Consider the following 72089-nt stretch of genomic DNA (forward strand, 5'->3'; position numbering starts at 1 on the left):
TCACATAATCAGTAAGTACCATTTTTGACAGTGGCATTTTCCTTAGATTGAGTAGGATCCATCGATTTTTTTGAATTTTATACATATAAAAAGATACATGTTCATCCTCATCAAATAGACTAAAAAACCAATGATATTAGGGAAAAATTTGGGCTAAAAAGAGCCTACTAAGGATTTGGATTAGTTTCTTAATTACACATTGAGTATATTAAAATATGAGAGGTTGATACCTCATTACTTCCTTGATTTTCTCTAATTTTAGGGTTGAATTAGTTTTAAACAAAGGTTACAACTCTCTCTCTTTTCTCTCCTTCCTTTACTTTTGTGTTTGATGAGCCCATTCTTGAAGATTTTGTTTCAAACCTAAAAAATAAAATTCCATCTTCCAAGAAATTTTATTATGATATTTAGATTGTAACTTCAATTCTAGTCACTTTTGTTTTTTAGCTTAACTTTTCCAAATATGTTTTTGAAGCTTCTATATATATTCTTATGTTGTTTTTTAAAACCTTTTTTGTATTCTTCCTTCTCTTTTTCTCTCAAAATTTCTCTTTTGCTATGTTCCATGCATGCATTAGCATTAGAAGAAACCTTCTCAATATTTCTCTTTCTTACAATTGCACCATTGGAAGAAACTCGAGGTACCATTTTTATGGCCAGAGGCAAGAAAATTGGTATTTAAAATTTCAATACCAAGAGCAGACATTTTCTTTGTGATTACATTTGAAAAGGCTTAAGGAGTTTTGAATGCATTGTTGTAGGCCTTTCTATTTTTCTTTCTTTTTTCTTATCCATTAGTCTTATTTTTTTAATGTATTCATAGGCTCTATTGGAAGAAGCTTGCATTTTAAATGGATTGAAAAAAGCAAAAATCTTGTCAGGTTAAATTCATCATTATGTTTCTATACTTACATTTGTTTGAGAAGTCATAATCATACTTTTCAATGCTTTGTCTTGTTTTTTCCTAACTATCATGTTTTATCCATTTGTGTATTAGTGTGTGGAATTGAAAGAAGCTTGGCACATTGGTTGGATTCTTAGAGGAAAGAAACTTGTCAAGGTAATTGATATGCTAAGTCCTAAATTATTCATTTGTGTCTACAATTGCATTCATAAATATATCCTTGAGTGTTGCAAGTCTCTCTTTGCCTTTCTCTTTTCATTTCAAGAAACATGGATAAATCTCCAACAAATAAAAAGATTCCTATCCATATAGGGGTGAAAGAGCTACATTCCACATGGAGAGAAAAGAACCACAAGATTCTTAGCAATCTAGTTGAAGCCAAAAGGTTGAGAGACAAATATAAGAAGCACATTGATTTTTGGTTAAATGGAGGGTTATATCCAACAATCCCATTAAGAGGTCAACCACCCAAGATCTGGACAAACCATAAGACAATCAAATATGTTGGAGATGGAAAAATAGGGCTATTAAAAGATAAATACAAGAAGCAATTGGTTTGTGGATAAATGGAGAGTTATATCCAATCGACCCATTAGTAGGTCAACCACCTAGCTTTCAAACACTTTGTCATAAAATTAGATTTATTTGGAGATGGAAAAAATGGGTTGTTGGGATATTGCAATTTTTTGCCTTCTTATAATGAAAACCAAGTTTACAATATGAGGCAAATGTTTTATCATAACCATTGTTCATGAGAGAGAAAATATAGTCAATAAGATAGTCATTGTGGTTGAGGGAAACACAAAGTTACAATAAGTGGAGATGGAATTGGAGAAGCAAAAGAGGAGAATAAATTGCAAATGAATATGTAGCAAATTAAAATCATCATTGATATCTACAGGTTTCATGTTTAGAGAAAGATCATTTCAAAGCCCTTATAAATTATAACTAAAGAGCAAGGGCTTCAAGCAACAAATGAACAAGAATACAATTTTACTTCAAAAAAATTTATTTTAGAAGGCAAATAACATGTAAAAGTAGAGAAGACATTATTAACTTGTTAAAGGACAAGGTCTTTGTGTAGAGATGTGTGGAGAGAAGTAAGCAAGAAATATCAAAATATAGTTCAAACCCATCAAGCTTCTGAAGCATGTGATAGTACTTCCATTAATAGAGAAATGTATATATCAATAAACAAGGTGCTGGTAAGGAATCTTTGACACCATTGTCAAAATACTCGTGTTCTTCAAGTCCATACATTCTTCCAAAAGAGAGACAAAATCAAAATTTGGAAATCATGAAGCTTTTAGGGGACTACAAGCACATTATGGATTCAATGCCTTTGATAAAGAAAAAGAAAAATACTCACTTTTCAATATATAGATTCGACAATATTTGGAAGAATTTGAGGAGAGGATGCAAGCCACAATGCTACATGTTTGCAACATGACTATAGATGATACAAAGGAAAAATTCATATTTGTATTAAAACTAGATGATGCATAAATTTTAGAGCATTAAAAAATGAAATGTATTAGTATTACACTCACGAATAGAGCTTTACAACATGCAAGGGACTTGTCGTCCCAAGGTAATACTTCTAGTCCAAGAATTATTTATAGTGGATGGATATAACACAAGTACCAAATGAAAGCCATGAAACTCTAAAATGGCCTTTTAATCAAACAAACATCCCAAGCATTCTTGAATCACAAGGCAAAGACGAGCAGCTTGAGGTAGAAGGCATTGGATAATTCAAAGTGAAATGGCATTCAAGTGTTGACTTGAAGGCCTTAAAATTCATGTTTGGATCTTAAGTGGAGAAATAATGCACATTCATGATTGTATTGTATGGACAGAATGAATTCCGTAGATCAAGAAGCCTAAGAGTTGAACCACCAAAATATATAGTGAATAATTGAGTTATGACCGTGAACAATGAAGGCAAACATTGAGAAGTGCACTATAAAGATTGCAATATCCAAATTAAAAAGCTATTCTTATGGAATTCATTGGAAAGAGTGCATATTTATACATTACATGTAGAAATTCAGATTATTGATAAACTCTTAAGTTTGCATTTGGTTTGTGCTCTATGAAGTCTACATTCCTTTCACACACCTACATCAAGAAACATGAAGAACTTCTTTCAAGAATGGGATTTCATGGGGATCATATTCAACTTCAGAAGTATTTACAGTAATTTGGAAAATCAAGTGACATACTTGGTGCTATATCAATGGGAGTGATAAAGGCTAAAAGTTTTTTGTTACACCAATGTGGATTACCCTCAGTTACAATCTGGTCATCCCATAAGACGAAAGAATCGATGGAGGACATAGATTAGGTATTGTACCGATAATAATTCAAATGGGTCTCTTGATCTTGAAACTATAACAAATGACGTGATAGAAAAAGAAGAATCTAGAAATATATAGATTTCTCTTCAACTTTGATAATGTCCTACCAAATGCAAAGTTAGAGTGTTGAAAATAAATTTGTGAATGTAAAACAATCACGGCTAGTGATCCTATGATAGAAAATTATTGTATGAATATTTGGATAGAACTGGATAACCTCATATGAATCCTAAGGTAGAATAGAAACAATGTGAACTATTGTTCAAAATTTAAGGCAACAATAAAAAGAATGGTGGGAAAAATGGTAAAAGATTGGGTAAAGAAGGACATCACACATTATTTAGTAAGTATAATAACTTCCCACTTTCTTTCGTAACCTCATTTCTTTATGGCATGGATGAGAATTTTTACTTTATTAACATATTTTGTTAACAACTATAGACCATTGTCAATATGAAGCATGCAAAGTATGGAGCAATTCCATTACAAAGAAAAAATAGTATAGAACTACAAGACATGGTGGTGGGGAAAGAAAATCAAAATCACTTTGTGAGATGCTTAACATTTTTTACAAAAAACAACTTTGATGTATTCAATCATCAAACAAAAGAGAACAAGTTGATGAAAACATAGAACATACAAATTATTCTCCAAATAGATAATATTACTAGTTTAACAAGAGTTTGTATAAGACAATACTTGGTTTTAATCAATGTATATGTAGAGGAGTCCCTCATGCAACTTTCTATACAATGCATTAAGGTTTAATGATGAAAAAATGATTAAATTTATTACTTTACAAATGAAAATAAAAAGGCCTTATTATTTTGCTTCTTTTTGCTTTCCCATTTTTGCTTCTTTTGTTGTGCAAGAGGCGTCTTTGCCTCCTATAACCTTATAATAATGGGGGTTTCTTTTGAGGATTTGTTGCCAAGGCATAAGCATTGTAGCATAAGAATTATCTACTTCTTGAACCTTGATATCCTACAGCATAGCTAGAAAATCTCAGTACAATATATATTTTTACTAATATGGCATTGAAGGATGCAAGAATACCCTAAATATCTAAACAAAGTCTTGAGAATAAATATTGGCATGGTTGGCTCTTCAATATGCTTTGAATGATAAATATTCACAATGTCCAAATCAAGATTAGGAAGGTAATGGGAAAGAGCTTCATTGGAATCCACAAAATTAATGATGTTGGTTTTAAGGCTAGAAAATTCCTCATTTGTATCATCCACTATGTCCTTCTCATCCTAACAACACTTTGTAATGACTCTAATGCAAAAGTCTTCCTTGACCATGCGATTTTTTTGACATCCTTAAGTATTAAGAACTCATTTCCCACAATGGGCCATTTTTAAGTTTTCTAGGTTAAGATTACTTGATATTGCCTCCTCCTCCTCAATGGGTAAGACCTCCTCCATGTCCACGTTAGCATCCTTAATATATGTGATTCTTTTGCAAAGGCAACAACTTTTTGCAATTTGGTTGGGTCAACAATCTCTTTTTCATAGGCCAAAAATCTCACAAACCTAGAGTAAAATTCATAAGTTCACAACCCTTTTTGTGGTATTGGTAATCCAATGTCTTCTTGTAAACTTCAACTTGAAATTGTTGCAATATTTTACTTATAATTATTCTTTGGTTGTACATCCTCCTTTGAAAAGGATAATGGGTGAAGTTTTTTGAATCTTCAATTACTATGTTTGACTCTAGGAAATCTTTGGACTTGAACTCATCTTCAATGAATAACATATTTGACAATATGACCTTCTTTGTATTGAACAAAGCATTGAACATCTTTTTGGCATGAATAAAGCATGTAATACACCTAGATTTATAGAGAAAGGACAAGCTTTTCAAGTGGGGACTCATCTATTGCAAATAGTTCTTCTCCAAAATAGATGTCTTTTTCTGATATCTAGATTTTTTGACTTTGCAATAATGACTTTGGTCTCCCTTCTCTACAATAATTACTCTAGTCTCTTTTGCCTTAGAAATAGTTACTTTAGTCTCCTTTTTCTCTACAAAAATTTTAACTTTTGGATTAGCATCTCCTCACCAATTTCAATATCAATACATCTGCTCTCTTACTTGCCTTGCACTAGAATGAGAGAGAAAGAAGCAAACCATTAAAATTTTGGCCCTAATTTTCTTAAAATATTCTTGGACCATATGGATTGCAAAGGGGCATTTTGATGCCAAACATAAGCATAAACCTTTTTCCTAGTGCAAGGTACTAAAAGGGTTAAAAATCAACCAAAAATTTGTAAGGAGATTCCAAAAACAAGGGAGGAAGCATGATGCAGTGAGAACCTAAATTGTGGATGTAGAATCTCCTAGTGGTTACCATAATTGGGCATCATATAATTGATCTCCTATTGGTGGATATAGTTCCTACTAGTTGCAATAATTGAGCATCATATAATGTAGCTCAATATTACCTTCTCAACCTACTTAATCAAGCTAGCATGGCATGAGTCTCCATGCATAAAGGACACCGCTTATAAATTGTGCCCAAAGGGTTAGTATGTGAGGACCTTGGATGGGAGAAGCCCATTATGGAAAATATACAATACATCATAAAACTAAGTTCCATAGTAGTTCCTAGACCCTACGATTTGCTAAAAAACAATTTGATAGTACCAAATAGCACCCCCCTCTCTCACCCTCCCACACATCTTAAGGTATAGGTCTAGATCAAAATCTTGATGCAAGGGAAAATCTTGATGAAAAGTCATGTAAGACCCACAAAATCTTGATGAAAAAGCAAAGATGAAAGGGAAAGATGGCTTACTAGAAGATAACCACACAACTTGACATTGTAATTCAAAGGCCATAGAAGGATCGTGGGACCCTTAAAGTCTTTATGTCAAGGGGGAGATGTGGAACATGGACAACAATGTATGTGACTATATAAGGGGATGCATGATTAGTCATGCATGACATCAACTGCCATGTGGAAAATTGTTGGATGCAAAAATTGGCTCCCTACACAAATGGCACCATTGGGAGCATGTCATCTGTTCCTCAATGATGTAATGAGCGAGGTGCATGGGAACTAGAGGTTGTACCCAGTCACACTGACTAGGGTATAAATGGTGTAAGAGGCCCAGTTTAGGGCATCCAAGTATAATCAAGAATAAACTCTTCATCTTCTTCTTTAGCTTCCATGGCTTCTATCCTCTCTCTCTCTCCTTTCTTGTATTTCTCTCTCCTCTCCTAGTCTTTCTCCTCTTCTTCTTCCTCTCTTTCTCTCTTGCTCATTCTCCCTCTCCTCTTAGCCTCCTTCATTACAATTGGTATAAGACCTTCAGGCTTTGGTCCTTTTTCCCTTTCCCTTTTCCTAGTCTAGCTTCCTTTTCAAATATGGAAACCCCAAGTACTCAAGAAATAGGTATAGGTATAGCAAGAAGTACTACAATTAGTGGCAGCTTTCTTGAAGACAAGCAATAGCTAAGGCCGAAGCTTTTGACACATATGGAGGTAAAATGGTTAATTTACCAAGTCATCACTCTTTCCTATTCCACTTTTAAGTGTCACATGCCAGATTTAGAGTCTTAGGAGTTAGACAAGGAGCAAAACCCTAGTTACTTTTTGCTTTAGACCTTCTCTATGTCTTCTTTTGCAAATTTCTAGGGCTAACATACCCAAGAATCCTCAAGATCTTCACCCCCACTCCTCAAGGAGGACATCCATGACATCATGAGATGGGTTCTAGGCACCCTAGCTTGCCATTGAGCAGTGACTTGAGTGCTTTTGCTGATATCTGGCTTCCAGGCAGCCCCTTGCATTTTTTGGTGCATTTCACACTAAGTGGGTTGCTCCTCTCTAGCCTCTCTTCAGCTACAATCAACCTCTACCTTGACTCTCTCGACCTTCAAGTAGCTGATTGGGGAACCTTGCTCAGGATCTTGACCTCCCTTCTCTAACATTTGAGCTCCCATACCCTAAAAATAACCCTAGTGCATAGTAGTGGATAGTTTTAGTCAACCATTGAAGCTTAGCCCAAGCTCTCAAATAACTTAAAACCTCTTCAATCTTAGTCCCTCGAGACCTTCAACCATTCTTGGCCACATTGATCTAGATTTGAAGCCCATTGTTGGATCTTTCTTCATTCATTTATTTCAAGCACTTAAGAGGTATACTAATTGAGCCTTAATCTCTCATTTTAATCCAATTACTCAGCTAAGTCCTCTCTTTGGGGAGATTTAAGGGTGCATATTGCATTGTAAGTAAAGTCCATTGATGAATGTATGTTGCCCATATTGAATCAGTAGCTTTGTTACTTTCCAATTGCATTCCAATTCACAATGGCAACTCTACCCAATTGGTTAATGCTGACTCTAATACTTCTCTTGTCATGTGTGTATTGAAGTGATCCCAAGAGAGAAATAAGACATTGTAAAAGGGTAAGTGGTAGCCAGTGAATCACTAAACTCATGATAATTAAAATTGTATGTCATGTATACTTTGGCTGAGGAAAAAGGTTGATGCTAGGCAAGATGGTAAGCCAAAAGAGAGATGACCCTCTCTTACCATTTAAGACATTGAAGGAGTGCACAACCTGGCAGCCTAGGGGAAACTTTTCCCACCTCTCAATGATCCAAAGCCCAATACTTGTATGCAGGTGCAAGTGCATCCCATGATTACCCCATTTTGGATGCTATACCCCTAATACGAGGCATTTTCATTGATGAAGACACCCATGCATATAGTCAATGCAAGATGTATGGTATTGGGGCTTCCATATATAGTTATGGAAAAGCAAACTAATGCTTAAATGTGCCTGGGATCATGCTCAACATGCTATGTATGTTGGTTACTATGATGCTTAGGTTTCTTAGCCCTTGAGTCACTCATACAATGTGAATTTGGAACAGGACATGATGCAGTGTTTTAGTTACAAGAATTCAAGGATAGTCACATAAAACTTATTACAATAAATTCTATATTGCATTTAGAAGAAAATCCTATAGCTCATCTTGAAGATGGTATCATCCCCTTCAATTTGAATAAAAAATCTCACCAATCAGAGTTACGATCTAAAATATATGACTATTTGTATGCCTTGCGGTCACTGTGTGGAAAGGGTGCAGACCCACTCTAGGATAGGTCACAATGAACAAGGTGCAAACTACTCTAGGACAAGGCGCAGACTACTCCAGGACAGGTAGGCACAAAGATTCAATTGCAGAATTCTTTGATACTTTTCTATTAGAAAGCTTAATAGCTCATCTCAAAGAGGGCTTTGTCCCCTTTCATTTGAATAAAAAATTTCATCGATCAAGGTTCTCTGCTTGAAGTTACTCCCATTTACTGATAGTGGGTCTTGTGGATTGCACTCTTATGGCAGGGCAAAAAGGCAAGAGCAAAGCCCATGTGATGAGGTTCAATGGGAGATTGCAAACTTCAAGGCATTAATGAATAGGGAACCTAGCGTGCCACAAGATTATAATAGTTATATGCAAGAGAAGGTGCTCAATATGGACCCTTATAGTATACTCAATCACACCCTTTGTCAGCATGAGCTCCATCACATAGAAAGGTACAATGACATGGTTCCAATCATCTTCAGATGCTCTGAAAAATTGATCGTATGATTGAGAAAATGGCCATATCTAACTCTCGGAATCAATGGACATTGGAACACCTAACCACTCTTGTAGCCCAATTAGTCACAACATCGGCACAAGATAAGGCAAACAAGTCCAAGTACGAATCGTAACAGCCTCCACCATTGGAATCACTTCATGGTCCACAGGGTATTCTTGGAGCTAAGGGCATTTTCCCTACTTTCAAATTTGAGATTAATGATACCTCTCACAATCCTGATGAGTTGCTCTCTTGAGCTCTCCCATCATCCATGCAGCCATCCCCCCTGGTGGTGAGACTCCCATCCCCCACCAGCAAAAGCTCCCCCACTCTCCCTAGGAGCCCCAATGGCACTTATTCTACTCAGGCCCATAATGGATATCATCATATTAATGGCCACCAAGGTAGCAATGGATAGTATGTCACCTAAGGGCAACATGGTTATTAGGGCTAGCATGGGCTCAATGCACAACATGGCATGTATGGATAGCATGGGTAGAAAAGCCCTAATGAGCTATGTAACAAGATCATTCTTACTAAGTACAATGGGCGATTACCATCCCCATTGGACTTGGAAGAAAGGACCTCTAAGTTGGAGTCATACTATAATATTTACTCGAGCACTTATGATTAGAAAATTATCTTTGCCTCTCTCTATCTAGAGTGATTTTTCCACATATGGTCATACTATATTAGTTGTGAGAATCATCTTTTATCGACAGTGAAGACTTTAATATGCATACGGTCCAAGTCTTTGTATCCCAAGTGGAAATAGAGCGGTTGGTAAGATGATGGTATCAACTTGACCAACAAAATCTCACAGTGTGGGAGTATACAAATCAATTTATGAACTTGACCATGTATATTAAGAGTGTTAGTGACAATGCAAAATTGCACAAGTATATCTATGGGTCAAAGCCTAGCTCATTCATTGATGTGATGGCTCAAAAGTCTTCTACCTTATTTGATGCAATTGAATTGGCTGAAAGATATGCAAAAAGGTACTATAAAAATAAGATTTTTCAACAAGGTTTTAGATAGCCCCACACCCATTGAGGCAAAGTCCCTATGGGGTTGTTTTTAGAGGCACCCCTCGGGTGAGTTACTATGTATAAATCCTAGGCATCACGTGCGTTCAAGGCATGTTTTATATATCCCTATGTAACCTATTTTGTAAAATTTTATTGGCCCTTATGTGAATTTTTAGCAATATTTATAAATCCCTTACTATGAGTTTATTTTTTTTAGTAAAGAATTTAATAGATCCCTATGTAATAGTATAGATACAAGATCTTGGGCAGCATGTTTATGGGCAACAATATGACCAAAGTTTTGGTAGTAGGCAACATCAAATAGATGTATTTGGGCAGCAGCATGAACATTTTTGTGACATGCATTCTCATAGAGATTATGGATAGCATGACCAATGCTGTGGGATCAATGATCAAAGGAAGCATGCTTATGACGGTTATGCGTGTGATGCGCAACAGGGCTATTATCACCACATGCAGTATGGACAGCATGAGTATCATTATGAGCAGCAGCCACATTGCTACGACCATCCATATGGACAGCATGAGAATTATGGTCATGAGCATGGACAGCCATCTGTTGTATATGAGCATCATGCTTATGTACGTGAGCAGCAAACATCAGTGGAAGCAAATGCATATGCTCAACCAAATTGTCCCTCTAATGCGCAACAGGGCTATTATCACCATATGCAGTATGGACAGCATGAATACCATTATGAGCAACAGCCACATTGGTATGACCATCCATATGGATAGCATGAGCATTATGGTCATGAGCATGGACAGCCATCTGTTGAACATGAGCAGCAAGATGACTATGAGCAGCATGTTAGAACTATTACTGAGCTGACCAATGGTGATGAGCAGGTGTGTAAATTGCTATCTAAGGCTAAACGCATTAGACATCTTACTAGTGATACGATATGGGAATTGCATGCTGTGGGCATATGCTATCGATGTGCTAAGCCAATATCTTGTAATCATCTAGCCACATGCAGGGCAAAGACTGCCAAAATACTCTTGGTATTAGAGTATTATGATGCAAAGGATAGAGAAGATCTTGTTGAAGACCATTTTGGTATGGGTCCACAACAAAAACTTCAGTTCAAGAAAGAAGATCATGGGCAGCATGTGGATTTGGATGATCATGACCCCATGCAGGAGCCCCTTCAGTCCACAGACCTGCAGTTTAAATGCTTGGACATCACTAAGAATGCAGGGTCCATGAATATGCAGCACTTAGGGACTGATGCAATCCATGCAATGGTGACTTCAGCCTCATATGCTTCAGTCATACAGAGCATGGTGATGCCTGAGAGGCTTATAGAAGAGCTAGAGAATACCACCATGCTGATCACGCTTCCAGCTGTACTTGACTTTGACTTTATGGAAGCTGATCCAATGCATGGCAGCGATACCACTTTCCCTTTTGATCTAGGTGGCTACAGGCTGACCTTGACCCTCTGCATAGACTAGTACTACTCTTACTGGGTCTATGCCAAGAACCCCCCCCCCCCACTATCTTTTGCCACTTGTAATGCTGTACAGAGTAGTACTCTGCAGCCCACTACTCGGCTATACCAATAAGTCCGATCTTTGTTTTTGAGGACAAAAACTTCATTTTGAGTGGGGATGGATTGTAATGGAGGGGAAATACTTAGGTCAAGTTGACCTAAGTATAAAAGGTGTAAGGGACACTGCATAGGTACCATTTTCAAGAATATACATCTGTCCTTTCACCTTCTTCACCTTCTTCCCTGTCCTTCCATGGCTGCCAGCCATTTCTCTCTCCTCTTCTTGTCTTTCTCTCTCTACTCCTAGTCTTTCTCTCTCCTCGTCACCCTCTTTCTCTCTCTTCTTGCTGTCTTTATCTCTCTTCTGCACTCTCTCTCTCCTCTCCTTCTCCCTCTCCTGTCTCCTTCATTACAATGCAGTTCTTTTTATTGAAAAATAGGATGCGCATTAGATTAGGCTTTTTAATATCAAACTCGTTATATAATATGTCTACTTTTCATCATGTAGATTGGGATTTTGAGGTCATCGAAGCTACCTTACATGACTTCAAAGACAAAAGCTTTGCTCGTGTAAGGTGTAAGTACGATGACACGTTGCTACATTTGTGTCCTTCAAGGTCTGACCTATATACAATTTTGATAGAGCATACAAAATCAATACTGCACACAAAGGCATATTTGAAGGAGGAGGAAAAATCCAAGCCATTGCTCACAGGATTGCGTGGATGTCCTCGAAAGGGTATAGTGCATGATCCAAAACAAACATCTCTTAGCAAGTTCATGGTCTCTACAAAGGCTAGAAATTTAACTCAGGGTGATCCATTGGCCTCATCTCTAAATCACCATAAAGATGATGAAAATTCATTGGTAAGTTTAAACTTGTTATGTTGGGGTTTATGGAGTCGCATAATTGAGGTCAGCAAGAAGAGCATCAATGTGAAATCTTTATTAGATGATCAATGTAGTGGCAAACTTTGGTTTTCAGAGCCTTTTACCAGGGAAAATCTGAATTATGGAAATACATGCTTTCAAATAGATGGTTTTTTTCGTCACATTGATTATCCACGTATTTCAAATAGTGGGCAACCATTCAAAGACTTCTCTTGTGCTCATTGCAAAGGTATACCTAAGCTTTTTGACTTTAGGATGAGAGTATATAGGGAGAAGTTAGCCCAAGAGAAGAGAGGGGATAGGGGAACTAGATTTGGTAGAGAAGATTAGATTATCTCACTAGATAGGAGCTCAAACAAACAACACTTGTTTCCAAAAAGCATATAAGAGAACTCACTTTTAAACTATGCAAGTATAAGCTTCGGCTTGCAGCTCTTTCAGTTGAAAATAAGGAGCTTACATGAAGCCAACATGGAGTCTCTTAATCGAAGAGATGTAAAGAGATTTTGTAACAATATAATAGAAGCCCATAGATTGGGAAAGTTTGGTGGAAAACCTGCTCTCTGGGGCTTCTTGCAAGACATAGCTACAAATATGTTACGATCAAAGGGAGGCTAGCAATATAGTGCAAATACCAAAGCTTTGTTTGAGGTTGCAAAGATGTGGGGTGGACCAAGGTTGCATGACTTCCTCACTACTAACCTCAATGGCCCTTCACTCTCAACGACAAAGAGAGCCCATAGACAAGCCACCCACTTCATACCTGGTATACATGGATATATTTTTTATGCCATTGCTGAAATATACCGGAAAGAGAAAGAAAAACATGGCATTGCAAGAAAGATTCCCTTTATTTTGGTGGAAGATGAGACTACCATAAAGAAGCGAATAAGGTAAACATATTGCAAAATTTGTTTTTTGGGATCGTAAAAAATATTCTCGATCAACTTTTAAATTTTATGACATTTTTTGTTTTGATTATAGGTGGAACCCTAAAGACGATATGCTTATTGGGTTTGATGGATATAAGTTTTTAGACCATGAGTGCGGGATTGCATCCATGATTAAAGTTGGAGAAGGAAAAGCAGGCTATGATGTAATTGTTGATGATTTTGAGACTCGTATCATTGGTGGTTATGCAATATTCTTTGTTGCAAATCCACTTCATGAAGCACTTCCGCGCTTAGTTGTGGCTGCTCATTGCACATGTAATCAGTTTGATGCAAGTTTTGTCCAAAGGCAATGGAGTGAAATCTCAACATTGTGGGATGAGAAACTTGCCTGGACAATAGGTCCTATTATTGGACATGCATCAGATGGAGATAGTCGACGAAGAAAACTAATGTTAGCTGATTATGTTCACAAACATGGCACCAGATACAAGATTAAATGGGATGGATGGCCTCTCTCAACCAAATTATCAAATGGAGAGGTTTTTGGTCTACATAATCAAGATTTTATACATAATGGAAAAAAGCTTGTCAATATTCTTGACAAACCAAAGCGTCAACTAGCTCTTGGTGATGTTTGGGTTACCTTGAATCATGTTGCCATTGTTTATGATTCCTTTTCAGTTGACAAGCATATGCTCAAGGAAGCTGATATTAGGCGAGATGATCGTCAAAATTGGGCTGCAGCACAAAGAATGTGTAGTAGGCAAGTCCAATGGTGTTTGGGAGAGCTAGCAAATAATGGAAAACATAGAAAAGAGAGGAGCATGGTGGGAACACAAGCTTACCTTGAAATTGTAGGAGACTACATTGATATTTTCTTGTCTCCACATTTCAGCTTAGTGGAGAGAGTCCATTTAGCAGCAAGTGGCATTTTTTTTTCAAGTTTGGAGATCTTGGATTATGAAACATGCAACATATACATTGTCAAAAAAATTTACTAGTAAGGAGGCATTCTTAGATGTACAACTCTCGTGCCACTTTGTTGTACTGCTCATAAAATATTTTAAAGACTTTCATTCAAATAAGATACTTCCAAAACATTTGACTGAATTTGATGCAGTTGAAATCTTCTTCAGCAAAGTTGGGAGCATGGTTGGCCAAGAGCGCACTTGTGATTTGATGGACATGCTACATAGTATAGGGATCTTGAATAGGCTTTCATATTTTGAGTGCAAGGAGAATAGTGTGAAATTTGCACGTGCCCATAAGAAACAGGAGAATGTATGGAGAGAGTTGAATCTCAAGGAGACCATGGAAGAAGCAGATTTAGGTGATTACATATGTGTTTCAATTGATGAGAAGATAATTGATGCCTTGAAAAGAGGATTACAAAGTGCTCATCACATTTGTGAGCGTTTACAAATGAAACCAAAAGGTAAAGAGGATAAGCAATGGTGGTTGGAGCCTTGGTCCGAAGGTTTTTTTAATGCTTACACCAGTTCAAATTTCCAGGATTCTGATACAGATGAGGAATTTTCAGCTCCTACAAATGATGGAGTGGATTCAGAGGAGCATGTATCCACAAGTGAGATAAGACATGTAATCGATTCTTTGTTAGATGAAAAGGACAAAGTAAATCCAATAGTCGAGCTTGGTAATAATAGGTTTCTTTTTAAATCAACATTGGTAAGTCAACTCAATGGCAATCCCACATTGTCCAAAGATAGGCTTACAAGGGTGCGACAAGGAGTATACTATAGTAAGGAGGAGAAACATCATACTCAAACAAATGACAAACTATTTGGCATTGGTTCAGATTGTGCTGTGTTCTTCCAAGAAGAGCATACCAATGGGAAGATCACAAGGCTATTGATAAGATCTTCAAAAAGTATTAAAAAAATAAAAGCCAAAGTGTGTGGTACTTAGGACGAGTTCAAAAGATGAGAAGAAAAGTTGGTGGCACCTATGTGGAATACAAGAGAGGGTTTAGCCTCCAAGATAGGCCCTTAGGAGTGGAGGTTCAACTTGGATGGTATCAAAAATCAAAGGGAACACGGACCTTTACATATGATTTGACAGACCTTGATATGATAGATATTGAAAGTGCCATTGCTGTTGCAAACCTCACATATGATTATAATAATAACAAATATGACCTTGATGAAAATGATTGAAAGATCTTCAATGAATTCGTAAACGACCATTGAGGATAGGTAAACAAACATTATTTTTCCTCTTTTTTAGTATTATCTCCTATGTAAATTGAGTGAAGGAAAAAAGTCTGATAGAGTGATTTTGAGGTGATTTTTTGGCATTTTCCTTCATGTTAATGTTTTATATTTGTATGTTTGTGTCAGGAATGCGACTAGTGGATCATGGTGATGCATCTAAGCATGTCAGAATCAACATGGACTCTAACTTTGAAAATATCAAGGCGTTAAGTAGAACACACTTATGGATTGGAGAAAAATTTTGTATATCACATTTTTTGTATAGCTATATCTACTTTGTAAAGGAATACAAAATAAGTTTTGTATATATGCAAAAATAAAAAAACCATATTTTTCATTAAATCATCATGTGTATTTTGTATATTCACATTTTTTATATAGCTACATCTACTTTATAAAGGAACACAAAATAATTTTTCAGCAAATGCAACAATTAATTATGTGGATTATTATAGAATTTACTTTTGGGCTATAGAAATACAACATGTTTTTGCTTTTAATGTACCTACCTCCTTGAGTTACAAATGAAGTGTGGCTTCATTGTGTTGCTTGAATTATGGATTGAGTAGCATTTATCTCTTGTCATCTCCGAGAGAGAGAGAGAGAGAGAGAGAGAGAGAGAGAGAGAGAGAGAGAGAGAGAGAGAGAGAGAGAGAGAGAGAGAGAGAGAGAGAGAGAGAGAGAGAGAGAGAGAGAGAGAGAGAGAGAGAGAGAGAGAGAGAGAGAGAGAGAGAGAGAGAGAGAGAGAGAGAGAGAGAGAGAGAGAGTGTGTGTGTGTGTGTGTGTGTGTGTGTGTGTGCACATGTATGTATGTGTGACATATATGCCTTTGATCTAGAAAAGAGGAGTCGTGGAGAGGATATTTTGAGATGAACTAGATACAACATATATAATGATATACCTTGCTAGAGCCCTACTACCACCATAATAGTGCAACATCAAGATCAATATTGCAATGTAAGCGAGCCCAAAGATAGTAATAGGATGGTCAAAGTATTTAGTTTTGTATTGTTTTTATTAAAGACCTCTAAGACTAACTTCGAGCTAGTCTAGCTTCCTAGTAATTGTGTATCATAGATTTAGGCAATGCTAGCCGTAAAGATACTACTGTGAATTTGTCGATAAAAGATGATTCTCACAACTAATATAGTATGACCATATGTGGAAAAATCACTCTAGATAGAGAGAGGCAAAGATAATTTTCTAATCATAAGTGCTCGAGTAAATATTATAGTATGACTCCAACTTAGAGGTCCTTTCTTCCAAGTCCAATGGGGATGGTGATCGCCCATTGTACTTAGTAAGAATGATCTTGTTACATAGCTCATTAGGAGTGGAAACTCGAACCCTTGACACTAATGGACCATTAGTGGTTGATTTGACTCGTAATTAGGAACCAAAAACTCAGGTCGATCCTTGTGGGAACGGCCGCAACTTCCACTGTGGGATAGACTCAAGTGAGCCTAATTAGCAAACTCTAAAGGTTTTTCATCAAATCTCAGATGGCATTTTCTAGGACATCTCTTAATGGGCTACTAAGAATGTGCCGACGAGAAAGAGGTTTGAGCAGGCAGGTTACATTGGAAAATTTATGTAGAATTTTTTTAGGGGGATGTAGATGACCCCAAAAGTGCATGGAGTTCCTAAAATACTATGACCATAGTAGGCATACATGAAAGGTTACTCTAAAGACAGATGGAGTACTGCATCGAGTTGAAGTACTATTAAGGATAGATGTAGTATTACCTAAGAGGTTGAAAAAAGTGACTAGCCAAAAGGTGGATATCAATATCAAATTTGGATTATCAATGCAATAAGTGAGCAACAATGATGGGTTGAAGATTGAAGCTATCCTAATGCCATACTAAGAACACAAGTCAAACTAGTTCACATGTTATTTTCTAGTAAGAAATGTACTTTTATGATGAACATGATACACATCGAACTACTAAAAGGCATATTCATGGGAATATAAAGAAATAGGATTTCAATATACCATACCAGGGAGACCATCTACCCAGCTACAAAAACCTTGAGCCTAGAAACATAAGGAACCAAAGACTCTAACAATGTCTCAATGCCAAGCTCAAGGTGGTAAAGGACAAAGCTATTGCAAAAGCATCCATAGTAGGTTTTGGAGATATTCTAATGGCCATTATTGAGGATGCCATAAAAGATATTCTAATGGCCATAATTGAGGATGCCATAAAAGATGTCTAAGAAGTCAAGGAGCCAATCTTGAAAGGAGACAAAGGGGCAACTACATCATCACTATAGGAGGTGTCCTCATCAATTAAGGGGGGAACAATCTTGGAAGAAGATTCATCAAACCATGTGTCCATGAGGTAATGAGGTGCAACAACTAGATGTTGGAAGAATCCTAAAGAAATCTTGTAACTCATCGAGAGGCTAACAAGAAGACATTGAGTCTATCCACTAACCAAATCCAACCAAGAAAGAGTGAATTCAATCAACCCTTAGAGCCTAAGAAGAGGACAATGCAAACTCAAGGATAGGAAAAGCTAGAAGAAGTGAAGATTCAGAAAAGGAGTGAAGAAACATAAAGGGATGAACTAGAAGCAATGCAAAAGGACAGAGCCCGAAATCCAAGATAAGAAAAAATCCATAGGGCATGAAACATGGTCAAGTCTAAGACTTCCACAAAAGGGAGCCAAAAGCTCACCAAAATAAAGGCACTATTAAAAAGTACATAGGGAAGAAAATACTGACCTATCATCCTTGATACAAAAGGTGCATTGATCTTTCTCATAATCATCCGCGCTCCTCCACAAAACATCCAAAATAATCGATGAAATTGGATTATCTCAAAGAGTTCCCCCCGTGGGAAGATGTGATATAGAGGATCAAAGCATGTTGTGAAATTGAAGGGGGAACCAAAGCCAAAGGCTATATGAAGCCTTATATTGTAAGGCCTATGGTATTTTTCATTTCAAACATTGAGAGAGAGAGAGAGACACAAAGAGAGAGAGAGAGAGAGAGAGAGAGAGAGAGAGAGAGAGAGAGAGAGAGAGAGAGAGAGAGAGAGAGAGAAGTAAGAGAGTAAGAAAGAGTAAGCTAAAAGAGGGATATAGTGGGAGAGTGAGAAATAGGGAGAGGGAGAGTTATATATATATATATATATATATATATATATATATATATATATATATAGGGAAAGAGATATAGAGTGGGAATGAAATATATATAGAGAGAGAGAATAGTAAAAATGTAGATAAAAAGAGAGAGAGAGAGAAGTATAGAGAGAAAGATAGAGAGAGAGTGAGTGAGAAGAGAGATAGTAAGGGGAATATAAGAGAGAGTGAGGAGATAGAGGATCATGATCATGGATCCTTCATCGTGTTTTCTCCTAATTCAACAAGACCCCTTTGCCACATCTTTCTTTACCCACTCCAAGATAAAACCCTTATCCTTATACCCATCTTCTCCACAAAAACATTGTACATCCCCTCTCAACTAGTTATTAAGCCTACCCTGTTGAGCCAAACTTCTCTCTACTCAATCTAGCTTATACTTCCTTCGAGTCTATTCATATACCTTAAGAAGCCATGATTCAAGGGAACACAAGTCCAATGAAGACTGAAGGGAGAAGGAAGGCAAGGAATATACCAACAAGATAGCCCCAAAGCAAAAAAACACTAGAGCTAGATGAGAGGTAGTAGTGCATCTGAGCAATGGCCCCATCATGCCAACTCAAGTCTAGGTTGTTTCCTTCATATTTCAAAGTAATCTTCATGAAATAATAGTAGAAAATTGGATGAATAATATCAATAATCTAGATCACAACTACTAGGCATTATAGGATCCTTATGGGTACCTATATATCAAGAAAATGGACAACAAATTGTTGGTGCTTGGAAGGAAATTCAAATAGGAATGTACTCTGTGATGGCACCAAGTCCATGCTTTAAAACTTCTAAATTATTGGATGTTCGAACTTGTGACAACAAAATAATTAGTTTGTTCCATATGAGAATTAACTTCCATTTTTGAACAAAAATGTTAAGGAAGTTATGATAATTAGGAACATGGGTTAGGAACTATGGTAACTATCCTATACAAAGCTATTACTAGATAAAGATTAATCTCTTGAGTTAGCAAGGGTTAGGAAACGTCTACCTTTTTTACTAGCAAATTATCTAGCAAGGTATCTAAATGAGTATTTTATTCTTGGGTAGAAATATAAACCTTGATGAAGTTGATACAAAAAGATAACTTGATCTTTCTAAGAAAAGGAAGCCTTTGATGCTCAAAATTGAAATATTATCTTTGACCCAATTAAAATCAAATAAAACCTATGCTTGTAAGCTCAGATCTTAAACAAGCAATCGTACACAAATATATATCCTCATGTTGCTTGTCGCATTGAAATGAATGTTTTACTATTTGTGGATGCTAATAATTATTTTATCTTAAAAAATTAATTATTGGATGTGTGTATTAGACCTCCCTTAAGGTTAAATGTACTAGCTCTTCACTAAATGAGCTAGATTACTACTTCAAATTGCTAGGATGGACATCAAATATGAGAGATATCTTTACAGGGACTTATTATATGCAAGGAGGTGTGAAGGAGCTAGGGGGATTCTCATTATAGTTCTTTGGATATACTAGGACTAGGTTACCCCCTCTACAAGCCCAAGTAGATCTCCCAAAAGGTCTCAATGCTATCTAAGGCCAAACTTGGTGGGTTTATTTTGGTCTTTGAGTGGAGGATATTGATTGGAACAATAATTGGAATAAGAATTAGACAATAAATTTGAGTGAATACTTTATTTTTCAGAGCGATTGTTTTCCATATCTTTGTCTCTTTGCTTAACGTACATGAAGGAACTTTGTTTAATGGATTAATTGACAAAGCTATTTTTATATGTAGAATTAAACTGTGTTAGGATAATTAGAAAACTAAACGTACTCCTCAAGAGAAGCGAGTGGTCAAATCCTTGATGATTCTTTTCTATGGCTAGGTAGTCTCTGTTAGTCAAGAGGCTTCCACAAAACTCAAATACTAGATTAGGATAAGTAAGAAGAGATAAACACTAATTGTCCTAGTATGTTATCCCAAAATCCAATCAATGTTGTTTTAGGAGGGCAGAGTGGAGACTATACCTTATGGGTAGGGGGTCAATACACATCACTCCCCCATCTTTTCTCACTCTCTTTGAACCAAGTGCAACAATGGTCTGCTTTAGTTTGAGAGATGATAGCAATACAATCACCTCAAAAAGTGATGCTAAAAAATGGTAAGTGGAGATTGTAGTATCAATTTAGGCTCCCATTTCATGTTGATTTTGGCAATTGCAGGAGCTTCCCTTGTGAGGTAGATTCAAGTAGTTCAAGGTTACTTATGCTTGTTTATTCTAAGGAGTTCCAAATGATAGTTACCTTGATTAATTCTTGATGGACTATTGTAAATACATGCCATCAAGATTCATTAGTAGATAGGCACATTACACCTACTAGAATAAGAGAGGAGAAATTTTTTTGATATGAACCTAGATATTATTTGTAAATTATCAAAATTAGATAAGAGTCAATTGAGAAGAAATTTTTTATGCCAGTAATGCTTAACAAATTTGTATTAGAATGATAAATCTTGGAAGGGTTTTTTTGTAATCCAAGCTATGTTTACATCAACTATACATTTCATAGATTTTGGATGGAGGGAATGCATATCTTAGATAGATTTATGATCCTTCTCCATTTTATCACAAAAGGTGATGGATATGAAGTGGCATATATTGCTTCATCAATGCTAACCATCTTCCATGTATTTGAACCAACCTTAAACAGACACAATGGTCAAAAATTTTAAAATTTAAAAGATCTAGGATTAATCCTATTGTTTTCATTAGAGGATGGCAAGTTTGTCTAAATCATCATATTTATGAGAAGTAACTAAAGTGATTTTAATTGATAGAGTTTATATTCTAGGCCATTCTTATTGCCAAAATTATTGTAAATAAGGTTATCCAAACCTTCCTTCCAAATACAGAATCCTAGAACATTTAGCCAAACCTCCATGCTATTATACTATTAATGTATCGGATTTCCATGTGTGAATATTCACAGTAGAATTCTTATCTCATGATGTAATACCTATGGCTATTGATTAATTTTAAATAAACAATACTTTTTCTCTTCTACTTGTGCAAACTCAAGACTGTTTAAAAATGTAACATTGAAATGTGAGAACTTTATATGGAATCTCAATAATGCATATTAAACGAGATCTTTGTATATTTTAAACTAGAATATTTTGGCTAATATTAATTATATTGAGTTGCAAGAGAAAAAATCCATTTTCAATCAAATAAAAACTCTTGATTTTGATGGAAAGGGTAAGGATGTAGAGATGGACATTGAATTTTGGATTGAATCCATGGAGGATTATTTTCAAGCTACAGGGACAAGTAGCCCTAACTAATCCCTGTTAGCAAAGTTAAAACTAACTAGGAAAGTGCATCTTTGGTGGAAGTATTGGTGTAGAGAAACTCCAGTTCCGACAAAGGTTATTGCTACTTGAGACCACTTTCTATTGCATTTTGAAGATGAATAAGTTCTTCAAAATTTACCAATAGGGTGAAGCCTGGTTATGACTCTCAAGGATTATGCTCTACTTATGGATATTTCTCAATAGATCGCTAAGTTTTGTCGAGGCTTAAATCCTCCCTTAGATACTCAATTAGAAGCTATGTGCCAAGTGGATCTATAGGATGCTTTGATAAGAGCCAAACCACTTAGCCTCCAAGAAAAGTCAAGGAAAACAAGATATTGGATTCAAGGATCGCCCAATAAAGGACCTCGTGCCTTCAAAAAAAGAGCACAAGGGCATCAACAAGTAACACAATGAAGAGGGCCAAGGTTAATACAATCAATACCTTCATAGCATTAAATCAAAGAAATGGTGCTCAAAGGTGTTTTCACTCTAACAATCCATGTCACTAAAAAGAAGTTTCCCGAAGTAAACTAACCTCCTTGAAAATGATTATTTTGTGGCCAAAATAGAGATGCAAGAGGAAGAGGAAGAGGAAGAGGAAGAGCAACTACAAACTCTAATATATGAGAGGAAGAAGAAAATCCCTCAATGAAAGATGAAGTGGAAAGAGGGATGATTCACACCACTCTTCATAAGAAGAGTCCAAACTGCGAGTTCTCAATGATTTAGACCTACAAAACATCAAGGTAAACTCTTCCAAGTTTTATTAGATTGCGAAAATACTCATATTCATTTATTTCTATGAAATGTGTATAGAAACCAGGCATAAAACGTGCACCAACATTTAAAATTTTGGTAAAGTTAGCAAATGGAAAGGAAGTTGTGTCATCACAACAAACTAGGAATGCATAGTTTAATCTAGGCAATGAGCCCACAAGTATAAGGTTCTATGTCATTAACTTGGGTGCTTATAAATGCTTGCTAAGAATGAATTGGCTACTTCACAATGATGCTCACATCCATGATACATTGTGGAACAGGTCAAGTCTCATTCTAAAACCTAGAACGAAATCAAGTAACAACTCAAGGCAAAGCAAAAGAACCAAAAAGCTACTTGATTTTTAAAAATAGGTGAAAAAGAAGAAAAATATTAATTTCTTGCATAAAGTCACCTCCCTTTAATTTCCCTCATAAAGTCGCCTTCCTTCTCAATTAATCTTCCCCCATAAAGTAACTTCCCACTTTCTCTCAATTAGTTCCCCATAAAGTGGCTTCCCTCCTCTTCCCTCAATTAATAGGAGATTCTCTCCCCATTTACTCACACAAAGATGATTCCCTTTTTCATTCAGACCCTCCTCCCCAAAACATTAAAAATCCCATAAGTCAAAGTACCATTATTCTCCACTCTTCCCAAGAGATATAGTCTCCCTAATATGGATTGTGCATCTTCACACACATGAAACTAAGTCCCCTCCCCCCCCCCCCCCCCCCCCCACACCGATTTGGTGATCGTCAACACCTTTCCTCCCCTAGTCATGAGAACAAAAATCTCCCTCTCGATCATCTCTTTGATTGACACCCTCTCTCCATTTAATCCAAAATGCCAATGTCACCATGAGCATCTTTCCCCCCTCTCATTCCTATAAATAAACCCACAAGGCAAAGAGAGAAGCATGCAAAAAGTTTTGGAAGATGAAAGGTAAAGTCCTCTGTGTGTGTGTGTGTGTGTGTGTGTGTGTGTGTGTGTGTGTGTGTGTGTGTGTGTGTGTGTGTGTGTGTGTGTGTGTGTGTGTGAAACAAAAGAGAGAAAAATGGAGGCTACTATCAAGAAAAGGACTAGAGATGAGAGAGAAGAGTGTAGAGGAGAGAGAAAATAAGAGAGAGAAAGGAGAGAGAAATACTAGAAATACAAGTCTCAACACCTTATATACCTTTTCTTGTGTGACATGGTATTGTTAATCAAACTCAATGTCTCTTCCCAATTTCTTACATTCCATCCCTACCTTGAGGTTTTTGCCCACAATTTTTTTATTGAAAAGTTATTACAATGTCTAAGATCATGGATATAGCATAATACTACTCTATTTATAGCCATACAAATGATAGGAAATGAATGAGAAAAATCAAATCTTTAACTGAGATGAAGACACAACTAGAAGCCTCTATAATGTACATCATCATGATGTCCTCAAGAAGGAGTTTGAGTCTTTAAATCTTCAATAGTCAGTAGATAGCTTGTTATAATAATAAACCCTAATGGACAAAAACTGCCATATGTCCTCAAAGAATAGTCCAAATGGGGCATGCCACATATCAATATGAAGCTCTCAAAAGAGTACTTTGGCCTTATGTAAGTGGCATTTTGCTGAAAATGGTACAAAATAATAGTTGTTCTAAAAAGGACTACTATCTAGGTCTTGTTTGTAACTAATCTAGCCCAACTAGAGCTATGCTTCAACCACCACTAAACCATCCCAAAGATAATGAAACTCATCCAAAATAGATTTAGGCTTCCAAGAAGCATCTTCGAGTAGTAATCCTCTCCACTTAATCAAGTACTTAGTGATAGACCTAGAGCAAAGCTTCTTCTCATGCTATCCTATGAACTTCTTAAGGATATATTGTATGAGGACTTCTTCATCAATGGGAGGAAACTCTTCCACAGTATCAACCTAGGTGCCATAAAATTTTTTTATTTGACTAACATGAAACACATTGTGAATCTTAGTTGGAAGAGGTTAGTTCCAATCTATATGCCAAGTCTCCTGTGTGCTTTAGAATCTTGTATGGACCATAAAACCTGGCGAGAAAGCTTATTACTAGAGTGATCTTTCAAAGTAGAATAGGGACACTCGAGTACTTTCAAGAAAACCAAGTCTCCTTCCTAGAACTCCCTAGGACACCTCTTCTCAATAGCATATATCTTCATCTACTCTTAGGCTTTCCTAAGATTCAGTTTACACTATTGAAGAAGTGTTTGTATCCTCTCTAACTCCTTTTTCCCATGAGGCTTAATCTTCTCACTAAAAAGAATTATGGGAAGGGGCACTTTATAGCTATACAAGGCCTCAAGGGGAGAAACTCCAATACTAGCATGGGTAGAATTGTTATAATCAAACTTAGCCAAGTATAATCAAGAGTCCCACACATGCTACACATCATGATAGGTCTCTAACCCTTTCTATTAGACCATGAGTTTGCGAATGATAGGCTATAGCGAGAGCCAACTTAGTATCCATGGAGCTCAATAACTGGGACACCTACGCAGCTTCTATTATTTCAGGAGTTTGACCATTCGAGGCAAACCAGCTCTCACCTAGTCTCACCTCTCTCATCCAATGGCTGCTCTCATTATCGGCAATGAGGGAAGGGAGTGTGAGGCTTGGGCAACCCCATGTCTCCCCCCTTCTCCATGGTGGTTGTTCCACATGGAGCAACCATTGTTTTTGCCTCCCAACGTGTAGGGTTCTCTATTTAGTTGAGGCAGTTGGGCCCCCTGCTCCAAGTTTAAGTCGACATGACTCTTAGGAGTTGAGACTCATGAAGAGAGGTGGGATTGACTAGTGTCCCCCATGGCGCCATGGTCCACGATGGTTGAAAGTGGATCCTTGTGAGCCCGGAACTCTTCCGTGTGGTGAAATCTAGCGACTCTAAGAACCAAGTTACCCAAGTGCAAGTTACAACATGTTACACATATTTTGAGTGAGTCATGGCACAAGAGGGATATCAAGGCATGATAGCCTATGATGCGACATGATGCAGAGGGTACTTAATGTGATGCGATGGCATCTTCTTAGCATGTCTTTTGAGTTGTCTTATGTTGTGTATTCAAGACGCAATGTAGTGTTGCATGCCTACGAACCATGTTACTTGAGTAGGTTTTTGTGATGCAGTTCCATGAAACCAAGGAGGCATTGTGACACTCTGATACCAAGTGTGATGGTTTGTTCCTTGGAATCCCTATGGGGCATGCCTTTCACCCCTTGGAGGCATCTCACAAGACCGTGACATGTCACATCACAGCACCATTTCTCAACTTGACACGCACTTGTCATGCACTCAACATACACTCCTCAACATGACACGGTGTCGGAGCGTTTGGGGTCGAAAGTCTACCACAGGGGTAAGAGACAACAGGGTGAAGGGAGATTCAGGGAGAGGAGTAGATGGAAGAGAAGGGGTTCAAAGTAATAGAAGATGTAGAAGAATAGTCACAGAGATGAGGCCTATCAATTTATTTCTGCATTATGAGAAGATAAATCTCAAAAACGTGCATAAAACAATATCTTTCTCTATGCTGCTCAAACTGCCAATCTGATGCTTATATTGGCTCCAAAAGGGGGGTAAAATACCAAGACACCTACCTAGAATTCTGCCACATCACTCCATCTCCCAATTCGGAGTGTTGTTCATTGCCTCAAAACTGTGATCGCACGTCGCGCGATTTTGCCAATCCTTCTTTTTATATAAACTCCTCCCAAAATGGTTGAAAGCTACCTGCTTTCTTTTACATGTCATCCTATTCTAGAAGTTGTCTACATTTTTTGTATTTTTTTACAAGAGATAATATCTAAAATATCAAAAATTGGCTAAACTTGTCCAAAAATCAAATATTTGGACCATCCACACTATGAACACCAACATTAATGACTAATATGGCATTGGCTTTCTAGATCAATAAGAAAGCCACACTCTAGAGTTTCTCACTGTTAACCGGTAGATGAACAAGGTGGAAAATCTGGAAAAGCTAAAGCAGAAGACAAAGGCCAAGGCAAAGTGAAACAGAAGACAAAGGTGCATAAGGAAAATCTAGAAACACAAGAAGCACAGAAAAGTCCTAAATAAGAGAGAAATATGCACAAGGAAAAGCGCAAGTCAATACTTTTGTAAAAGAGCGCAAGCGCATCATGATTTAATTTAAGGAGCGTCGAGCTCTCACCCGTGCAATTTGTAAAGGTATATGGGCGATAGAAAGGAAGCTAGGAAGATAGGAGGACAATGGGAAAAAGGACCTAGGCCACAGCCGGCCATGTAAAAAACGGGATAAGGGGAATGGGAAAAAGGGCCTAGGCCACAGCCGGCCATGTAAAAAAGGGGATAGAAGGACAATGGGAAAAAGGGCCTAGGCCACAGCTGGCCATGTAAAAAAGGGGATAAGGGGATGACCGCCCAAAAGGGATTTAGGGTTTTGTATATAAAGTTGAAAAGTGAATGAGAAGCTCATTCTTATGTGTGGCCAAAAGTGGCTCTCTTCTTCTTCTTCTTCTTCTTCTTCTTCTTCTTCTTCTTCTTCTTCTTCTTCTTCTTCTTGCTTGCTTGCTTGAGCTTGTGGTTGAGAGAGGGAGTGTGAAAGTGTGAGGGAGTGAGTGTGTGAGGGTGAGGGAGTGAGTGTGAGAGTGTGAGGGAGTGTGAGAGTGTGAGGGTGAGGGACCGAGGAGGAGAAGCTCTCCATCTTCTCCTCTCTTCTTCTCTTCTCTTCTCTTCTCTTCTCTTCTCTTCTCTTCTCTTCTCACGGCAATGGAGCTTGGAGCTTGGAGCTTGAGGATGGAGCTTGCTTGAAGCTTGCACTTGGATCATGGAGCTACCGAAGTGCGCGGGAGAGGAGGTAACTCGATCGGCATGGAGGTAAGCTCACTATACCCATATATATGGATGGCGTGTCGGCTATGTGAGATGTAGCCATTAGTGCTCGGCTTGGAACGCTTGAAGCAATAAGCGGTCCGTGGGTCTTGGCGGTTGAGCGAAAGCTCCCACATTTTGGTTCCGTTTGCGGGGACCAATAGATTCAAGCCTTGAGCGCTTGGGCGCTTCAAATTGAGCATTGAAGTAAGGGTTTTCCCCGAACCGGTGCTTGAGGTAGATAGGTACGAAACGAGGGAGTTTGAAGAAGTATTTGATCTCCTTAGCAAGTAGGTTTTTGGTTTTTTGGATTTGGAAAAGCATGTTGGAGTAGTGTAGTTATTTGCTTTGTGGTTTGGGTGCATTAGGGTAGGAAAAAACAAAGAAAAAGAAGAAAAACAAGCATCAGAGTCTCTGTTGTCATAACACGGCATGAGGGTTTGATTTGGTTGTTGATTTGCATTTTGAAATCTATTGGCTATTCCAAGTATATACAAGTCTTCCCCTCCATCCATAGCTTTGATCTGGAGATGTGTGTAATAGGCCGTGACTTGAATCGTGTGATTTGAGCGATTTATCGTTGCATCGGCCAAAGTCGCCCCGCGCTCGGCCTATCTGAGTGACGATGATTCTAGGCCAAGTCCCAGAATCGGCACTCGGCCCACTACCACTCAGACCACTCGACTCGAATGTGTCGAAATTCGGCCCTCGGCCCTATGCCAACTCGGCCCAACCCCACTCGGACAAGTTGACATTCAGCCCAATCGAATTCACCATTCGACCCTCGGCCCACTCAGCCACTCGGCCCTCGGACAACCAAACTCGGACTAGCCAAATTTGACATTCGAACCAGTTACATTCAGCCCTTTCTACTCAGCCCTCAGACCATATAGAGCCAATGAAACTAACCGAGAGATCATATAGAGCCGAAACCATATCATAGATGTTGAGATATCAAGCTCCACTCGTGATATACCAGGGTGACCGTTGTGCATTTATGTCACCGACTTGTCAGTTGTAGATGCGGTTGGTACACTGCCCATGAATAATAGCTAGATGACAGCTATCCTTATCTACTCTAGTTCGTGGCTCAGTTAGTATGCCACCTTAGTTAGTTGTCTTTGATTTGAGACCCATATATAGGGTTCTTCTATTTCTTTGTATGAGACTTCTTTTTGGCTTACACAACTAAGAAAAGGAAAATTGTTTTCAGCCTCCACCCTTGTGTGTATTCCCCCATTGTGCAAGCAAGAAAGCTACAAGTGAGACTCCTTCCTTCTCTCCCACAATCTTGACATGGTATCAGAGCCTTGTTCGTGGTAAGGAGCTCAAGAAAGCAAGCCAAGCTCGCGGTGTTCTGGTAAGAGGAGCAGTGTTGCTTTCATTTTCTGTTTTGGGAGCAGATCTCTGCAGGTAGCACAGCCGGAAATTGCAAGAGTGCATTGTCTCAGATTGAGATGCTCTTCGCAGTGAAGCAAGAGGGCAGTATATGCTGCGGGTGAGGGCTTTAGCCCTCGGCGACCCTGTTTTTTTGATTTGAGGCCATTTCGGGGCCTGTTTTGGAGGTGGAAGTTTTCTGCATGCACTCAGGAAAATGCCTAGTTTTATGTTGTGCAACCACTGTTCTATAGGTCGATGAAAAGTTACTGTAGAAATTGCATTGTATGCCTGTGCGCAGAGACATTGGGAGTTACAGAATCATCCTTCTTGCCTGTTGATGCAAAATCGTCACTAGGAAGTGACTGTGTGGTTAAATACCACTTTCGTCAGTTTTGCAGATTTGCCCTTGTGAGACTGAAGCTGTGTTCTCTGCAGTGACAGAATTTTTTGCAGTATTCTATAATGGCGTCTGATTCTCTTTCACAGATTGTAACTGAAAAGCTTGACAAGAACAACTTCCAAGCATGGAAGTTTAGAATGACGAATTTCCTTATGGGAAAAGGATATTGGGAATTTGTTGCAGGAAATGAAGAAGAACCAGTTCTTCCTGATGTTCCCAATCAACAGCAAATACAGGCATTCAAAGCATGGCATGAGCGAGCCAGGAAAGTTATGTACTGGCTGTCTATCAGTATTTCAGACTCTATGATTGTGCATATTCAAGATGCAAGTACGCCAAAGGAGGCATGGGATACTTTGTCAAAAATGTATAGCACAAATATGCAAGCCAGGAAAATGCAGCTCAAGCAAGAGTTGCACAATGTGCAAAGAGAAAGTATGAGCATCAATGACTATCACATGAAGGTGAAGAAGATTGCAGATGCACTTGCTTCCATTGGGTTGCCAGTGGAAGATGATGATTTAGTTTCTGTGACCTTGAATGGTCTAGGAAAGGATTATGCACAGTTTCGGACATCCATGTCAGTTCGTGAAAGATTTCCTGATTTTGAGGAGTTGATTGCTCTTCTAATTTCAAAGGAGCAGAGAAATGGTGGTGCATCTTCTTCAGGAGGAACTTCAAAAGAAACTGTCTTCTACTCAAATGCTGGAAGAGGTAGAGGCAGAGGTAGAGGAGGCCGATTTGGAGGCCATGGTAGAAATCAAAATATGCAGCAAACTCAAGAAAACCAGTCCTATCGAGGAGGACGTGGTAACTCTAGAGGCAGGGGGAGCCAAAGAGGTCGTGGTGGATGGCAAAGAGGCCAAAATGCAAACAGCAATGTTGAATGCTACTACTGTGGTAAAATGGGTCATATAGCTAAAGACTGCTATAAAAAGCAGAATGACATCATGAATGGGAAATTGCAACAAGGGATTTATGCATCTTCTAGTAGACAGGGTGATGACAAAAATGAGCATTTGTTTATGGTGCAGTACATGAACAATTCTGTGACAAGTGCAGAAGAAAGCAATGATGTGTGGTATGTTGACTCAGGTGCATCAAACCACATGACAGGTCATGCAGAATGGATGGAGGATGCAAGGAAAATGGAAAAACCAGGATTTGTGGAGACTGGTGATGATACTACACATCCTATTGTGTAGATTGGAAAAATTCCTTTGTCTATGCAGGATGGGAAAAAGAAATACCTGTCCGATGTATTTCATGTCCCGAATATCACCAAGAATCTGGTTTCTGTTGGTCAAATGGTTGAGCAGGGGTTGCAGGTCAGATTTAATCCTCATGGATGCTTTGTTGAGGATATGAAAAATAAAGGTCGCTTGATAGCAAAAGGAAAGAAGAAGGGCAGAATGTTTACGTTGGATGCAGACATGTCTGAATTGAGTGTAGCAATGTTTGCACATGGGACTGGTGTAGTTGCAGATATTGATATCTGGCATAAACGCATTGGTCATGTTAATGTACAGTGACTTAAATCAATGCAGGCCCAAAATATTGTTGCAGGATTGCCTAAATTCAAGGTTGCAGAAATGCATAAGGTATGTGAAGCCTGCCAATTAATCCACTCTGATGTGTGGACTACTAAAGCTGCATCTCTTGGAGGCTGTCATTATTTTGTCACTTTTATTTATGACTATAGCAGAAAAGTTTGGGTGTATTTTATGAAAAAGAAAAGTAAAGTTTTTGGGCATTTCAAAACTCTTAAAGCTATGGTTGAAAAAGAAATAGGCTTGCAAATAAAATGCCTAAGGTCAGATGGAGGGGGAGAGTACCTCTCAAATGAGTTTGCAAGGTTCCTGCAAGAGCATGGACTAAAGCAACAATATTCATGCAGTCATACCCCACAACAAAATGGAATTGCAGAAAGGAAAAACAGGCATATTGGAGAGGTATCTCGTGCCATGCTCAACGAAAAAGACTTGCCAGATTTTTACTAGGCTGAAGCAGTTGCTACAGCAGTCTACATAATGAACAGGACTCCCACTGCAGCAATACATGGGATGACTCCAGAGGAGAGGTATACTAGTAGGAAACCAGATATTTCTCATTTGAAAATTTTTGGTTGCATTGCCTATGTTCATGTGCCAGATGAGTTGAGATCCAAGTTGGATCCAAAAGCTAAGAAGTGCATCTTTATTGGTTACTCTCTACAGGCAGAAAGGGTATAGATGCTATAACCCTTCTACTCGTAAGTTTACAGAGAGCAGAGATGTTGTATTTGATGAAATGAGTAGCTGGTATAAACCAGTAAATGTGATTGATAATGTAGATGCACAAAATGGTAATGCTGCACAGAATTCACAGCAGCAGTCACAAGATATTAGTGGACCTGGAGCGTCCTCTAGCAGTGGTTCACATTCTTCGCCATGGACAGGCAGATTGAGATCAAGAGAATCTTCTCAAAGCAATGCAGATAGTGGTATGCAGGTATCACGAAAAGGAAAAGAGAAGGTAGATCAGCCCATGTTTGATGTGAATGCAGGTCACTCTTATGTGGATGGTGAATCCAGTGGCTCAGAACAGAGCATTGATGATGAGTTGGGTATTCCTTCTATTGTTACACCTGGAGTAAGGAAGAGGAGGGATGTTTTGAGAGCACCTGGAAGGGAGCCTACTTTGCTAGGTCTACCAGAGCTAGGTATCCTGTGGATAGGCTGAAATATGATGGATTTACAGCCATTCACTATGCATATATGGTCAAAGTGATACATGAACCAGAACCCACTTCTTTTGAGCAAGCCATGGGAAAAGAAAAATGGGAGAAAGCCATGGATGAAGAAATGGATGCCTTGGAAGTAAATGCTACATGGGAATTGGTACCTTTGCCTAAAGGTAAGAATGCAATTGGCTGTAAGTGGGTTTATAAGGTGAAACACAATGCAGATGGTTCTGTGAATAGATACAAGGCAAGATTAGTAGTCAAGGGGTATGCACAAACATATGGCATTGATTATGAAGAAACATTCAGTCCGGTTGCAAGGATGGCAACCGTAAGAGCAGTCATTGCTATGGCTGCATCAAAGGAATGGTCTTTACATCAGATGGATGTAAAGAATGCCTTCTTGCATGGTGATTTGGAAGAAGAGGTCTATATGGAGCAGCCACCAGGTTATGTGCATGTTGTTCATCCTGAGTTTGTTTGCAGGTTGAAGAAAGCATTGTATGGCTTGAAGCAAGCACCTAGAGCATGGTCTGACAAGATAGGACAATATCTTGTCACTATTGGCTTTCAGATTTCCAAGGCAGACTTCTCACTTTATGTGAGAAAAACAGAGAAAGGTATTATGCTACTTGTCATTTATGTTGATGATTTGATTATGACAGGTGACAGTGATGAAGATATCCTTCATGTGAAAATGCTATTGAAGTAGAAGTTTGAGATGAAGGATTTGGGAGAGCTGCGTTATTTCTTGGGCATTGAGGTGATTAGATCACCAAGTGGGATACAGCTCTTGCAGAGGCAGTATGGATTGGACATGCTGTCCAAATATGGGATGACAGGCTATAAGCCTATTTCAGTTCCTTTGGAGCAGAATGTGAAGCTGAGCGCAGATGCAGGTGAGCTTCTGGAAGACCCTACTATGTACAGACGCATAGTAGGAAGCTTGATTTATATGACTATTACCAGGCCAGATTTGAGCTATGTTGTTGGACTGGTAAGTCAGTTTATGCAAGCTCCAAGGAAACCGCATTTGGATGCGGCTAGACGCATACTCAGGTATGTGAAGTCCACATTGCAGTATGGACTATTTTATGAGACTGGGGTTCAGATACAGCTGCATGGATACACTGATGCTGATTGGGCTAGTAGTATTTCTGATAGACGATCTACCAGTGGATATGTGTTCTCTTTTGGGAGTGCTGCAGTCACTTGGAGCAGCAAGAAACAGCCTACAATTGCCTTGTCAAGCACAGAGGCCGAGTACAGGGATGCAGCAATGGCTGCATGTGAGGTAGCTTGGTTGCATAAGCTACTTTATGATATGCATCAGCCTATAGATGGGCCAGTTGTCATTTATTATGATAACATGAGTAGTATACACTTGGCAAATAACCCAGTCTATCATGCTAGAACAAAGCACATTGAGGTGCATTATCACTATGTGCGGGAGAGGGTTTTACTAGGTCTTATTGATCTAGTTTATGTCAGCACAGAGGATCAGGTAGCTGACATATTTACGAAGGCATTGGGCGCAGAGAAGCTGCGCAAGTTCAGAGACCTGCTTGATGTGCAGGAATTGGGATTGAGCTCGAGGGGGAGTGTTGAGATATCGAGCTCCACTCGTGATATGCCAGGGTGACCGTTGTGCATTTATGTCACCGACTTGTTAGTTGTAGATGCGGTTGGTACACCGCCCATGAATAATAGCTAGATGACAGCTATCCTTATCTACTCTAGTTCGTGGCTCAGTTAGTATGCCACCTTAGTTAGCTGTCTTTGGTTTGAGACCCATATATAGGGTTCTTCTATTTCTTTGTATGAGACTTCTTTTTGGCTTACACAACCAAGAAGAGAAAAACTATTTTCAGCCTCCACCCTTGTGTGTATTCCTCCATTGTGCAAGCAAGAAAGCTACAAGTGAGACTCCTTCCTTCTCTCCCACAATCTTGACAATAGATCGATCACTGGGCTGAAACTTAGAGCAAGTAGTTCAAAATTCGGCTATAAACGGTCCTTCAAATCACGCATGGTGTTTACCGTAATGGCCCTGCAGGCCGGGAGGGACTGCCCCCCCGCCCTCGAACCCCTGCAGAGGGGGCTTCTGCACCTCCCCCAAGTAGGTTAGAGAGAGAATGCGTGTCGTGACAGGTCCTCCAAATTAGACCCTAGTGTAGTAATGGCTCTACACGAGCATGGATTCTCACTTGCAAAAGAGCAACCAAAAGCCCATACCAGAACAAAGACAAACAGAGACCCTAGAACCTCAATGGGCTAATCTAGCCAATGAGGGCAAAAAGGCCACACTTCAAAAACACGTACGTGTTGCATTCGGACTGCATCTAGTCAAAGCAGAAATCAACAACATCAAGCTACAACTACGAGGATGATTAGATATGACAGTCCGGACAATAGATACACCTTGAATAGCAATGCACAGACGATCCAAGACATCAGTGGAGAATCCATATCTGGTCATACAGTTGGGGACCCAAGGGAATTTGTTAGAAGGCTTAAATTTATAAGCCAAGACCCAGAAGATGAAGACATAGTACCACCTGCTTATCTTAGGGTCAAACTCACCGCAAAAAGAGAGCACACTATCAATGCTCTGATTGATGAAGGAGCAGATTTTAATATCTTGACCTATGAAGCATGGACCCTACTAGGCCAACCAGAGCTCACACTGACTAATGCAACTCTTAGCCCTTATAAGGGACACCCACAAGCACTCATAGGGAAGTGCAAAATCCTTGTGACAATTGAAACTGAAAGCTTGCCTATCCTATTTCATGTTCCTCCAAATAGTGCTAATTGCGGGAAGGAAACCCTCCTAGGAAGACCCTTCAAAATGGCGACCAAGTGTGAGGCCAACTATGTAGCACAAAGGATACACCTGACACTACCAAGTGTGAGGATAGTCACAACCTTTAGCAAGGGTGACCTCATCGAACCTCGAGGGAAAGGCAAGGAAGGTGCTAACATAACAGTCAAGCCTGCTAATGAGAGCAAGGACTTGTTGGAAGAGCTGATGCAAGCACAGGTCGAACAACAAGAACTAGTGAGTGAGGCCATGCCTAAAACAAGAAGGTCAGGAGACAATGCCAAGGATGGCCTTTGGACTTACAAATATCGTAGAAGACCCCAAAAGAAGCCCAAGCCTTATAGACAAAGGCATCGATGGAGGGTCAGCACAACACCGCGATGGATATCCAAAGCGTTGCTACGTGCTCAAGGGTATTACGTAGGTAACCGATGGATTTGGGTGCCAAAACCCCCTGCTAAACATCCTCTGTCGATTGAAGGACATATCGTATCAAGAGCAAAGAAGCGTAGGAGGAGATCTAAACAAAAGACCAAGTCTCGAGTCAAAAACATTGGAGTGACCGAGCCCCTCACAGTCGAAATCAAGAAACCAAACGGGACTAATCGGAGGGTAGATCCTCAGCCTAGCATGATTGATAAGCAGATATCAGATGTAATTGTTGACGATACACAAAAGCCACTAGTGCCCAAGGATCCTTTGATTCCCCAAGAGGATAATGAGCACCAGAGGCACAACGCTGCTCATGAGAAGGTTGATTGCTCAACAAGGCAAATGGCACAATCATCTAATAGCCTCGAGCAAATCATTTAGCTAGTGCCAAGTCCACCTAAGAGTCCTAGATCTCCTACACCATCTTTTTCCAAATGGACACAGGAAGCACAACAGCAGTTGTCAAGGGCGGCTGCTCAATCCCAATCTCTATCTCCATCTAAGCTTCCAAATGTCCAAGAGGTGGGATGTGACACCATCCGTAGCTCTCAGCCCAAGGATATATCTATGCAACCTAATGTGACTAGATCAACTCATGCTCGATCTACACAGGTGAATGCTCAAAGGGAAATAAAAGACACTACCACTTCTGATCACCCTAGGGACTTGACACCACAATCCACCAAGAGTAGCCAGCCCACTGGACTAGCTGCTACTACTTCCAATCAAGGATCACAGTAGTCACAGCCCTTGGCCGTGACAATGCCCCTTGCAGAATGTGTCCTTAGCAGTTCACCTGGAGAGGAGGTGTCACAACCAGTATCCTTAACAACTCCAGCACTTCCAAAGCACCTAAAGCCTAGGCTTGAGGAGAAACCTCTCAAAGATGTGGCCAAGGAGATGGCGCATCTGACCAATCAACCTAGCAAGGCTATCTAGCAGGGTGCAACTATGTCCCATGAGGACACAACAGAGAAGGGGAAAGCTGATGCCCAACCAAGCATATCAACGAGCTGACCTAGTTCAGGGTCCTGAGTCATTAAGTTATGCACCTTCACTGACCAAGAAAAAGAGGAGAAAACAGCGAAAACAACAGCAATTACAGGTGGTTGTGGACCCCAAGAACACTGAGACCAAGAGCGCTGGAGAGCTGAGGAATAAAGCATCGAGTCCATCCACCAATGAACCCATTGATGTCTCTCCTAATAGCGGTGAAACCTCAGACACATCCGTGTGTTCTAAAAAATCAAAGCAGTCGTTACCATCAACGGTTGCTTGCAACACTCAATCCACCGACAACAGAACTCACATTGACCAATCAAGAGTGGATGCAACACTGTCACAATAGGGTGACAAATCTATACCAGTCACATCCGAGGAGAACCATGACAAAATAGTAGCAAAACCTCATGAAAAAAGCACAAATCCCGAGAGCATAAGCAATCCTAGCGTTGACCAATCTTGCTCATCTAGGCCTGAGCCCCCAGCTATGCTAAAGCCTAGGGAAACTCCTAGAACCTTGCATGAGATAGCAAATGAGCAAGCCCTCATTGAACACAGAAGTGTCGCAGAATGCTTAACTGAGTCGGATGCTAAACTCAAAGTATTCACACATGTCTACGTCCTTGCGGACATGGGTGCATTCCCCAAGAATCAACTCGGGGAATACTTGCCATTTTCCCTATCTTGGGAAGAGCAAGAACATCTTGACGAGCACTATGAAAGGCTCTTGCATGAACACATACGACTCATTTCTGACGAGGAAGCCGATGAACTACGCTTAATTGTAACATTCAATGATGTGCTCTGCCAACCAAATCTCTTAAAGATAGAGCAACTAAAGCGACAATCAGAGGGTCAAAGTCAATTTGAAAAACGTTGGTTTGAAAGCCGCATTGCAATGGCCGAACTAGGAGCCCAGATTATGACAGGTCTCAGAGGAGCGATTGGCCAAATGGCGGTCTCAAAGAGACCCAACCTATGTGGCACCAACTTCCTTTCGAGTGTTGACTACCATTCGAGGCACGGACTTAGCTGGGACTAGCCAAGAGAACTCTCTGACTGATAAGGTTCTCACTGAGGAGGAGTTACATGTTACTCGGACAAGGTTCCATGCTACTCGATGTTGCAAAATATCTATCGTTATTGAGTAAGCTGCCACGAGTACTAGATGCGTGTGCCACACTTCAGTACAATCCGGAGTTCTACAATTGGCTTTTATCCTCGTGAAGTGACATGGATTCGTAAATATGTATATAAATAAACAATGAATTTTGTGACCCTGTATAGACAATATCAACACACATAAGCAATTATAGTCAAGCGTAGGGACAAGAGTTGGATTTGACAAGCTAAGCTCCTCAGGTCCTCCTCTCACCACACATTTAGAAGTTGTCTGACCATTCCCGCCTCCAAGTGGAGGGCATGCAACCCTCATTACTGCCACCCATAGGAAGCCCTGACCAACATCTCTGATGGTATAGACAGGGTGCCTTCCCTTTCTATACAGCTTTCCCCCTTTCCGGTCTATCCTTCCGAGGATGAGCCCTGCCCCACTCCATGACAACCAGTCTACGCAACTTAGCATAAGCCAATATCTGCTAATGGCTGGAGGCAAAACGAACATCATCATGGGGGTCATCCCTCTACAACAAACACTGCATGCCTCACCTCTCCCCTCCTCGTCATATGCACTTGATAACCCATTGTATAATCCCTTCCATGCGAATAGTTTTATCTTGCCTCAGGGCCTAATTTTTGGTTCACATTTTTGCAGATCCCCCTACAGTAGCAGTCATGGACCACATAGTGCAGCTGGCATATGCAAGAAAGCTCTCCGCCGTCGGAAAGAGCATAAGGCACTAGCGTCCCCACCAAAACGCTATGTGCCTACTCTAAAGAGGTACGTGCCAAAGAGGCCCCAAACGACACTGCCCAGGACGCAGGCCAAAAACCCCCCAAGCCAAGAGGACGAGGGCTCAAGGGAGCACACAAGGTGTGGCAACACCAGCAGTGCAGGCTCCCACCAGATGCTCCATGTGCTCGAAAGAGGAGAGGGCAGCTCAAGACAAGCAATAATTTGATGCATTGTTTAAAAGCATTCTGGAAAAAGTTGCAGCCAGGGACTACACCATCTGGGTTCCAGCTGACATCTTCCCCACCCAGCCTCACAGGAGCCCCTCACTGGCAAAGCCTCAGTCGCTCGACTACCCAGACTCGCCCCGCCTCGTGCAAATAAAGTAGCCCCTATGATATATAAGCAACTTAACAAAGGCCATCCTGCCATAACTTTTTGTCTTTAAATGGGTTAAAGGGGCAGGCTCCCCACCTGTATACACTTTCCTTACCTATTGTTAATATATGCCACGTCTTTAACAAGCACCGGAATACGCATCGCAATCAGTATCATAGGATTTTGATAAAGTAATATCTTGACATGATTGCATATGTTCGTTGTACTTGATGCATGCGACTTGCATATACTCTCATGAAGTGACAAGTGGATGTAGGACGACGCAGGTCTTTGTGCAAACGTGTTCAATACCCAAGTCACTGCAAGACCACCAACCTCACAAAGAACTACGACGAAGCCACGCTGCCGAAAGTGAAAATCACCCTTGCGAGTGCCCACGTCATATGGCCCAAAGCATGATCTTAACCACTTCCTCTTTCTAGGTTACACTCTACGTCAGACACTCACGGCAGTTGTTACCCCAATTGTACCAACATCGCACGTTCCAAAGAGGGTTGCAATATCTCAAGTGTATCTCCCCATCTCAATGATTGCTTCTCTAACAACGAGGCTAGGGCACAATCATCACTGTAATATCCATTTCCTAAGCCTTCGAAGCTTGACATTTCCCAACCCATTGAAAGGCTGATAGCCTCAATATATTGCAATGGTTGTACTCAGGCAAGTCCAAAAAAAAAAAAAAAAACAAGAAAAGGAAACGAAAAAGAAAACAGAAAATGAAAAAAAAACGAAAAGATATGAACCACCCACGATCACAGCACGGCACCTAGGGATCCTCAAATTAGGTACGTCCAGTGGCCTTGGTCAGCTGGCTCTGTCCCTAGTCCCCTAGCCCTTTAGCATCACCCACACAATTGTTCAGGGCACATCAAAGGCAGGACATACCTAGGGAGCTTGTCTCGCCTATGGTTAAACCTGTCACCCTGACCCATTCACACGATTCCCTCTTGCACTCTACCTTAATACCATTGCAATCATTATGGTAAGCATCGCACGAATGGCCATGAAAAGTACACCGTCCTTATCAAGCAAGTCCAATAGCTCCCAGCTACCGAAAGTGCAGTGTCCATGTGTTCAATTATGCTACGTCGTGCAGTCACAATGCAAAGGATATCTCATACACCTTCACATGTACTTCTTCTCAACATGGACAACTTTGCTTCATTATCCAACTCCTTCAACTCATATGCTGAAGACTCCCTATGTTTAAAGAGCTTGATATGTTTTCAAGCTACTGGAATCCTTAGAGTTGTCCCATCCATCTCATTTAATGCATAGGTAGCATTGTCAAAAACAAACCTTACCACATATAGACCAAACCACTACTTTGCCATCTTCCGATTGGCACTATGCTGATTCTCCAAGCTATTATCATAATCCAGCACCCAGTCCCCTTCTTGTATAGCTCATGGTTGAAGTCTGTGTTGCTTGGCAAACCTCTTCTTGTTCTTGATCCTTGTATTCTTCATCTTTTTCATGGTTGTTTCAATGTCTTCAAGCCTTCTTTCTAACTGTCTAATGTGTAGGATCAGCAAGCATATACCATGTAATTGCACTATGAGTGGTCCTATTAACCCATAAAGCAAAGGGTAACATTCTTGGCCACTCTTTTATCCTACACTTGCATGACTTTGCTAATGCCTTAATGATAGGCTGATGACCTCTTTCACTTTTGCCATTTGCTTTAGGATTATAGGCTAAAGTTAAAGCCAACTTGATACCCAATCATGAAAATAAGTCACGAGCCTCATCTGCTTCCAATTCTCCTCTATTTGCAACCATTTCACCAAAACAACCATCTATGCAAAATACTTCTTCCAATAAGAACCTGCAAACTGCTTGAGTAGTCTTTGTACTAAGAGCTCATCCTTCCACTTGATTTGTCAAGTCTTCTCGTGTAAGCACAATATATCTCATATTCCATAAACTTGTAGGCATAGTAACCAAATCAACTACCCACTTGTAATGGATAGACAATGGATAGGTCGGTTGCAACCCATCTCTATGCTTTACCATGGAATACATATAACAAACACTGCATGATTCCACATAATGCTCCACATCTTTATACATGTTTTTCCACCAATACTTCTCTTTGATCTTGGCAAATGTGCCCCAAACTCCTCTATGTCTAGCCCATAAGCTTTCATGAAACTCTTGCATCACCTGTTGTTGAGAAGCCCTATCTCCCAATACATGTACTGGAGCTCCTCTCTTTTTCTTTGCATGCTTCCATAAATATCTGTCTTTCAAGAAAGACCCATAAGATTTTATTTTAATCCTTTTAAATTTAGCTTCAGACCACTCATCCTCCTCTATCATGAGGCTAAGATATTGGCCTATTTTCAACCAAACATCCTCATACAACTCTTCCAAAATTTGTATTCTCACATTGAAGCATAACACTGATGATGCTTTCTCTCTACTGCCCATCTCTTCTCCATGGTTGTAAGCTCTTTTCTTACAGCTAAAATCCCTGTTATAAAAGTTGTACCTACAAAAACAGCATACTCATTCCATGTTGTCATAAAGTCATTTTCAGCACCTATCACATCATCTTCTTCATCTTCCATTATCTCCTCTTCATCTTCAAACCTTGCTCGTGAAAGCATGTCAACCACAGGGTTTTCTCTACCTGCAATATGCTGAAAATCGAGGTTAAGTGACTTTATATATGCAATCCACCGTAACATGGCAATATCAAGAGTTGAGCAATTTCTATCATACCCAATAGAGGTAGACAATCAATCTCTACTACTACATGAGCTCCCATAAAATACTCCCTATCACACTTAAGGGATATTACTACACCCCAAAGCAATCTTGTGACTTGAGAATACCACCATTGCTATTCATTGAGGACCTTTGCTCCAAATCAAATGGCATACCTATTTCCATCAGCATCATCCTAACCCACTACCCCCAACCAATGCCAATTGGGCTTGTATCCATGGTGAGAATAATAGGCTGCCCATTCTCATAATTTGCTCTCTTTAGTGTTGGAGCCAAAATCTATAAGCTTTTTAACTTCTGACTTGCCTTCATATGTCGTTTTTCCCACCAAATTTTGCCCTTTTCTCAAGAGCTTATATAAACTTTCAGCCACATGAGAAAAATGTGGAATCCATATCAAGTAAAAGACACGTGCACCCAAAAATAGTCTCACCTTGGATAACTTTGAACATGTCTCCCGCATCCTGCTTATGGCATCAATCTTTACTAGTAAGGGATTTCGCCCATATGGTCCACACATGTGCCCAACAACTAATACTTCCTCTACTCCAAAAATCGACTTTTCTCCTAACATAGTCAAATACACTTCTTCAAGATGGCTCAAAATCCTGTCACAATCAACAATATGTTCAGCCACAAATCTTCTACATCCATGCTCATTCAACTCTTCATTCTTCTCATAGATATCACATCCTTTGATCGGCACATCATCAAGAAAGGGTAAGGTCAACTAAGGAATATACTCCCTCAAAACTTTATGCATAGCATTCATCATATGTGCCACTAAATTGGTTGCTCCCTATGAAAGCGTATACATCCTAACCAATCTAAGTGTATTCATGATAGTGATATCCCAACTTTCTAATGCAAGCTAGAATTGATCATATCCTAAATATAAATCTCCCATAGAGTAAATTTCCTTGCCTACAAATGCTTCAGCAAATTCATCCACTATTGGGACAAATCCAACATTCCTTATGGTGACTTTATTGATTGGTTGTAAATCTTGTATAAACCTCAAAAAACCATTCTTCATTGGAATATTGAACCAATGATTCGAATATGGAGCTGAAGAGGGCTCCAAAATCCGCATTCTAATCTTCTCATTCAAAAGCTCCAGCAGCTTAGGCAAATATTCCCGAGGTATTGTAATAGGCTTTAAATTCCATGGCACATGAGGTACTATAGGTTCAACTATGGTCGGAGGATCAACACATCCACTTTCATCTCGCTGAAATGCAAAGGATTTCCTGCAAGTAAAAGAAAGCTTTTATCACTAATTTTCAACTTTTGTAAAGTTTCAACTGTAAATTTTGTCGAAGTGTTTGGGGTCAAAATTCTACCACGAGGGTAAGAGACAGCAGGGTGAAGGGAGATTCAAGGAGAGGAGTAGATGGAAGAGAAGGGCTTGAAAGAAATAGAAGATGTAGAAGAATACTCGCAGAGGTGAAGCCTATCAATTTATTTTTGCATTATGAGAAGATGAATCTCTTGTAGAAAAAAACATGCATAAAACGATACCTTCCTCTATGTTGCTCAAACCACCAATCTGATGCTTCCATTGTCTCCAAAATGGGGGTAAAATACTAGGACACCTAGCATCAGAATTCTGCTCCCAGTTTGGAGTGTTGTTCACTGCCTAAAAAGTGTGATCGCGTGTCGTGTGATTTTTCCGATCCTTTTTTTTACATAAAATCCCCCCAAAATGGCTAAAAGCTACCTACTTTCTTTTACATGTCACCCTATTCTAGAAGTTGTCTATAGTTTTTGGATTTTCACAAGAGATAATATCTAAAATATCAAAAATTGGCTAAACTTGTCCAAAAATCTAATATTTTTGGACCATCTGCCCTATGGACACTAACGTTAATGACTAATATGTCATTGGCTCTCTAGATCAATAAGAAAGCCACACTCTAGAGCTTTTCACAATGTGTGTATGTAGCGGCATGACATCCACCCCCTCCTAACCTGCACATCATCTAGCATGTGCCAAAGTCTTACAGATTTGCAGTGTTAGAAGGGGTTCAAAGTAATAGAAGATATAGAAAAATACTCATAGAAATGAAGCCTGTCAGTTTATTTATGCATTATGAGAAGATAAATCTCTTGTAGACAAAAACATGCATAAAACAATACCTTTCTCTATGCTACTCAAACTGCCAATCTGATGCTTCCATTGGCTTTGAAAGGAGGGTAAAATATCAAGACACTTGACCAAAATTTTGCCATATCACTCCTTCATCTCTCAGTTCGGAGTGTTGTTCACTACCTGAAAACTATGGTCGCGTGTCGTGTGATTTCGCCAATCCTTCTTTTTACATAAAATCCTCCCAAAATGGTTGAAAGCTACCTGCTTTGTTTTACATGTCATCGTATTCTAAAGGTTTTCTACATTTTTTGGATTTTTTTACGAGAGATAATATCTAAAATATCAAAAATTGGCTAAACTTGTCCAAAAATCTAATATTTTTGGACCATCCACACTACCGACACCAACATTAATGACTAATATGGCATTGCCTCTCTAGATTAATAAGAAAGCCGCACTCTAGAGTTTTTCACACTGTGTGCACATAGCCGCACAACAACGGCACCAAAGTTTGCAAAATGGCCTATCTTGAGGGCAAACCTCATATTCATCAAAGGGGACTATGTACATCATAAGCTAAAGGAACAAAGTATCTCGGTTCATAGGTAAGGGCTAGTGCTATCAACACGCATCCAAGCATGACTCAATGCTATAGGGTGAGGGAGCTAGAAAGAAACCGGTGGAACTATATGTAACAAGCGGGATACACACCGATTAGGGTTTAGACACCCCGTCACACTAACCGAGGTATTTAAGGTGTAAGAGCCCTAGATTAGGGCAACTAGTTATTATCAAGATCATACTCTTCACCTTCATCTCCAGCTTCCATGGCTTCCTCCTTCCTTCTCTCCCCTTTCCTCTCTTTCTCTCTCTTCTTCTAGTCTTCTTCCTTCTTCTTCTTGCTCACTTTCTCTCTCTTTAGCTCTTCTTCTCTCTCCTCTCAGCTTCTTTCATTACAAGTGGTATCAGAGCTTCAGTCTTTGGTCTTTTTCCTCTTTTCCCTTTCTCCCTTTTCAAATCCCAAAAACCCTAGTTACTCAGCTTACAGGTACATGTACAGCAAGAAGGATTGCAGTTAACTTCAGCTTTTTGGAGCAAGCAGGATGTCTGGCTAGAAACTCAGACATATCTGGAGGTAAAATGGTTAAAATAGTAGGACTTCACTTCTTTTCATGCAAATTTTAAGGGTTCCAGGCCAAGTTTAGAGTCCTAGGAGTTGGAAGAGGGCAAAACCTCTGTCACTTTTTGCCCCAGCCCTCTCTCTCTCTCTTCTCCTATAAGGTGCCATGGCTGCCAGCCTGAAGAAACCCCAAGATCTAGCCTAAGGGTGCTGCCCAACATCAACCAACCCCGAAACACCTTCCCTGACCCCCCAAGCTACTGATCAAGTAGTGCACTGGGAGGAGTCGCTGCTCAAAAGGCCTGTAGGACAACCCTGCAATTTTTTATACATTTTGCGCTGCCTGCCCCTCCCCAGCCCTCCTGCCATTCCTCCACTGCTGCCTGGCCACTTCCTGCCACTCCTGGGCATTGATTCAGCTTATCTCTCTCTTCCCCCTTGGCACTTTTGATTCCAGGATTCAACCTTCAAGGTGGACATCAGCTGGACTGTTTGACACAGTTTGGGGAAGCCATGGATTTCTTCAAGCTGAAGCCATCCCTCACCTTGAGAGATCATACCCCACAAGCACTTCATTCTGTGAATGATTTCTCTTGCCCAGATGAAGATATTGAGTTCAACATGCATGGGTGCTTTGTGGGCAGCCATGAAAGCTTCACTTGAAGCTTCCCATCTTTGAAGCTCAAGCTCGGGGACAAGCACGGGAGCCTTCTTCATCAGTAGGAGCATTCGCATGCTGAGGTATTCTTCCACGGATGCTCAACCAACAACCGGACTTGATCAATGGAGCAATCAAGCACCATGATGACTTATGCTTCAAGCACGGGAGCCTTCTTCATCAGTAGGATCATTCGCATGTTGAGGTATTCTTCCACGAATGCTCAACCAACAACCGGACTTGATCAATGGAGCAATCAGGCACCATGATGACTTATGCTTCAACGGCCCTCCCAAGCATTAAAGAGGTATGCTAATCTGATCTTAATCTCTCAATTTAGCCACTTGTTGAGCTTAATCCATTGTTGGAGAGATTCAAGATTGCATAGGTTAATAGTTCAATCTCCTTCATGTGCATGCATCATACCTCTTCCTGAAATTTATTGCAATGGTTGACATTAACCCTCATTTGGTCTTGTGATCTCGAATGAGCCCCAAATGAATAATAGCCATTGTAAATTGGGTAAGTAGTAGGCAGTGAGCCACTGGACTGCCAAGGTGACCCCTACCCCAACCTTTGTCATTCCTTGCATCTCATGAAAAGCCCAAATGTCTCCTTTCAAATGCATCTCATGATGATTGTTTAGTAAAAATGTCTGCCATGTATACTTCGGCTAAGGAAAAAGGCCCATGCCAGGCGAGGTGGTAAGACAAAAGAGAGGTGACCCTCCCTTACCACTTAAGACCCTGAAGGGGTGCACAACCCGACCTGGGAGAAACTTTGCCCACCTCCCGGTGATCTGAAGCCCGATACTTGTATGCAAGTGTATGTATTTCCATGAGCCCCATTCCTCTGCCCCAATGATCCCTCTTGGATACCCCATAATGCTAATGGCACCCATGTATGACACTTGAAGTACATGCAATCAAAGGAGATGTATGGCAGTGAATGTACTTATGCATTAATGGTAGAGCTGATGGGTATGCAATGATGCTTGGGATTATGCTCAGTATGCTCAGAATGCTATTGATGTGGCTGATTAGGCCCCTTGAACTATGCTCTACCCATGTAAGACCTTGGTACTAAGGGATGGGTTGTGTTTTTTGTCACAGTCCTGCAGGACTGTCACAAAGATCCCATTACAAAAAATTCTATTTTGAATTTGGGAGTGAACCCTATAGCTCATCTTGAAGAGGACTTCATCCCCTTCAGTTTGAATCAAAAATCTCCCCAATCAGAGATACGGTTTGAAAGTTATGCCCATGTTTGTGCACTAGGGTCATTGTGGATAAGATGCAGACCGCTGCAGAATAGGCACAGTAAACCCATTACAGAAAATTCTGGTCATTTTCTGTCACAAAGGTTAATAGATCATTTCAAAGAATATGTTTTCCCCTCCGACTTTAGCCCAAAACCTCATCAATCGGAGTTTCCTACAAAGAGTTATGCCCCTTTTACTGATAGTAGGTCCTGTGTGACTACATCCAGATGACTGGCCAGAAAGGCAAAAGCAAGGCCCAAGAGGAACTCCAAAGGGAGATTAGAGACTCCCAAACCTCCATGAATGAGGAACCAATCTCGGGGCAAGATTACCATGGTGATATATAGGAGGAAATGCCTGAAACGGACCCGTATACCCTTCTCAATCACACCCTCTACCAACATGAGCTTTGTCATATGGAACGACACAATGATATGGTCACCAACCACCGCCAAATGATGTCCAAGTTTGATGAAGAGATCAAGCACATGGCTATCTCAAACTCGAAGACTCAATAGACCTTGGAGCAACTCACTGCTCTTGTTGCTCAATTAGCGATTGCTTCATCCCAAGAGAAGATAAATGACTCTAGGCATGAGTCTAGGCGTCCTCTACATCAGGAACCATCACATGGGCCACAGGGTATACTTGGCGCTAAGGGAATTTCCCCTTCTACCTATGAGATCAAGAATTCTCATACACATGATGAGTCCCTATTGAATTCTCCTGTCCACCATGCCGGCAACATCCATTTGAGGCCTTCTCCCACCTTGGGTCAGATTTCCCCCGCTCCACCTAGGAGCCCCCATGCACCCCATATGAATCAGCCCCATCAAGGACAATATGGTACAAATGGCTAGCCTGGCAATTATGGACAGCATGGGTATAATGGACAACATGGGCTTAATGCACGACAAGGGATGTATGGATAGCAAGGCACGTATGGCCACCATGGGCTGCATGGATAGCAAGGATTTCATGGGCAGCATGGCCCCTATGATCTACGTGACAAGATCATCCTAACAAAGTACAATGGGAAATCCCCCTCACCATCTAACTTGGAGGAATGGATGTCCAAGTTGGAGTCCTACTTCAATATCTACCCCTGCACTGATGATCAGAAAATACTTTTTTCCTCTCTCCACTTGGAAGGGTTTGCCCACACATGGTGGTGCTATATCAATTGGGAGAATCGATAGTTCATTGATTGGGAAGCTTTTAAAATGCATATGGTCCAAGTTTTTGTATCCCCTGTGGAAAAAGAATGGTTGACAAGATGATGGTACACTCTTGACCAATGTAACCTCACTGTACGTGAATATACAAGTCAATTCATGAACTTCACCATGTATGTGGAGAGTATTAGTGGCGATGCTAAATTGCACAAGTACATCTATGGGTTGGAACCGAGTCTATCGGCCGATGTCATGGCCCAAAAACCTACCACATTGTTTGATGCAATCGAATTGGCTGAGAGATATGCAAGAAAGTACCGTAAGAATGAGAATTTTCAGCAAAGTGTTGGACAGCCCCACATTCCTTCATGATCAGCCCCATACGCAGGTGGTTTTTGAGGCACTTCTATGCCTAATAACAGCCCCAAAGTACCCACTTACCCCGCCTTCCATGCTGAAAGAAAAATGGGCACTTTTGGGACAACATCAGGCTCTAATGCTGAAAATAGGTATGCTGAAAATAAACAGTCCAATCCATCACCTTCCCATGGATCCAGTAGCCAACGGTTCATCTCCCCAGATGTTATGAAGGAACGGAAAGAAAAGGGCCTATGCTTTAAGTGTGGAGATAAGGAAACTGCTGATCATGCCTCCAAATGTATGTGCAAGACAGCCAAGGTCAAAGTTCATAGCATGTATGTCATAAAAGATTGGCACACTGAGGAGGATAACTTGCCCATTGACCAGGCTGAGCCTACGGAGGATGTTGATCACGAGCAGTTCTATGACCCCGAGGACGGGTTTCCTTTTGACCCAGGCAATGCTCCATCCCAGATACTTGATTTAACATTCTACCCACCTCCCACTTCCCTTTGCTCAATCTCCTTGGATGCTTGGACGGGTTCCTGTAGCCCCAGCACCCTTCGCATTCAAGGCAGTATTAATGGAAAGGATGTTTTTATCCTTGTGGATAGTGGAAGCACTCACAGTTTTGTCAATAAATAGTCATTGATCGGCTAAAATGCACCCCTATGGCATTACACCACCCCTTGAAGGTCCAAGTAGCAAATGGAGAGGAAGAAATCAGCACACATGTATGTCCTGCAATTCCCTTATGCCTGGCTGAAAATTATGTGGCACTGGTTGATCTGATTGCCCTAGATATGGGCCCCATTGATGTTGTCTTGGGCTGTGATTGACTGAAAAAATTGGAAAAATTTTCTATGGACTTCTCTCAACTTTACATGGAGTTTATGATGCATGGATACCCTAGCCACCTAGAGGGACTTCAAGATCATGATGATTCTCAGCTCATTACAGCAAAGCAACTCAAACGGGAGTTTAAGAAATGCTCACAAATCTTTTTTTTGCAATTAAATAAGGAAAATTCTGATCAGCCCTCTGCAATATCTCATGATTCAGCCTTGCAGGCCTTACTTGAGGAATACAATGACTTATTTCAGATGCCTACATCCCTCCCTCCAAAGAGACAAGTGGACCACCCACTTGACTTAGAGCCCCATTCCAAGCCAATGAATAAACCCCCCTATAGACTCTCCAAGTGTGAGTGTGAAGAGGTTGCAAAGCAAATCAAGGAGTTGTTGGAGATGGGTTTCATTGAACCGAGTTCTTCCCCCTATGCATCCCCCATCCTCTTAGTCAAAAAGAAAGATGGCTCCTTTCGCATGTGCATTGACTACAAAGATTTGAACAAAATTACAGTGAAGAACCACTACCCCATCCCACGGATTGATGATTTGATGGATGAGTTAAAAGGGGTATGCTTTTTCACTAAGATTGACTTGTGCTCTGGCTACCTTCAGATTCATATGCGGGTAGGAGATGAGATCAAAAATGGCCTTCAAGACCGATCGTGGACTTCAGCATTTTCTTGTGATGCCTTTTGGGTTGACTAATGCCCCTGCCACCTTTCAAAGCCTCATGAACAAAATCCTACAACTCTTTCTGTTCAAGTTGGTGCTTGTTTTCTTTGATGACATCCTCATTTACAACAAGTCATCTATGGAGCACTTGACATGCGTTTGGAGGGTGTTTGACATATTGAGAGAGCATTGACCTTTGCTAAGGAGAGCAAATGCATATTCATGCAGACATATGTGGAGTACTTGGGACACATTGTGAGCAAACATGGTATACATGCTGACCCGAAGAAGATGCAATGTGTTAGAGATTGGCCCACTCCTTCCACCACCACTTCTTTGTGTGGCTTCCTTTGTCTCTCTTCATTCTATATATACTTCATTAAGCACTATGCCACTATTGCAGCACCTTTGACTGATCGCTTGAAAAAAGAGTCATTCTTTTGGGATGCCACTACGGATCATAGCTTCAAACAGTTAAAGGACGTGCTTACTTCAGCCCCCATCCTTGTTTGCCTTGACTTCTCTAAGCTATTTACCATTCAGTGTGATGCCAGTGGCCGGGGTATTGGTGCAATATTGTTGCAAGAGCATAGTGTAATTGCATTTGAAAGCCGCAAGCTTGATGAGAAGGAGATGGAAATGATTATATATGATCAAGAGATGTTGTCCATCCTCCATGCCATCAAGAAATGGTACCACTATTTGTATGGCAGCCAAAAAAATGATCATCGAGTCCTCTAGTACTTCTTGACTCTGTCTACTTTGACTCCTAAGCAAAGGCGATGGGTGGTAACCTTACAGAACTATGACTTTGATATTTCACACACTCGAGGCAAGGATAATATTATGGTTGATTCACTCTCTTGAGTGTGGGCATGAAGAGTGCCCTCTATCTCAAAATTGCACAGTGATTGGGTTGAAGAGCTCCAAGAGGCTTACTTATTAGATGATCACTTCAGCCACACATTTCAGAAATTACAGCATGGGGTTATGGCTGAAAACTCCCAATATCAGCTCAAGCATGGCCTTATTTGGTCCCATGGCAAGATTGTCATCCCGCACAGTTCCCCCTTCATGCAGAATATCATGGAAGAGATGCATTCTTGCCCCATTGCTGGTCACTTGGGTGTTTTCAAAACATATGACAGGATTTCCAAGAGCTTTCATTAGAAAGGCTTATGGAGGGATGTGAAGGACTTTGTGACCAAATGTGTTCCATGCCAACTGAACAAGGATAGTACACTTAGGCTCGCTGGCCTCTTGCAGCCTCTCCCTATCCCTGAAGGAAAATGGACTCACATCACAATGGACTTTATCAATGTCCTTCCTGTGACTAAGAAAGGGTGGAACAGTATCTATGTGGTAGTTGATTGCCTCATCAAAGCTGCCCACTTTATCCCCACTAAGATCCAATATACTGCCTCTCAGGTAGCCACTCAGTTTATGGAAAATGTCTTCAAGCTGCATGGCTTACCACAAGTCATAGTACATGATCGGGATTCAAAGTTTATGAGTAACTTCTGGCAGACAGTTTTCACCTCCATGGGGACCAAGCTTGCTCCATCCACTGCATACCACCCTCAGACTGATGGCCAAACTGAGAGAGTGAACAAATGGCTTGAGACATATTTGAGGCACTTTTGCCATGATGTACAGCACAGTTGGGATACGTGGCTTCACTTGGCTGAGTTTGCATATAATAACTCCACACACTCTAGCATTGGAGTTTCCCCTTTTGAGGCCTTATATGGGTATAAGGTTCCCCTTCCCATAGTCATGTTTAATTATAAGATCAACCCTCAAAGTCAAGCTGAATTGGATCACATGCAAGCTTTGCTTTAGCAATGCAAAATGAACCTTCAAAAGGCCCAAACACACATGAAACTCTATGCTGATGAAAAACGAAGGCGTTTGGAATTCCAAGGAGGGGAATTGGTCCTTTTGAGAGTGCTTAAGTCCCGCTACTCAACTCTCAAAGGGCAGTAGTAACAAGCTGGCCCACCACTTCTATGGCCCATACTGGATCCTGAAGAGAGTTGGTGACTTGGCCTACCTCTTAGAGCTCCCCCCTACCACCAAAATCCACAATGTGTTTCATGTCAGCGAGCTGGAACCCTTTGTAGGCTCCTCAATGGACTATGTGGAAGAACTTCCCCCCATAGATGAAGAGGGCATCACTTAATATATCCCTAAAGCAATCATTGGGCTGCGAGATAAGCACTTACGGTCCCGATCCATCAAAGAATACCTCATCAAATGGCAAGGCCTACCTATGGAAGAAGCCTCTTGGTGCCCAACAACCATCCTCAATGAATTTCCCTACCTCCTTGAGCCCCAACGGCTAGAAGACTAGCCAGTCATGCCCCAAATTGACCACCCTTTGCCCGCAGACTACACACTATTTTAGAATAGTTTTGTATTTACTCAAATCACATGCGTGTGCATTCTACATAGGCTGAAAGTACTCGTTATAAGCTCCGTTTTGACATACCCTATTTGGAGCAGCCTATCAAAAGTTATGACATGTTTACTTTAGTTGACCAGTCCCGAACTGCATGTTGTCCCTAGTCTCTCCACACCTAATTTTCATTGTCAAAGGGCTCTGAGTAGTACGATGCAACCCTCCCTTAGCCCACCCATCACTCCCCTCTATTTCTCCTTGTTTTTAGGGCAAAATCCTTCCGAGTGGGGATGGATTGTAACAAGCGAGATACACACCGACTAGGGTTTAGACACCCCGTCACACTAACCGAGGTATTTAAGGTGTAAGAGCCCCAGATTAGGGAAACCAATTATTATCAAGATCATACTCTTCACCTTCATCTCTAGCTTCCATTGCTTCCTCCTTCCTTCTCTCCCCTTTTCTCTTTCTCTCTCTTCTTCTAGTCTTCTTCCTTCTTCTTCTTCTTGCTCACTTTCTCTCTCTTCAGCTCTTCTTCTCTCCTCTCAGCTTCTTTCACTACTCTATATTTATAGTAGATACACCTAGGGCTCAACCATCATTATAGTATTAGAAAACCAAGGTGGTCTCACAATCGAAATGGAATCCCCTCCCCCTTTTGCAAGCTGCCAAACTTGAATGCACAAAGTCTACCACTCGCCTCTTGAGAAATCGTAGAGAAAAGTGTGTTGAGGTAAAAGGTGGACAATTGTTGATGCTTCATGACCTATCCCTTACACTCCCCTTGCAGTCCTCTCTCACTCCCTCTCGCAATGTGACACATAGAAGCTTCAGGCAATAGAATGTAGGTACAAGAGAACTCAATCAGAAGTTGGCGCACACTACTCGAATTATCTCTTTCATTAAACATGGCCAAATGTATACATGAAAGTGGGTGGATGATTGTCATGAAAATGACAATTCGATGGATAGGTGGACCCAATGAGTCTGGTGCTTTCCAAAAGATGGAAGTGGAAACAAGGTTGAATACTGACTTCCTAAGAATAGGTCATAGATCCCAACTAAATAGTTTTTTAGGGGCTTGAGTTGAGATTTTACCTTACGGGTAGAGGGGCTGAGTCAAACTCCCCCTCTCATCTCTCACTCTCTCTGAATCAAGTGTGGCAATTAGTCTGCTCTTAGCTTTGATTGATTACAACATGATCTTCTTGGCTGGGGGATAGAATATTGCTAGAGACTATTAGGTCTAAGGTACCCTCAAGTTGATCCTAGTGGGTTGAGGCCATATGTTTTGCTACAAGGTAGGCCAACTAATTCTATCAATCCTAAGGGATCCAATGGTATTTCTTAGGATAGGTGTTTGAACAACTACCAAATGTACTCTCCCATTACTGCGGGTACGTCACACATGGTATGAGTGCAAAAACATGCAATGGATCATACTATACAAAATCTCTCCACAATTCCAAACCCTGGTTTTCTTTGAAATGAGGACATCTCAATTTTTCTTAGGAGAAGAGAATGTAATATGCCTAATCACAACCTCTAGATGCATGCAGATACCTCCCTGAAGAATGCCGATAGCAGCACAATTTTATGATACACAAACCATTAAGTAAGGGAGCAATTAAGAAAAGTCAATGGATTAGTGTATTTATATTGTAAAAAAAGAGGAGAAAAAAAGAAAGTAAAATATTAATTTCCCTCATAAAGTCACCTCCCATTACTTCCACCCCACAAAGTCACTTGAGCTCTCAATTAATCCTCCCCCATAAAGCGACATCCCACCTCCTCTCAATTAATTTCCTATAAAGTGACTTTCCATCTCTCTCCTCAATTAATAGGAGATTCTCCCCCCATTTACTCACATGAAGATGATTTCCCTTCTCATTGAGATCCCACTCAATCAAAACCCCAATGAGTTAGAATACCATTATTCTCCACTCTTCCCAAAAGATATTGTTTTGCTCATGTGGATTGTATATCTTCACACACATGAAATAAAATCCCCCTCCCTACCAATTTGGTGTTCAACAACTCTCCTCCCCTAATTACGAGAATAAAAATCTCTCTTTCTATCATCTCTTTGATTGACACCTCCTCCACCACATTTAATTCAAAATACAAATGGCATCATTGGCATCTTTCCCCCTGCTCTCATCCTTATAAATCAACCCATATGGGACGAAGAGAGAAGAATACCAAAAATGTAAGAGTTGAAAGGTAGTCCTGAGAGAGTGTGTGCGTGCGTGCGTGCATGTGTGTGCATGTGTGTGCGTTTGTGTGCGTGTGTGCATGTGTGCGTGCGTGCATGCGTGCGTGTGTGTGCGAAACAAAATAGAGACAAATAGAGGATGCATCTAAAAAAATGCAAAGGAATGAAGACACATCGATCAACTTTGACTCACCTATGAATATTTGGCTTCTTGTCCCTTTCTTCTCTTTCATCCCTTTCCATGTTATCCTTGTTATATCCTGCAATTATGGGAGCATGTGGACAATACAACTCAATCATAGCCATGTCAAAATCCTTCACAAAATCCAAGTCCTTTCCTTGTGTGATTCATTTAAATAGTCACTTAAAAGTCTATTGCTATTAATAAGGGATAATAAGAAGGGCCTAGCTAGGATAAAGGGACTAGGATTGATTGGTCACTAGGAATTCTAGGACTTCTCTCAATATTCCTCTTTTCATGAATGAGTATGATGGTTTAATCAAATTTTAAAAATATAAAATGAAGAATGGGTATGGTGTTATTTAAGATAGGGATTATGCAATGGTAGCAAGTTGTAAACACCAACCTTGAGTATGCATAGATATGTTTTCCTAAAGACAAGGATTTTTTCTATGGACAAAATATGTCCTACAACATTATGATTGGAGTCGATTGTTTTAAATGGAGCATGCATTGGTTGGAAGTAATGCTAGTAGTGAGACATTGAGATAAATTATTGTTTGATAAAGGCTTTTGTGCATGGATATGGCTAGTTTTGTTTGTAATTGGAGGCAAGAAACATGAATGCGGATAAGATGAAATTATTGCAAGCATGTACTCACCCTCAAGTCTTGCGTTACAACTTCCACCCATTTAGTTTATTATTCATTTATAGTTATTCATTTAGATTGTAGACTGCCACCTCAAGGAAAGGTTAAAATGTATAAGAAAGGTTTAGCCCTTATGGTAGTACGAGGACTAATGGGGATTTGGTCATTTAATACTCATGATTGGTCCTATGATAGGGAAAGAAATCTTAGAAAGCATGGTGCATGGTGATGGGCACTAGAGGATATCCTATTAGAAGAAAGGGGTCACACTGTGTGTTCAACCTAGATTAGGTTGAACAAGGTATTGATACCAAGATGAAGGATAAATATTGGGATGAAGCATAAGTATCCTGATAGTCTCAATTGGAGACTAGTTAAATTATTCTAATAAAAGGACGTTGTGTTGGAAAATATTTTTTTCACTATTAAATGGTGTTTAACAAACCATGTATAATGGGCTAATCAAAAAGCTAGTATATATCTCGTAGCATGGTAGGAACTAATTACATATTTAAGCATATCCAGGTGTGTGCATGGAAACTAGGTGGACAATCATCAAGATGATGATTGTTTGATGGAAGGATGGACCAGATGAGTCAAGTGGTTTTTGAAATATGGAAATAAGAATAGGGCTAAGCAAATGACTTTCTAGGTTCAAGTCATAAATCTTGACTAAGCAACATTTTAGGGGGCTAGAGTTGAGATTTTACTTTATGGGCAGAGGGGTCGCACACAATTCCCCCTTATCTCTCACTTTCTTTGAACCATGTTTAGTGATTAGTCTTTTATCATCCTTGATTGATTACAACATGATCTTCCTAGCTGGGTGCTAGAATGCTACAAGAGACTATTAGGTCTTAGGTACCCTTGAATAGATCCTAGTGCGCTGAGGCCGTACATTCTACTTTGAGGTAGACTTAGAAGTCACTTGACTAGCTAAGTCCATCAATCCTAGAAGGGCTAGACATTGCTGCTAGGATAAGCATTTGAGTGACTACTAAACATTCTCTCCCCTAGCTAGGTTAGGGGTGGGTACAACACACACTCTCTCTCTCTCTCTCTCTCTCTCTCTCTCTCTCTCTCTCTCTCTCTCTCTCTCTCTCTCTCTCTCTCTCTCTCTCTCTCTCTCTCTCTCTCTCTCTCTCTCTCTCTCTCTCTCTCTCTCTCTCTCTCTCTCTCTCTCTCTCTCTCTCTCTCTCAAGCTCCTTTTTGCAGCCTCTTGGAGGGGTATCCTTCTACCTTCCTCTCTCTACCTCTCTCTCGCATCCTCTCGGGGTCTCCTTGTGCCTCTCTAACTGCTCCCCATGTCACATATTTATAGCAAAACAAGAGAAGAAGGGTTGTGGCTGAGAAGAAAATTTTTTTATGGAGGGGATCTTGGAAAAATCAGCAAGAGTATATTCTTTTATATCAACTATTCTGACAGGTTGAAGCTCAAGGACTCCTTGTCTTGGCATTATAACTTGTTGGTCATCAAGAACATGATCAAGATTGGATATATAACCTTTTAGAAGGCTAACATGAAATACATTGTGAACTTTCAAGTGTTAAAGAAGTTGTAATTTGTAAGCATCGAGTCCTAGACACTTGAGAATCTTGTATGGTCAAGAATATCTTGGGCTAGCTTCTTGAATTTCCACAAGGATAAAGAACTCTTCTTAAAGAACGTACATAAACAAAAACCATGTCTCCTTCTTTGAAGATCCATTCTTGTCTTTGTAGATCAACACATGCTTTCTATCATTCCTTGATAGCTTGGATATCTTGTCTGATACCCTTAAGTTGTTCATTCATTTCTTTTTCCATCTTTTTAGAAGCTTCTACCTTTAGGGTAGGGTCAAAAAAGTTTAGTAGAGTTAGGCATCCTTGCCCATACAAAGCTTGGAATGGGGTCATATAGATACTTTGATGATAGGATGCATTGTAAAAAAACTCCAGCAAAGGTAGGTATTCTATCCACTACTTGGGTTCCTTGCTACAACAAGCTCTAAGTGTATCTTCAATGACTTGGTTAATCCATTTAGTTTGCCATCAGTTTATGGGTGTCCTGAGAAAGGGGAATCATGGGCTTCCCAACATATCTTCTTCTTGAGATCTTAACTTCTTGGGATACATAGTCTTCTCTTGAAGTAGACAAGTCCTCCCTCTATAAAGAAGTCTAGATACTTGAGTTTTTGATTAGGATTGATCTCCTTAGATAGGATCTCTTTTATCATATGTTGATACCTTGGATCCTTACCTACATATTCTTTGGCCATTTCTATGATTGGGTTATTGAGCATTGACACCATTGCTACTAGACATCTTGCCTTGGAGAGTTCCTATGAGATAAGGGCATTGAGAAATGCTTTGCAACTTAGGGTATCCACAACACATTCTTCTTGCCTATCCTATACTTGATCTCAAAGTCATACTCTTGTAAGACTTCAATCCATCATCGTTTGTAATACTTCCACACAATTAAAAATTAGTTGGTTAGTTCTAAAGTTAGTTAGTTAATTAATAAGTTGGTAAGGTTACTAACTAAAGTAAAAACTAACTAACATTAATAACTAACAATTTTTATTTAATTAAAAATATAAAAAAATCGAGAGTTGTAATCTGACATTTTTTCTGGATTGACAAGGATTGTAGCCACCCTTCACAAAAGTTACAACGTGAACAAGAGTTATGAACCATATTAATCACTAGTGTTAATGTGTATAGTATGGATGGTCCAAAAATATTAGATTTTTAGGCAAAACTAGCATATTTTAGATATTACTTATTGTAAATATCCTAAAAAGATATGGAGATTTCTAGAACATGATGTCATGTAAAAAAAGTAAGTGGTTTTTTCAGCTTGTTTTGGAGATTTAATACAGAAAAAGAAGGATTGGCGAAATCGTGCATGCCACGATCGCAATTTATAGGCAGTAAACATTACTTCGAACAGGGAAAAGAAGGAGTGATCTACACCTTCCTCTTGCTAGATTGAGCTTCTTGCTCTCCCTCTTCTTCACTAACCATCCTCTCACTTGATTGTTCTTTGTTGTGACTAGGAGGTGACCTCTCAGGTGTTTCATCTGATCCCTCTTCTCTGTCTAGTGCCTCTTTTATCACCTCTTGGATAAGGGCGGTCAAGACTCCTCCATACCCTATGAATGAGGCCTTGGCTGAGGGCTTCATCCTATCAGTTCCCTTTGATGCTAGGGATTCTCCATCCATCAGTCTACTTCCAAGGTCTGTTGGAAGAGAGGGGGAGAGACAAAGTGGAGCGGAAGATGAGCCTCGGCTCATTGTTGTTCTTCTTCCATTATTCTTCCATCATACAAACTAAAATAGACTTACACACATAGGTATGACTAACCAAGATTAACTATGGTTGAGTCACTGACTACACTGACTTATTGAATGTCACACACGTGCACAGCTGTACCCAGCTAATGTCCGTCACATACATAAAGATAGACTGACTGAAGAGTAATGGGAGATTGATATTCTAACACTCCCCCTCAATCTCAAACCATCTGATAAACTCCAAGTAGTTATCTAAAGTATCTGAACTTCTCTTTACCAAGAGACTTGGTAAATATGTCTGCTACCTAGTCTTCATTCTTCACATGAATCAAGTCAATCTGCCCTGTGAGAACCATTTCTCTGATGAAATGGTAGTGAACCTCAATATGTTTGGACCTAGCATGGTAGACAGGATTGCTAGCCAACATAACACTGCTAGGGTTATCACAATGCAATCTCACTCTGCTTTCCAGCTGTATTTCCAAGTCTTTCAGTAGTTTCATCAACCAAACTGCTTCGCAAGCCGCTAAGGCAGCTCCTCTGTACTCAACTTCTATACTAGACAATGCAACAGTAGGTTGTTTCTTACTCTGCCATGATCATACTGTTGCCCAATCCAAATGCATAACCACTAGTTGACCTCCTATCATAGGCACAACTAGCCCAATTAGCATCAGTAAACCCTGTCAAGTCAAAGGATTTTCCATATGCATAAAATAGCCCATAATCTGTAGTACCCTTTACATATCTCATGATCCTCCTGACTGCATCTAAATGTGGTTTGCGAGGCTTCTACATGAACTGACTAATCAACCCCACTGGATAACATAAGTTAGGATGGGTAATAGTCAAGCATATCAAGTTGCCCACCATCTGTCGATACATCATCACATTCTCTATGTCATTCCCAGCATCAATCTGCAGCTTGACACTCTAATCAAGAGGTATCTCCATAGGCTTGCATTCATCCATACCATACTTCTGTAACATGTCATGAGCATATTGCTTCTATAATAGCCATATACCTTGAGGCGTAGATACTACCTCAATTCCAAGAAAATACTTTAGCTCACCAAGGTCTTTGACTTTGAATTTAGCCTGTAAACATGATTTAATTTCGGCAATGCCATCTTCATCATCTCCAGTGATGATAAGATCATCTACATAAACCACTAGAAACACATATCCATGATCTATCTTCTTCGTGAACATACTGGATCTGCATCGCCCAATCTAAATCCATGTAGCTATAAATAACTATTGATCTTAGCATTTCATGCTCTAGATGCCTCTTTCAGTCCATATAAAGCCTTTTTCTGCTTATATACATGTGTAGGAAAGTCCGGGTGAACATAGCATAGCCTTCAGGCTACTCCATATATACTTCCTCAATCAAATCACCGTTCAAGAAAGCATTCTTGATGTCCATTTGCCATAATTTCAAGCCTTTGCATGCTGCCAAAGCAATGACAATTTTGACTGTTGCCATTTTAGCCACCGGACTGAAAGTCTCCTCATAGTCAAGGCCATATTGCTCTGCATACCCTTTTGCAACCAGCCTAGCCTTATAGTGTTCTAACTGACCATCGTGAAGCTGGGGTTCATGATCTTTTTCCTATTTAGAGTAGACTAGGGTATCGTCAAAGAAGACGAGTGCGAAGTCATCAAGATAGGGCCTAAAGATATCTTGCATTAACATATTGAAGGTAGCAGGAGCATTCGTTAGCCCGAATGACATCACTAGGAATTCAAAGTGTCCATACCTTGTACTAAATGCAGTTTTCGGGATATCTTCTTCCTTGATCCTTATCTGATAATATCCAGATCTGATATCTATCTTGGAGAAGATCTTCGCTCCTTGAAGACGGTTAAGTAATTCATCTATTCTTGGAATGGGGTATTTATTTTTTATGGTTGATTGATCCAACCCTCTGTAGTCAATGCATAGACGAAGCGTTCCATCTTATATAGCCTCTTTGTGATCGGTGCAGCTCCTGGCACCAGTTTGATTTCGTGATCGACTTCCCTTTGAGGAGGAAGTTCTGTCAACTCTTCAGGAAATATGTCTATGTATTCCTTTAACTATGAAGGTTCTTCCCCAGATTCGTGGTTGTGATCTAGCTTATTCAGTTTAATCAGATAGACAGATAGACCCTTTCTAACTCCTTTTATTATCTATGTTGCTTTTACCAATTGTGTTTTTGGCTTACCAGCCTCTCCTTGAATCGTAACTAGTTCCCCTTCAGAATTTCGGAAGGAGACTTGGCCCTTCCCACAATGGACGTGGGCATCATTGGGTATTAGCCAATCCATTCCAAGTAAACATTCGTGGACACCTAGGTTCATTACCCTGAATCTCACCGAAGTTGGCTTCCCACCCAATAGGAATTTCACCTTAGCAGTTTGCCTAGCGACCATTTGCTAATTCCACAAGTAAAGTAGGTGCATCTATTGTGGCTATCCCTAATCTTTTTGCACAGATTGGAGAAATGAAGGAACGTGTACTGCCATAGTCAATTAGGGTTTTGAAGCTTTTACCTTCATAATCTAATGGAGTTTGAATCACCGAGAATTGGCGATTCGGACCCTTCTTGTGAAGAGCAGCGTGAACCGTTTCCCTCCCAATGTCAGCATCCATGGATGGATCTTCTTCATCGTCCAGCTCTTTGTTGGAAACACTGGAGGTTCTCCCTCCGACCATGACGGTGGTTCCTTGGCCATGAGCGGCTCTATTTTGACCTTGGAATTTCCCTTCGCGATGTCCTCTCCTAAGCTCGGGACACTGCCTCTTGAAGTGTCCGGGCTCATTGCAATGGAAGCAACATGGGTTGCGGTCATTACTTTGTGTACGAACAAAGTTGTTGACAACATTGGCCCTAGCTTTCTTTCTTTGGCTTTGATTCTGACCCTGCGCTCTCTTAGTATAAGCCCTAGACATACCCTTATTCTGATCTTTGTAAGGCCAAGTCCTATTGTTCCTTGGTTTGGTCTGCACCTCCTATATCTCTGCCAACCAAAAAATTCTTCATACGGAACTTCCATAAAGCAAAATTTTTGTTGTCCAGATTTTCTCCCACAATTTGAGTGATATTGTCAATGCCTTGAGCATTTGCCATAGTTGCAGCTTAGGTATTCAGTGATGTATACAACCTTTAAGTATCTGACTCCTTTTCCTACAATTCAGGACCTGTTTTGTGCTATTCAGGACAGTTTCCTGCAATTCACGACACTTTTCCTAACAAGTTGCTTATTGTAAAATGTATTCCAACAATGAAAAAACACAGTCAACTGAGCATAAAACAAGCTCAAATCAGTTCAAAATATTCTATGATAGTGGCAAAACATCCCAGCAACAAACTATATCCATACAAGTATTAATGTTTGTACTGTATGCAAGTAGCAGTACAAAATACAGCCAGTCCACTACTATAACCAGTAGTATTTTCTCTATTAAAACAAGAGTATTAAAACCTCAAAATATCCCCAAAACATCTCATTTAGTTGCCACTCTATGCAGGAGTTGATACATGTCCAACCGATCAGAATATATTGCATGTATGTCAAGTGAAGATGATAGGTATCCTTCCTGCAAACAATAACCAGTCAATACCCTGGTATAATCAACAACAAATTAGTCCAAAATTTGGACTTTCAGCACTCACAATATCCCAAAAAGCATCTATCACTCAAGTGGTATGATCCAAGTATTTGTCAGTAGCAAATAAGCATCACAGATACTTCAACCCTATAGATATATTGTTTCCAAATTCAGGACAGCAACCAGTTCACTATTTCTAGCCTGCAAATAAGCTCCAAAACTAAGAATTTAACACTCCAATATCATGCTCAAATGCTTGATAATAAGGGCATATACATTGTTAAGATGAAAGCCACCAGTGCTCTGGAATCACCTGTTGCTGCAGTAAACAGCCAGTCTACACAGGTCAGTGCTGAATATCTCAAAATCTGTGAGGAATTTGAAAAAACTTTCTTCTGCAAAGTTGTAGATCACGTCGAAACAGTCAGGATCTCAAAGGGATGTTTCTCTAAAAACAATTTCTATAGCAAGATATAGCTTCAGCAAAAAAAAAAAACGAGCTGCGGGCACAGTCTCCTTTGATGATGTTTAGCTCTGATACCATATTGGAAGAGAGGGGGAGAGATAGAGTGGAGCGGAAGATGAGCCTCAGCTCATTATTGTTCTTCTTCCATTATTCTTCCATCATACAAACTAAAAGAGACTTACACACATAGGCATGACTAACCAAGACTAACTATGGTTGAGTCATACACTGACTACACTGACTTATTGAATGTCACACATGTGTACAACTGTATCCAGCTAATGTCAATCACACACATAAAGATAGACTGACTGAAGAGTAATGGGAGCTTGATATTCTAACAAGGTCTAGTGTCTTGGTTGATTGGTCTATGGTTTTCCTGACATAGCTGTTCCAATCCACTTCATGCAACAAATGAGTGCCATGCTCTCTAGCATGGGCACTCTGATTCTATGCATGAGCGAGTTGTATCTTAGGTTGGAGAAGAGGGCGTGGATCACCTTGGCTTGCAATCTGACCTCCACATCAAGAATGTCCTGGATACTTATGCCATCATTCGTTAAGACATTTTCCTTCTTCATCTACAGCATGGCATAGACATCTCTTTTATGCCTCTCCTCCACCTTCAATTCCAACCCCAACACCTTCTCCACTAATGCCTTGCTAAGAGGGACCTGCACCTACTTGATTCCTTCTCTGCTTTCCAAGGACACCATCCCACTCTCCTTATTGGTTCATATGTCCTCAGGAATTCCACACACCTAGTGTGGTCAGGCTCTTGTCCAAACTTTTCGATATATGTGGTGAGGTTGCACTGATCCACGATCCTCCTGACGGCTTCCTCGCTAGTCACTACCCCTTCAATGTTGTGGATGCTCCTAAATCTGAGCTGGTTGTATGCCCGATTCTCAAGGAAGAGGTCATACTTCACTCTTTCCTCTTTCGTGAAGGGTAGGCGATGGGCTCGGTCTTGCTACAACATCTTCAGCTCATGTCGTAAGCCATGGTTTGCCATTAGTGCTTTTCCAAATAGTTTGTCAATGAAAGAAAAGACTTCGTGCTTGGCAAATTAAATTGTTTTTAGTACAGAATTAGACTTTTCTTCCAAGCAGTCTAAGTCTATTGCTTTCAAATTTTATTGTCAATTCCTCAATCACAAGTTGCTTCATCCTACCATTGAGGTCCCTCATGTGTGATTTTCCTTTATGGTTTTTCTTATGTGTTTGGTTTGATTTGCCTTACCTCCCCCATCTTTGAATTGACAAGAATCCTTCCTAGGATTAATGGTTAGAGGATGAAGGGCGTTCAACACATAATCTTAGTGCTTTACCTTTGCATGAAGCAGGCATGGAAATTCAAATTATACTTGAAATTAGCATAACTATCCATGTCGAAAGGGCGGTGTCATGATGTTATGAGGACACAGTGTGAAAAAGTATGGAATGCATCATCATCCGACTTCTTTATTGATCTAGAGAGTCAATGTGATCTTAGCCATTAGTACTAGTGTGAATTGCATGGATTATCCAAAAATACTAGATTTTTGGATAATTTTAGCCTATTTTTGATATTATTTATTGTAAAAATCCAAAAAAGTTAGAAAAAGCTTCTAGATTAGGTTGGCATGCAAAAAGCTAGTTGCTTTTTCAGCCAATTAGGGTATTTTCACAAGAGGAACAGATTTACGAAATCACGCACGTCGCAATCGCTATAAATAGGCTGAAAACTATAGATTGAACTGAAAGAAGAAGAAGGAGTGATCTGGGAGATCCGTAACTAGGTGTCCTTGGGTTTTACCCCCCTTTCGGAGCCAACATAGCCATCAGATTTGGGTTCTGAGGAGCAGCAGAGAAGGAGCTGTAATTTTTATGCACGTTTTGTTCTACGAAGAAGCTCCAAGAGATCTAATGCCTGGAGATTGCTTCTAAGTAGTGCGAAAATTCCAAATTCTTTTAATACATATTGATTCAATTCATTGTGATTTGTCTTTGTAATGTTTACCACTTGGGTATTCTCTATCTTCTCTTCCTTCTCCTATCTCTACTTCCTTCTACTTTTGATCCCAGGTGGATTCGACCTTTCGACAAAAACCCCTCCGACAGCGGATACCTATGTGCATAATGTAAGTGAGGATATCAAGCGATAAGTCACCAGAGTCCACTCGACTAGCGACATGCAACTCCTCCTTAATGAGCATGCGATCTAAATAAGGATGTCCCTTAATGTGTTTTTCCAGGGGTCGATTACAAATGGAAGTCAACATCCTATAGGAAGTTGGAGGACATAGGTTGGGTCATATTCAGATGCCTTGATTGCGCGTCGTTGTTCAGCATTGGTCATTATTTGGCATCCCTCTAGCTCCCATTGCAGGCGTAAAGCGTACCATTTCCGCAAGGAGAAGTCGTGGTCGATAAGCTATTTCAACGTCTCGATTTCTTGGTTTGTGGCCATGCTTGTATTCTTACTATATGACATAATGAGACGCTGCTTACTCGGGTGGGTGAGGCTTGACAAGACTAGAGAGTTCGGCAGCTAATGGTCGTAGCTTGGTTTGCTCTTTAGGCTGGAGCTTGGCCTCACATTCGATGGTTTTGGTGGTAGTTGCGATTGTCATGCTACTAGATGCATTTGAGATTTTAGGGGCATCATCAGCGTGAGAACTGGGCATTTTGTTAGTATAGCAGGCTGCGGTTTTGGACAATAGATTGGTTCAGGCCCTGCTGAGCTAGGCTTTGGAGGTTCTATGGACTTAACGGCTGATTCTCTTATGTTGTGAGTGTCTTTGGCATGATGTTTTGTGTGGTCAAGCTTGAGGGTGTTGTTTGTGTAGGGTCTTTGGTTTCTTTGGTTTTAGGCAGCCAAATCCAAGTGTTACTCGCATAGTAGCCTTGTGCTTGCAATACGGCCTTGGGGACCCATCGCAGCTTGACTATACATCGATGTTTATAGTTTCGTCTTGGCATCCTAGGTTTCGGATGCGGATCATTAGCCTTGTGAGGCCATGGGTTGCTATTCCTAGGCGGTGTTTTGTCATTAGGTGCCCATTTGAACTGGGGTTTGTGGGCTTCAGCGTTGGTTCCAATGGGTTGCTGGTGTCAAGGCTTGGTAGGTTTGCAACGAGCCATGATCCCCTCCTTAGTCTTGATGGTGGGTTCCTCTACCGGTGGCTTCACGATCTTGGAAAGAGTCGTGTTGCCCTTGCTGAAAGCTATAACAATGCAAACGTTGCCCACGACTAGGTGGATACGCTGCGATTGATAGTTGACACTGCAATGAGCTTGTTTCTTGAAATTTCATCCTAACAGCAATTCCGTGCCTGCATTCTTAGTGTTGGGCAACACATAGAAGATTATCGGCATACTTTCAAACTCGATAGAAACTACAACTTTGCACTTTCCTAACAGCGTGTAGGGTTGGCCTCCATAAGGGGTGAGATTAGCATTATGAGTCAAGATATTAAAATCATCTCCTTCATCGATCAATGCATTGATGGTGCATGTGTGTTTAGCAGTAAGTGTCATGCATAGGTAAGCTGGTGGTATTGCTTCCTCATCCTCATCGTCCACCACTAATAGTGGCTACTCGTGCGTGGATAGGGGGTGCTAGCATTGGGGGCTCATGCAGTGGGTGTGTGGGAGGGAACTTCTTTATGTGGCTGCCATTGAAGAATCCTATGCCCTCACCCTCTAGGGTTTCGAGTTCTACATTACCAGTTCAGCTGGTGGTTTGAACCTTAAAAGGTCCTAGCCCTTAAAACTTCAATTTTTGCTTATGTCCTTTGACTGAGTATAGCAGTACTAAGTCACCTTGTTTGAAGCTGCACTGCTTGACATGCTTGTCAAACTAGCTTTTGCATCTTGCCTTCTTGCATATGAGTGCATGGGTAGCTAAAATCTGGGTTTCCATTAAGCACTCGAGTTCAATCAAGTGTTCTGTCCATGTCCTCTTTCCATCCCATCTTTCTTGAAGTGCTATCCTGAGGCAAAGTATGAAGAATTCCAAGGGAAGCATTGCCTCTGTACCATATGTCAATCTAAAGGGGATCTATCCTATAGTCGTCTTGTAAGCCGCGTGTGGTAGGCCCACAAGGCTGTCATCAGCTTGTTATCCCAATCACTGCGTGAAGCAGAGACGACTTTGGTCAGGATGTTTACTAAGATTTTATTTGTTGATTTGGCTTGACCCTTTGCTTATGGGTAATAAGGCGAGGATTTCCAATGGATGATTAGTTCTTTTGAGTATGCAAGATGGTAAAACTAAGTACTTGGCTAATGTGCTACATGTATCAAATATTACAAAAAACTTAGTTTTTCTTGGTCAGATGGTAGAACAAGGATTGCATGTTCAGTTCACATCTTGTTATATAGAGGATCTCAAAAATGATTACATGTTGATTGCAAAAGAGAAATGTGCTAGCAAATTGTTTACTCTTGATGCAAGTCTGCTTGAAACGGATGCTATCATGTTCGCAAAAGGTTTGGGTGTCCTGGATTATATTAAAATTTGGCATAAGAGAATTAGTCATGTGAATGTATAGCAGTTGAAAGACATGCATTCAAAAAAAAATTGTGGATGGCTTGCCCAAGTTTAATATTGATGGGATGCATAAAGTATATAAAGCATGTCAATTTGGAAAAAGCAAGCAAGGCATGAATTTCCACATGAAAAGCATGTATGAAAGAAGCCACGTGAATTGATATATTCTAATGTGTGGGATCCAAAAAAGATTGCAACTTTGAGTGGTTGCAAATATTGTGTTTCCTTCATTAATGATCATACTCGTAAAGTATGGGTTTACTTTATGCAGAAGAAAAGTGAGGTGTTCACTCACTTTACAAGCTTTAAGGATTTGGTTGAGAAGGAGATAGAGTCGCACCTTAAATCCCTAAGGTCAAATGGAGGGGGAGAATATCTCTCAAATGAGTTTTTTGAATTTTTGTAGAAAAATGGTATATAAAGGTAGTATACATGCAAATATACTCTGCAGCAAAATAGAGCTGCTCAGCAAAAAATAGGCATATTGCAGAGGTGGCTCGTGCATTGATGTCAAAAAGAAACTTGCCTCATTACTATTAGGCTAAAGTAGTTACTACTACTATATACATTACAAACAGGACACTAACTGCTATTGTACATGGTATGACACCCAAAGAGAAGTTTACGAGTAGAAAGCCAAATCTATCCCATCTAAAAATATTTGGATGTATTGCTTATATGCATTTTCCTAATGAGTTACACAATAAATTGCATCCCAAAGCTATATCTATATATATATATATATATATATATATTGGATATTCTCTTGATCGAAAGGGATATATATGTTATAACCCTATTACGTGTGGGCTAAGATTTAGCAAGGATGTTGTTTTTTATGAATGAGTAGCTAGTATAGTAATGTGTAAAATGCAATTGGGGTTGACGAGCACATGAGAGTGTGGCTATGCAAAAAACAAGTCAACAATCCCACAGATACCAAGAGGACCACAAGAGTCTCATAGTCATCGTTATGTTGATAAACCTTATAATGGTATATTGAAGTCACATGTTACTCCACCAAGTGCATCACAGATGTCAAGATAAGGTAAAGAGAAAGCTAGGGACTCACCTATTATGATAGATATATTATCATGTTTCTCTCATATTGATGTTGATTTAGATGGCTCAAAGTAGAGCTTTGATGAGGAGTTTGGGATTTCATCTATTAAAACGAATGGTGTGTGGAAGGTAGAAGAGTATGCTAAAGCACTGATATAGGTCCACCTAGGTCAAGTAGGGTAAAAAATCCAACACAAAATCTGACATACGATAGCTATGTAGCTCATCACTATGCATACATGGCTAAGGTTGTGTAGGATTTGAACCCACTTGTTTTGAGAATGGAGTGGGTAATGAGTATAGGGATGGTGCTATGGACGAAGAAATGGCTACGCTTATCGATAATGGTACATGGGAGTTGATACCTTTACCTGAATGCAAGAAATATTTTCACTATGAATGGGTTTACAAAGTCAAGTAAGATGGATCTGTTGAGCATTATAAGGGAAACGACTAGTTGACAAAGGGTATGCATTGACTTATGGTACTGATCATGGGAAAAAAATTTCTCCAATGGCTAAAATGGCCACTATAAGAGCTATTATAGCAGTGGCTACATCAAAAGGTTAGATCATGCATCAAATGGATGTTAAGAATGCCTTCTTACAAGGGGATTTGCAAGAGGAAGTTCATGTGGAGAGGCCACTAAGTTATGTGGATGAGAGTCATCCAAATTATGTGCATGCTTTGTAAGGCCTTATATAGGTTGAAGCAAGTACCCAGGGCATGGCATGAAAAGATTGCAAAATACATTATCAACATTGGATTTTGGAGAGCACAAGTTGATCATTCACTTTATGTATGTGAGAATGATGTAAATATTGTCTTCATTACTATATATATGGTTGATATGATCATTGTGGGTGATAGTGAGACAGAGATTAACAATGTGAAGGGTCTCCTTAAGGCTGAATTTGAGATGAAGGATTTGGAAGAGTTGTGCTATTTTCTTGGCATAGAGATAATCAAGACTCTAGGGGGTATATGGTTCTCACAAAGACAATACACATTGGATATGTTGAAGAAGTATGGTATGGCTGATTGCAAGCCTATTTCTATACCTTTGGATGTTAATGCTAAGCTTAGTGCACATAAGGGTGACTTGATTAAGGATGTCACTATGTATCAAAAGATTGTGGGCAGCCTTATCTATTTGACTATCATTAGGCCTAACCTAAACCACACAGTTGGTTTAGACTGTCAGTTTATGTAGCTTCCACGAAAGTCACATTTGGATGCAATGTGGGGCATATTACACTATGTTAAGTCCACATTGGGTTTTGCATTATTCCATGGTGCAAGCGTACCATTAGACTTGCATACTTACACAAATGCAGATTGGGCTAGTAGTATTTCATACATGAGATCTACCATTGCTTTTATGTTTTGCTCTGGGAATACTATTGTTATCTAGAGAAATAAAAAATAGCTGACAATTTCCTTATTTAGTATAATAGAGTTGCTACAATTGTAGCATGTGACGTAGCTTGGTTACGCAAGCTACTTGGTGATTTGGGGATGAAAATGGACAAGAAGGTTATCATTTACTGTGATAACCTTAGTAGCATTCAATTAGCTAGGAACCTAGTGTATCACATGCAAACCAAACACATAGAGGTCCATTACCATTTCATTCAAGAGCAGGTTTTGTCAAGTGATATTGACTTGGTTTATGTCAACACAAAGGATCAAGATGTTGACATTTTCACAAAGGCCTTGGCAGCTAAGAAGCTTCAACACTTCATGACTATTCTTGGATTTCACGAGCTCATGCTGAGCTTGGGGTAGAGTGTTGCGATGTCAAGCTCTACATGAGCTATCGTCCACTAACACGCATTGGTGATGTGGCAAGATATTACTTACAGCAAATTAGGTAACCGACATGAGGATATGCCAATGATTCTACAACTAGGCTATACCCCTGTAGTCCACCCTTGGTTATGGCACATTTATTGTGCCACCTCTTCTTTCCTTAGCAGGTTCAAACTTAGTGACCACGTGTACATACGTTGTGGTACTTTCATATGATTCTTTTATGATGTTGTAGATTTAGTTCATTTATGTGGAATAAGAAGAAGATTTCATCCCACTTGTTTTTTTTCAATTCCATGGATGTAGAAATATTTTTGGAGTTAGCCGACCAAATCTTTCAACAATGGATTGAAGATAGTCTATTGAGAGTTGAATATATTGCTTTACTTCATTGTGTAGATTTCAATGCCATGGATATAATGTAAGTATGCATGGACTTTTATTTCAAACCTATGAGAAATTTCGGATTTAACATCCTCTACCAAATCATAATTGCTTTTTTCAATATCATACCATCCACATAAGGTAAAACGTGCATAATAGCATGTCTTTGTTCTTAAAGTAGAGAGTGTGACTGTGATTACTCTTTTGAAAGCCTCAAAATTGAGATGGTCATGTATTCTTACATAGGAAGCTCTTGAAGTTTGCTTCAATCTATATAACATCTTTTTCATTTCACATACCAAATGCTCTTTACATGCTACAACATATATAACCAAATGCTCTTGACATGCTACAACATATCCCTTTCATTGCTTCATGTCTACTCTTTCCTCAAAGTTGCCCATGGAGAAAGACACCTATACATTATAGCATCACTTAAAACAACATGTTCATTTTTAGTCAGTTTGAGGATTGATCCCATGGATGTAGAAATATTTTTGGATTTGTCTCACCAAATCCTTCAACATTGGACTGAAGATACTTTTGTTGAGAAATGAATATGTCACTTAACTTCATCATGTCGATTTCAATTGCATGGATATAATGCAAGTATCCATGGCTTTTTATTTCAAACCCATGCAAGCATAATTTATTTTGTTAATAACACACCATCCACCTAACATAAAACAAGCACAATATCATGTCCTTTGATCGTGCAGTAGAGAGTGTGGCCACCATTACACTTCCGAAAAACTTGAAAATTAAGATGGTCATGTATATCAAGCTCTTGGAGGTTTCTCCAATAACATCTTTTTCAACTCGCATACCAAATGCTCTTTACACAATACAACATATGCCTAGGGTTGATTTGTGTGTATCTCTTCCTCAAAGCTACACATATACCTATGGTTGTTTCATGTGTACCTCTTCCTTAAAGTTGCACATTATTGTGAAAGATGCCTACATATTGTAGCATCACAAAAAATGAAATTTTCATGCTTAATTATTTTGAGGTTTGATTCCATGGATGTACATATATATATGGAATTGACCAACCAAATCCTTCAACAATGGATTGAACAAACTTTTGTTGAGAAATGAATATGTTGCTTGACTTCATCATGTAGATTCCAATTCCATGGATACAAGAAAAGTATACATGGACTTTTGTTTCAAACACATGAGAAATTTTGGATTTAACACCCTCCACCAAAGCACTATCACTTTTGTTAATATCACACCATCCACCCTAGGTAAAACAAGCATAATATCATGTCCTTCAATCTTTAAAAAAAGAACGTGGCTATCATTAGTCCTTTGAAAGCTCAAAACCATTTTCATACTTATTTTGAGGTTTGATTCCATGGATGTAGAAACAATTTTAGATTTGGTCAACCAAATCCTTCAACAATGGATTGAAGATACTTTTTATTGAGAAATGAATATGTGGCCAAGTGAATCGAAAATAAGACCAATATCATGCATTGTGATAGTCAAATACATAAATGAGAGAATATGAAGAGAATGTGTCCAAATCTAAAGTATAAACTAATTTCAAGCTTAAATTATCATCAAATATGACATCTATTGACAAAAAATTTCTTCGTGATCGAATCATAAGCCTTGTCAGCTTTACTCCCACTACTAAGTCTTGGTTGCATAGAAGCTTCATATGGTGTAATGCATCTCAATATTTAAACAGATGACACATTCATCGAGTACAAAGTAGTTTTCAAAACTTTAACCCAATAGAATTTTGCATATCATTTTTCTAATGTGGATAAGTGCATGTAAGGTGCCTTCTTATTCCTAGTTCTAGGAGGTTGGATAAGTTCTTTAGATAAGAACTCTCCTCTATTATCAAACCCAAGACTTCTACCTATCATAGTCTAAATTTTAATACTAAAGTGGTTGAATATTATCAAATATTTTAGCCTTGGATTTCATGAAGAATAGAGAAGTTTATCTACAAATATCATCAATGAGGTTAACATGATAGTTATGTCGAATATTGAAGGTGTACAAACTAATTTTATGTACATGTGCATGGATAGGATCAAGGTCTCCA

Source organism: Lygodium microphyllum, chromosome 10, assembly GCF_053477565.2.
Source record: "Lygodium microphyllum isolate KBCC chromosome 10, Lygodium_microphyllum_v1.1.10, whole genome shotgun sequence".
In the NCBI taxonomy this organism is placed as follows: Eukaryota; Viridiplantae; Streptophyta; class Polypodiopsida; order Schizaeales; family Lygodiaceae; genus Lygodium; species Lygodium microphyllum.